This window comes from Humulus lupulus, chromosome 3 (genome assembly GCF_963169125.1).
Source record: "Humulus lupulus chromosome 3, drHumLupu1.1, whole genome shotgun sequence".
NCBI classification, from domain to species: domain Eukaryota; kingdom Viridiplantae; phylum Streptophyta; class Magnoliopsida; order Rosales; family Cannabaceae; genus Humulus; species Humulus lupulus.
In genome coordinates this window covers 239339135-239411223 of record NC_084795.1, presented here as the reverse complement: position 1 = coordinate 239411223, position 72089 = coordinate 239339135, and positions in this window count along the sequence as shown.

Genomic DNA, 72089 nt, shown 5'->3' with positions numbered 1-72089 from the left:
GAGTTCCTCCTGTTGCCAGGAGGATGCTGTCCTCTGCTCGAAAGATTAGGCTCGTCCCCCTATGGCGTCTAGGACTGCGAGGCTGTTGCCTGGTCCTATTCTGCCTCTGCTGCGGGGAATTTCCGCGAACAGTTTGGGATGGAGGTTGTGCTCCAGGGTCTCCTAGCGAGACATCGTCCTGAGGCGGCGGTGGCTGCTCGGGCCTCTGTGGGCTCGAGGGTTAGATAGGCGGGCTAGGATTGGGACCCCTCTGGGTGGCCCATCCGCGGGTTGATCAGGCTGCGAGGCAGGTGCAGCCTGATTCCTAGCCAATTGTAAGGCTGCCTCGAGGGCTGCCATGGCCTCCCTCTGGCGATGATCCATCTCCGCCTGCCTTTCACTCAGCTCCAGGTGCTGCCGCTCAATTTCCTGTTGCTGCCGCGCCATGATTTCGGCAGCATTTTCCTGGCTGGCCCTCAGATTGGCCAGCTCCTCATGTAATGCCCCTAGGGTACTCCTCAGCATCGTGTCGTCCATTTCTTCCTCATCAAATTCCAAATGTGGCTCATCTTCAGCCACGTTTGGAGGAGGAGGAGGAGGCGGGTTAGATGGTGCAGCGCCGGCCGCCTGTCCAGTTTTCCTGGTAGTTTTCGCCATTGATCTTCTCAACGATGCTGTATCAAGCTCTCAATGAAAGCACCAGAATGTTGACCCTGAATTTGGCCAACTGACACGGAGTCAAATATGCTTGATGTGGACAAACATGTTGGAAAGAATGTGATGACGAAATGATAAAGAACACAAGGGTTTATAGTGGTTCGGCCCCAGAATCTGGTAATAACCTACGTCCACTTGAATTGTTATTGATGTAAGACTCAGAGGAGTGATCAAAGAACTAGGGTTCAATGAGTTTCAACCACCTCTCAGGAATAATACAATGTATCTAATCAGATAACTCTAATTTCTAGTCATCTGAAAGCAAGAAAGAAAAAGAAGATTTTCCCTTGAGCCCTCCTTCTTTATTTGTAGGCTCAAGGAGGATTTACATTAATTTGTTACAGATATGATTTCCTAAATAGTTGGATACTCAGGAAATCATGGGAGATAATTTCGGATACTATCATAACTGCATAAGATCTTCTCCGCGTATATCATTCGTACGACTAGGCTGGTCGTATGAAGGGATCGAACATCGTGACACTAGATGTACTCCTGGTCGATAGTCGATCACGAATTCTGCCAGATGTTAGCCACGTGTACAAAATGTTCGCCATGTCATCCATACTTGTTTTTTGGATAACAATATATATAGTAAAACCTCCATATAGTAATAATGTTGGGATCAACATATTTTTATTACTCTGAGGAGCTTATAACTTAATGGGATTTGATCTATAAAATGTTGGAAATATACACATTTAAATCTCAATTAAATTATAATTGATAAAACATGTCAAATTCAATGTATAAACATTGATAAACAAAAATAACATAAAGATATAACTACAATATACATATCTATATAATGTTGGAAATATGCAAAGTTATTTTAGAAGTCTAAATTGATAATTAATTTTATCATAAATTTTTAGTATCTATAAAATAACATATATATGTATAAATATATTTAATATTAAGACAATTATTACTGTTGACGGAAGAAACTCGTCAATGAAATATGGATGGAAAACTCAAAGACTTAATCTATAACGCCCTACTTCCTTAGAGCCGTTACTAAGTGAGTTTTAAGACAAAACAGTGCAATGAACTCGCTAACCGAGGTTTTGAAACAAAAGTGTGACTAATAAAAGTTAAGGCTGTAATCTTTGAAAATGCGTTGACTTAATAAAAACTTCTAGTATTAAACAATTGGGATCCCAAAGTAAGATTTGAAAACTATTTACATCTTGAAATAAGTTTACAGTTGATCAGTTCTAAAAATCATAGATTATTACAGCCATTTTCAAATAAACCCCCAACCAAAGCAGTCGGGCAGGCCAAACATGTACGCGTCGCTTCACGCTCTCCATACTCATGGTTGGTTGACTCAGTCATTGCCCTTACCTGAAACACGGAGCACCCGTGAGCCGAAGCCCAGCAAGAAAACTCATGCAGAGCATAACATATGCAATTTATACAGTTTATCATAACAGATAATCCACATATAACACAAGTCAACCATTAGACTAAGCAAACACGGCCATGCCGCCCCCGAAGCCTTACCGAAGCCTGGGGTCTCGGTCTTCACCGTAGGGATACCACCCGTATCCCCTGGGTCCTACCCTGACCATAGCATCCCATGTGCTAGGTGTTGCTTCCGGCCCCGCTGCCGTTCTCGGCCTTGCCGCCCTCGGCCATAGCCGTTCATTTCACTATAATCATACATAGCATAAATCAAACAACATTCAAACAAATATCAATTCATTTAAATCTGCACCCTAACATGTAATGCACTATAGGGCCGTGCCCTGCAATCATCTCATCATGCAACATGCAATATAGGGCCGTGCCCCGCAATCACACTATGGGCCCATGCCCCATCCTACGGGTGTTATAGTTTTCTTACCTGTATTCCGAGCCTCCTGATGCACTAAAGCCGCGAGCATGGTCCTCTAGCACGAGCCTCTCCAATATCCTAGTCACAACACACATGAAACTTCCTTTAATACTAATCAATTCATACCCACTTCCCGGGACCAATCCCACACTCTCGGGACTCCCAAATTCCTAAAACAACTCATCGAAAACATCCCCCGAACCCCCGGAACAAATGCCCAAAAATGCAAAATTTCCCATCCTGAAAAAGGCGTAGCACCGCGGCGCCCAGCGAAGTCAGAGAGCTCCTTGGCTGTAAACAGCCTCGCGCCGCGGCGCCCAAGAACAGGGCCACGGCGCTCCTTCGCGAACCCAGAAAAGCTGGGTTTTTCCCCTGCATTTCATCATCCAAAACGCTCCCAAACTCACACCTAAGCCCCAAAATCAATTCAAAACCCCACATAGACCATTTAACAACTCAGAAACACAATCAAAGAAACCCAAACACTCAATCAAATCCCCAAAATCCACACCTTTGATTTTCAACTTCAGAAAATATAAAACCCAAAACCAAACTTAAACCATGCTTAAATTCCTCAAACCATAACAGAAATAAGCCTTAAATTTACTTAGAATCCTTACCTTGAATGAAGAATCCAACCCTATGCACCCTTGATTCATCTCCTAAGTCTCAAGTTTCAGCTCCTTCACTCCTCTTCTTCTCCTTCTTCTTCTTCTTCTTGTCCTAGGTCTCCTTCTAGCTTTCTTCTTCTAAATTTTAAACAAAACCTCCAAAATGGATAAATGCCAAACCGTTCACCCCATATAACCCAGCTGAAATATGTCTATTACCCTTGCCAAATGACCACATTACCCCTCCTTGCCTATCCTTTCCTAACTAAACCTCAAGGGCTTACTTGTCATTTCCTATCCATTACAATTCTACCATTTTACCATCAAAACCTGTTACTCTCTATGGTTACTAACAGTTACACAAGTTACCAAATTACCAGTCACCAAAATCTCTCAAGAACTACGTTACAAAATCCCTGAATTACCCCTAGGCTCCTCCCGAGCCGGGTATAGAAGTCCCGTTGTGACTCTTAAGTTAATTTTCTCTCTAGGACCGTCTCGGCACGTGCATCACAATAATACCACCACACTCACGTGGTACAAATCTTGGAATACAATTATCACATATCAATACAGTTATGCCCAACATGGCCAAAATTACAATTACGCCCTTCTAACACGATCCGGGCCTACATGCATACTAATATACATAGTCATGCATCTCAGATAAACAAATAGCCAAATAACATGCTTTAAATCATAACCATGCATTTAACTCATAAAATCACACATAAATCCCATCGTGCCCTCCTGGCACGCTAATCAAGGCCCTTAAGCCTTATTAGCGAATTTGGGTCGTTACATAATCAGTATCTCATAAACGCAAAAGAACTTGTAGAAATTTGAAGGAAAAATTTCAAGTGAAAATAGAAGAAAAACTCGTATATGGCTCTTAGCATAATCTGATATTACAAGAATTTTCCAACCCCTTTGCTGGAGAGGTGAAGATCTATTTATAGTGGGGCTCTAATGGCTCCTGATACATTGTGATCCCAGAGGACAAGATTGTACATAGGTACATTGTCAGGGTTGTGGCACAGGTCACAGTGGAGCAGAAGGTTGTGGTGTCGGCCCCAGTACATGGTCAGAGGTATACAGGTAATGCCTCCAATCTTCGTACAAATCTGTACCACCACTACTTGTCTGATACAGATGTCAGGGTCACGCCTCTGTCCTCCTCATGATCATACATCCTGCACCTGTATACGTACAAGTACCTTGTATCAGATGGTTATTCTCACACCTAGGAGACATGTATTTGCTTCCAAGCTATTCCATATTTTACTAAGTGTAGGAAAGCTTGTGAGTTAACATGAATGATATACTTAGTTGTCTACATCACTATTGGTTTGACACCAAATCATTTTTGGGTCTCTCTTATTATTCCTCGTATGCCCATTCAGGAGGTCTTAGACTCCATACGTTCAGAGAAGCCGAGGTGCGGGGGTGCTTAGGCGCACGCAGGAAGCCAAGCAAGGCCCTCGCATATCAAGGGCGATATTTAGGGGCACCCTTATTCGGGTTCTTAGGTGCGCGTGGGAGGCCTGTTTAGGGCCTTGCATAGAGAGGGTGGCCTCTTGTACAGATGGCGTGAGAGATCTTGGGCGAGGCAGGGGTGGCCCCCCACGGTATGGAGACTCTTGGGCGAGGTGAGGTGCGCCTCTCTATGCAAGGCCTCAATGTCTCGCGAGGTGCTGGGCAGCTAAGGTATGGGTATGCGAGGCGCTGTCATCACGACATGGAGGCACTTGAGCGAGGCGAGGTGCTGGGGCGTGGCACGGGTACGCAACACCACGACACAGAGGCTCCTAGGCGAGGCGAGGTGCGCCTCGCTATGCGAGTCCCTGGGTAAAGGCTTGATCTAACCTCGTGCGAGCCCTTGCTCCGCGTGCGCGAGGCCCCTCTGAGGCGCGAGACACCCTCGTGGTGCGAGGCCCTTGGTGAAGGCTTGATCTAACCTCGTGAGAGCCCTTGCTCTGTACGCGCGAGGCCCTTGATGAAGGCTTGATCTAACCTCGTGCGAGCCCTTGCTCCGTGCGTGAGGCCCCTCTGAGGCGCGAGACACCCTCTAGGCGCGAGGCCTCTCCGAGGTGCGAGACACCCTCGTGGTGCGAGGCCCTTAGTGCGATGCTATGGTGTTCAGCTAGATGGAGGCCTCGTGAGTTGCATGGGAGCAAGACTCCTAAGGGCTTGGCACTTGGGTCTTCAACCAGGCAAGGGTCTCGTGAGGCACATGGACACCTGACACATGGGCGCGAGGCAGGGGCCTCGCAAGGTCCAGGGGTGCGAGACACACAAGTGTGTCGTGAGCCTTCAAATCTTCAGCCAGGCAAAGACCTGCGGAGCACTTGGGAGTGTTGGCTAGAACATGGTCTCGTGGGACCTACAAGTCTGAGCCCGATAGCAGGACTAAGTGACCCTTAGCCATGTACTTCAACCAGGGATTAGAGATTTTTTCCTTAGTGGATTTTTCGACATCCACAATTACCATGTGGAGGTATATTTTATAAAGGCGTGATCAAGAAATATTATAACTTAATACAATGTGAAGTTTATTCCTATTTATATCTGGTCTCAAGTTGGGACTAAAATTTTTTATGACTATATAAGAGTTATTCCAATATAAATTTTTGTCCGTGTTTTCACCGAGTGACACGTGACACACTTTAAAGGGAATTAAGATTCCACGTAAGCTATTTTAGTCTCCCAGAGCCTATCTGGGCTCAGCAAGAGATAAGCCCATCCTTCAACCACAATTCGCCACCACTGGAGGAGTACATCCTCCTGGAAGCATCATTTCCCGAGGATCATGTCTCAAGATTGTAACGCCATGTTAGCCAAGACCGTTACACTGTGTGTTTAAAATAGTGCTTAACTCGATAAGCGAGTCATTTGGACTTAAACATGTAACTAAAGACTAGTTCATGGTTAGGTATTAAAAATTTGGTCAACGAAGTAATTATGTTTCATTAAAATGTTAAGTTTATACACGAGATCCCAAAAATTGGTTACAGATTGATCAAGGACAAATGGAATACAAATTAGCCCTCCTAAGAAGAATAATATGGTTCAACCCTAGTTCCTCCTAGGCTATCCCGACTGTGGCGGTCAAGTAGGCTGCATGTGTAAACACCGCACCTGAAGCTCTCCAACTCATGGCTGGTCCAACCTTTCCTTTCCCTTACTTACACCACATAGCACCCGTGAGCCAAGGCTCAACAAGAAAACTTAAATTAACAGGTACAAATGAGCAACAATATATAAAAATTAAGCTTAAATCAATAAACTCAATTAGCAACAGGATATAAGCAATAAGCTTAGTAGTATTAATTTGCTCAATCAAACACATAATCCAATCTCAACAATCAATGCAGTTAGTTAAGTGCAATCAACACTTCTGTTTATTTGTATAATGTTCAGGCCCAGCACCTTTAGGTCGAGTCCTCTAATCTTATAGTCGACCCCGGCATGCTTAGGCTGGGCTGTGTTCCACACGCTTGCTATCGGTCGCCGACACCCTCAGGCTGGTCTTCAGAATAGATATAATCACATACATATTGCACAACATACAATTAGATGCAACATATACAAGCATGCCTCTCCAGATATAAACATAATCTCATATAAAATCATATTCATTAATAGGTGGTCCAAGCCTCGATCACAACCCGGGTGTAGTTTTCTTACCTCGAGTCCCAAGCAGCTAGCGTATGGCAATCCCGAGCACAATCCCTATCCCTGAGCCGTAGCGGTACAACCTAGTTACAAGCAATAACGGTAATCATTAATCAATTAGACTATTTAAAAGTTTCAAGGTGTAATTCTATCCTCTGAGATCTCGAATTCTACTAAACCGGGTAGTAGAATCCTTCCTGAGCCTTTAGGTTTGAGTTCCCGAGCTTAAAAACCTTAACTGGACAATGTCCTCTATTTGAGCCATGATGCCCCTAGCAAGCGGAGCGACCCTCTACAAGTCAGAGGGCCCGAGCCCTCATTTCCCTGGACACGCATTGCAGCGCAAACTACCTAGTGCCGCGATGCTAAGGCAGTTTAGCGATTTCCCTAGGCCTCTGAGTTCATGCTGGCCGCGCCGCTCCAAGAGCACTGTTGCGGTGCGACCAGGCGAACTCAGAATTTCCAGAACTTTTATTGCATTTTCCCGAGCCAAAATCATTAAAATTCATCCCAAATATAGACTAAAGCTAGAATTAAACCTCTACGCCTCAATACTACACCTAAGACAACACAACCACACCAATAACTAAGCCAAAACTCCATCACAGCCCAAAATTCAAAACCTTGAGTTTGAACAACTCAATATCCCAAAAACTAAACTTGAAGTTCATTTAACAGAGTTTGAAGCTTACCTTAGGTGAGTGATTACGAACCCTAAGCTGAACCTGAACCAATCCTAGCCTTAGCTCCTTCAATTCCCCAGCTTCCACCTCAAAAGTCCCCAAGAGTCCCTAAGCACTCCAAAAGGGAAGAGAGAACTGAATAGAGAGATAGAAGGAGAGGCTCAGAGTATGCCGAGTGTTCTAAGGGTTCCTCTTGGTTATACTCAATTATAATTTGCTGAGTGTGTCATTCCTTTAGGCAGTAAATGACAGAAATGCCCCTGCCCCTTAGCTTGCCCTCTAATGCCCTCAATGGCGAATCGGTCTTTTGCCACAGTTCCCACTAATCTCAATTAACGCCTCACAATTCCCGTTACCTCCAATATCCTCAACCAATCCCACTAATCCTCAAATAGCACTATAGATTCCCAATTTTTCCCAACATAACTAAATAATCATCAAATAAATACCTGTTACCCGATAAATCCCAAATACTCACTATGTTATCGAAATACCCATAGGCTCACCTCGAACCGGGCATTCAACCCCGTTGTAACTATTCTGCTAATTCGCTCACTAGGATCGCCTTAGACCACACATCTCAAATATATCCACATAATAATGTGGTCTCAATCAATTAACACATATAATCACATTTAAACCCTCAATGAGTCAAAATTACAAACATGCCCTTATTAACAAGAACAGACCCACATGCATATTTAATACACATAAACATGCACATATATTCATATTACCATATAAATCATGTATGCCATGTAGTCACACATTTATTCGATTAATTCCACATATATAAATCCAATTATACCCTCCCGACACACTAATCAAGGCACTTGGACTTAATAGCAAATTTGAGATGTTACAACTATTCCCTCCTTATCAAAATTTCATCCTTGAAATTTATTCGAAAATCTCGGGATCCTAATCCTACAAATTTGACTATAACTTCAGAATCTAGTCCTTTACCTTGCTATCTTTTTGTAACACCCTTACACGAGTGATAGTCTTATTCTGTAATATTTTATCTCATTTATAAAAAATTCCACTGGCGTTTCCTTGCACAGTAAATCCCAATGAAATTCTAGGGTCTCCTCACCCAATCAGGGGTAGTACTCAACACTTATTTCCTTGCCATTGGCACCAGTAACTCCTTATGAGCCTCTGTGAGGCTAATTTGTAGGCCCCTGGTCTAATCCTTATTAGGATCTCACAAGTCTATCAACTCTAGAGTCAAAAATCCTCTTTCTTTCCCAACTATGTTATCCTTTTTAGTTCTCGGAGAAGTACGAAGTCTCCAGTCCTGGAACTCCATGTTCCCAGATTTAAATTTGTGAACTCTTATGTCCTTTCAATAAAGCAGAGTCTCCTACCCTAACAATCCTTAATAACTTCATTGGTTCTCCGAACTAATTCTGAACTGGAATACTTCCTGTCCCTTGTCTTGGTTCCATGAATGAGTAATCCTCGTCCCTATCTCGCAATATTTTATTTAGAGTCACTCTAGCCGTCAACCGACTTTCATCACCATGACAATCCACTCAAGGGACTGCATCTGCCTCAATGTCTCAAAAACTTACACATTCGAGGTAAAATTCTTAAAGTTTGAGTCAATTTTTTAGGTTATCAATCCGTCTGAAGGTAACCAGTAACTCCAAATTCCAACCTTATATTCATTGCCCTTTATGCCCCTTTTTTCCAGAACTTGGGAACTAAAGGGTCTTAATCCGACACTATCGACTGCGGTGTCCCACGAAGACGTACGGTCTCCTTTCACATATACTCATTCTTGTGATAACTCATTCACACGAACCAAAGTGTGCTAACCTAATCCGTTGAGTCACAACTTCTCGTATCCACTCATCTTACCTGCACTCTAAGGTGATCCACCCTTAGGGTCCATGACTATATCCCTCCATACTAACTCCAGGATACCCTAGAGTCATAATAGTCTTTCTAGCTTCTGATTATCATCTCTCTTGCTAAAAGATTAGGCAGTGCGCCTCCCGGTTCACAAATTTAGGTCTTAACACCCATTCAAACTTTTTTGATACAACAATTATAAAGAGGTAGTATAAGACTCATCCATAATCTCCGCCTCAATACCAACATTCACCGAATCACTCATCCGATTCTCATATCTCAATCTATCCATGCTAAATATAGTAGGATTCTTAACCATCCCTACAAGATCTTCTTTCTATATTTCATTGTTCGTAGAGGTATATCTGCCCATTATCAGTCACAGTATCTATACCAATCCTGGTTGTTACCTCGTTTGACTTTACTGTAATCCATCGTGAGTCATACAACAGGCACAAACCTTTCTAACTCAAGATGTCAACCTCCACGTTAGTTTCCTCTATGTACTAAAAGATTTCCAATGTGAATCATTCATTAGTTTCCACTAGTGCCTTAGTCTCATGGTAAATCCCCTATGGGTGACAAAACACTTTAACTTTTATACTAGTGCACGCACTTCTATTCCCTAGGTGTCGTCACCTCACCCTAACTGTGGCTATCTGACATTACTGTCAACTCAAAATCCCATGTAGAGCATCTATGTTCTTATTCCTTCACCCACTGTGACACACGTACACTCACCTTTTCAGTTTACACACGGGTGCACCCTAGTCCTTGACACACCACACTATAAATCCACGTTTTAAGCAAAGGCAGTGTCCATCGTGTCGTTCTCCTGTATCAGTCAATCAGATGCATATTCTAATACCATGGCATGCTAATCAACCTTTATTTCAAGTTCTGAAAATCCAGCATGCAACTATCCATTCAAACAAACTTTAGGTTCCTATGTTACTCCAGTCAAAGTATGGCAATCCTCGAGGATGCTTCAAGTACAAGTTGATGTATCTTACCGGTTACGCAGAGCTTCTAACCTCTAAAATGTTCCTTCCTAAAATTCCTTATTGTTCTATCTTAATTAAATCATACACAATCCCATCACTTCTCATAATGTGACCTTGAATATCATTTGGAGAAATAAGAATTTATCCCTTCTGGAACCTTACCTGTAATCCCCGTTTCCTCAGCCTCAGTAGTATCAACACAAGTATTATTCATATTATGTTCTTAACTGAAAGTAGTCCAAAACATTCTCGATCGAGCAAGATATGACTTGTCCAAGTCATCCTTGTATTCTCTACTTGTTGAATTCACGTGGGCCATTGGTGCATTGGTAAGTTCAAGAGCCTTCACTGATAATCCATCACATCATACTTGGTGCAAGAGGTAGTTCTTGAAATGTCTCTTTCCTTGATCCTTAGCTGGTAATAACCAGATCGAGGGGAAATTTCTAAGAGCATTGTCCTACCCTGCAACCAGATAGATGAATCCTTCATTCTTGGCAATGGGTACCTATTCTTAACAATTACTTTATTTGGCTATCCATATGTGGTACACATTGTTGCAGACTTGGCCTCCTTCTTGACAAATGGTGTTGATATATCCCATGGTGAGATGCTCCGTCTGATCAACCCTCAAGTTAAACAACTTCTTCGACCGAACCTTTAATTCTTTATGCTTAGCTAGTGTCATTCTTCATGATGTCCTTGATAAAATATTGATGAGGCATAAAATGGTAATTTGCATCTAGCTCATTTATTAGTCATTGATAAAGGATTAACTGACTGTAATAGTTATAACAATGGATAACGTATTTATGGTTTGGAAAATACGTTCTATGAATTCAAGAGTTCAATTTCGAATCTATAGTGGAGTCATGAGGAATTAATAAATTGTGAGATAGTTTATTTAACAAATAAACTCACAGGAATTTATTGAAGCTTGTATTCATAGATCCATGGTCCCCATGTCGTATCTTATCAAATCAAGTTTAATAGTCTCAAACAATTGATTTAATTATTAATTAGAAATATCAAATTGACTAGGTCAATTTAGTGATATTTATATGTAATAAGAATTTGGGAATAAACGAGAATCTTTGGGTAAGTTTATTAATATTGATAAATTGGTGTCAATATAAATAAATAATATTAAATCAAGTTTCAAATTATAAGTTAATTTGAATTATGATTAAATTATTTATTGAATTAATAAATTAAAAGATAAATAAATAAAATATTTTGAATTTAGACCCAATTTGAGATTTGAAAGAGATTTTTTCTTAAATACACATTTTTTTGTTTTATTTTATTTTTTTACAGTTCTTTTTAAAAAAAAAAATATGCACTCAAGTTTTCAAAAATACGATTTCAAAGTTTCATAATTAAGAAAATACAATTTTTAGGAAAAATAATTAAAAAACAACTTGAAATCAACTTGAGAAAACTCACTGGACCAACTAAACATCAACCCAAAAAAACTAAAAACAATGTGAAAATACAAAAAAAAACCTAAAAACAATGTGAAAAAATGTAAAATAACACAAAAAAGAAAAAAGACAAAACTGTAAAAAAATGTAAAAATTTCCTTAAAACCGTAAAATTGAAAAAAAAATGTTTGACCATAAAAACGTAATTTTTTTTAGCGAAAATTAGTATTTTATGTAAAAATTTCTTAAATTTAAGACAGAGATTGGACTCAAGTCTATGTGTGGGAGCCCAAGGCTTTGGATTTTTGTTTATTATTTTAGTTAATTTAATTAAAATAAAGCCCATTAAGTTGCCTATATAAGGAATGTGATGTCTAGGGTTTTCATAAGAATAAGTCAGTTGATTCATTTGGGTAAGTGAAAACTAGACAATCTAATCCTTTCTTGGCTGTTCATTCTCTTGTTATTCCCTCTCTAATTCTATCTCATGTGTTGAGAATTTTCTCACTCTTTGTTAAGCTTGATTTAGAGATAGGCTTGGATGACTTTGACATAATTTAAGCGATTTAGATTCTTGACAATTCCTAGCATTCAGAAATGACAAAATGATAGATAATCTAAAGGAATGAGACATTGTTTCACTGCCTATTCGTAAGTTTCTACATCTTTATGTTTGTTTAATTTACGAATTTGATGTTCATATGTATATCATGCTACTCTATGTTTCAATTATGTTTTTGGAAAAATAATAGGGAGCATGCATCTAGATTAAAATTCCAAGATCCTACATCAGTAACTTGCCTGCGAGATAACATCAATGCTCACAGGAACAGAGCCGGGGCCAGGGATGTAGCGTCCCAAATTTGCTAATAAGGCTTAGGGCCTTGATTAGCGTTCCGGGAGGGCAATAATTGATTTAATTATGTTAATATGTGAATTAAATGATTATGTGATTATAAATGCATGTTTAGGTGAATTAAATATGCATGTGGGGCCAATTTGGTAATTATGGGCATATTTGTAATTTTAGCCCGTTGAGGGCATAAATGCAATATATATGTGTTGTGATTGATACCACAAGAATGTGGTGATATATTCGTAATATGCGATTCGAGATGGTTCTAGTTAGTGGATTATTTAAATAGTCACAACGGGGTTGAATACCCGGCTCAGGAGGAGCCTAGGGGTATTTTGGGAATATAGTATGTGTTCGGGAATTAGTAGGTAATGGGTAGTGATTTAATGTCTGTTTAAGTATGTTTGGAATTAAATGATAATTTATAGGGACACTCGAGGAATTAGCAGGATGTGGCAAATGACGGGATTGCCCTTGGTGATACTAGAGGATGGAGGATAGACTTGGGCGGGGGAATTTTGGACTTTTCATCTAGGGGATAAACTTAGACTTATCTCAGAATCTAGAACTAGTTAGAAGGAAACAGAAGAAACAAACACTAAAAATCTCAGCTCAACCCTCTCAACACACTCTCTCACTCGACTCTCTCTCCCTCTCTTTGACACTTAGAAGCTAATGAATTTTTGGGATCCTAGGATAAGGAATTGAAGGACTAGAGGCTTGCTGTGCTTGGGGATTAGCTCAAGGATTGAGGATATCATAGAGGTAAGGGGATTTCAGTTATTGTTTCTGTGATGTCCCGAAATCCCTAATGTGGCTTAATGCTTGGATTAGGGGGCCATGAGGGCCATAATTGATTTATTATACCATTATGTGATTAAATGCATTACTATGTGAAATATATGATGATAATTGCATATCTGTATATTTATGTGCATGTCTATGATTTATGAATAAGACCACATTATAATGTAGATTTGTTCGAGCTATTTGGTATGAGACGATCTTAGAATGTAAATTAGCGGTTTGGTCATAATGGGATTAATTTCCGGGCTCGGGGTGAGCCTAGAGGTAATTTGATGCTTAGTACATTACCGGGAATGGACAGGTAATGTGATATGATTTAATTATTATTTGAGAATATTGGGAATGACGGGAATTGGAGGATGTTAATTATAATTAGCGGGAAAAGTGAGAAATGATTATTTTGCCCTTGGGTGGCTGTATAGGTTTTAAATGGACATAGGGGCATTTTTATCTTTTGACCAAGGGTTATATGTTAAATTAGAAAGCTGTAGAAGAAATTAGGCTAAAGGAAAAATAGAGCAACTGGTTTCTTTCTCCCGATTCTTTCTTCTTCTTCTTCTCGGTTAGAATTTTGAAGCTATGATTGAGGGTTCAAGTTAGGGAATCAAAGCTTGAGGTATTAGGCTAGTGATCATCAATTGAAGGGGATTTAAACCTGTGATTAAGGTAAGGTTTCCGCCATGTTTTCTAGTTTCTTGCTTTGTTTTTAAGTTAGTTCTTGAGCTTGAGGTTTGATCTTTGAAGTGGTTATTTGGTGTGGTTTTGAGCTTGAGTTTTGCTAATAAAATGGTGTATGTATTATGGTAATGGTTGGTTATGATTTCTGGGTTGATTTGATGAAGGATTGGGCTGGTTTGAATTGAGAAATGGGTAGGGGAGCTGGGATCGCTGGGTCAAGTAGCGTCCCACTGAGCCAAGTCGCGACCTGGACCCAAGTCAGAGCCTCCCCTGGGCTTTGTGAAGTAGGCGCACCGCGACTCACTAGGCCAAGTTGCCACCCGCCCCTGGTACCCCAGATAGATTGCTCTCTGTCTTGGGGCGCGCCACCACTCACTAGGCAAAGTCGCGACCCGCCCCTTCCTTTTGTGCCAGGGAGGAGTTTTTCAAGGGTTTAGACTTAGGGTTTCATTTCCTAAGGCTCGGGACCGAATCTATAAACCATTTTAGTACGATTCGAGACCCCAGGAGTGAGGTTTTATATTATGAACCTTTTATTATTTATTTTTATTGATGGAATTCCATATTTGGTTATGACTAGGTGACCGCTAAGGAACTTAAGGACTGATCGTTCTCAAATATCGTTCTTTTATTATTTCTCGCTCGAACCGTAGGTAAGAAAATTGCACCCAGTATGTGACATGCATGGTTATTGATGAAGCATGTTGAGTGCCCTATATATTGACATGGATTGCATAGTAAATGCATAGCAGCTTAGCTTATCTGTGTATGGAAATGACTTATTAGTCAGAGAACGACAAGGGTGCTTAGTATTGATCTTGAAGCTGTGACTTATCAGTCAAGTTCAGCGGTGATACGAGCACTGGTCGTATGGTATTGGCTTAAGAGTCAAGAATGGTATTAATGTGTTTAACAAAGGTCGAAATGATTAGATCTAATCACCATGAGCATGAAATACTTGACCGACTGTAACGACCCAAAATCACTAATATGGCTTAAGGGCCCTGATTAGTGTGCCAGGAAGGCATAATTGACTTATGAGTGAATTTATTGATTTAATGCATGATTATATGAATGTAAATGTGGTTAAATGTTATATCTGTGTGAACCACATTATTATGTGGGTAAATCTGCAGCGGGAAACTTGAGGCGATCCCAGGGAGCCAGTTAGCAGGAAGTCACAACGGGGCTTAGTATTTGACTTTGGATAAGTCAGGGGTATTGTAGGTATCGGGTAGTTATTTAGACTATCGGGTTATGGAAATAAATATATGGAGATATATTTGAGGATAGAAAGCTTAGGCGGGAATATTGGGGGAAATTACCGTTTTGCCCTCGGGGATGTTTCCGGTACCCCGAGCATCGGGATTGACTTAACTGGCTAGGATTAGACTAAGTTAATAAAAAACAAGGGAATAAAACACAAACTGACCTCTTCTTTTCTCTTCTCTTCTCTTCTTTTCTCTTCTTTCTCCTTTCACTTTCAAGAAACTACAAAAAACCTAAGGGAATCAGCTGGGGAAAAAACTCTGTGTTTGAGCTGAATTCATGAAGGCTTAGCTTAGCTCAGACTAAGGGTCACTCAATCAAGATTAAGGTAAGAATTGAATTGTGTTTTTGGGTGTTAGAACTCTAAGTTTTTGGCTGAATATTAAGGTGATTATGATTTTGATGTTTAAGGACTGAATTGAAGATAAGTGCTTGGGTTTTAGCTCAGAGATTGTCAAGGAAGTGGTTCAGCGAAAGAGGTAAGCTCCAACTTGTAATTTAGAGGTTTAAGTTTGAGTTTTGCATGACTGGTTTTGGTGTTTTGAGTTGTTGGGTTTCAAAGAATCAAAATGGAGTTTTAGTAGGTGTTTAGGCTGAATTTCTGTTGGAATATGTTGTTAGAGTCATGATAAAAGTTTTGTGATTAATGGGTGTTGAGTTAGGGTGCTTTGGAATGATTTTGGATGGGGTTAGGATGCTAGAAATGGTGGATTTTCTGGGCACGAAGGGGAGGGCCACGACTCTGTTCTAGAGCGCTGCGGCCCTATGAAGCGAGAGAGCCAGGGAGGCTCGGCAAAAGGAGAGCGCCGCGGCGCCCATTGGCAGGGCCGTGGCGTGTGTCTGCTTGTTGAGGGCCTTGGGCTCTGTTTTAGGGGCGGGCCGCGGCTAAGGTGCAAGGGCTGCAGCCCTTAGGTGCATTCTTGAACATTTGGGGATTTTGAGCGCGGGAATCTAGCCTAGGTTGCTCGGGATCGATTTCACCACCATGCTTGGTGGAATTCGATGTCCCGGAAGCTAGTATTGTACCCGAAAACTCTTATTTGAATATTAATGGAATCCAATACCTTGGTTGTGACTAGGTGTTAAAGCTAGGGCTCAGGAACGGATCGTGTTCGAGGAACGTCGCTCATAACCAGTGAATGCAGAAACTAAAGGTAAGAAAACTGCACCCGGTTGTGTATTTGTAATGGGACTAAGGGCTCCCTAATATGTATGCTTGAAAGGATGGTCTTATGCCATGTAAACAGTGAACCAATGGCCTAAGAGTGCCAAGGGTTACACTAGCGCACAGGGCGCGGCTTGGCCACTGGTAGCTGAGGACAGCTTATTATGCACTGAGCACGGTTTAAGCGGGCCAGAGTCAGTGGGGTAATCAGAGGGTGCGGCCTAAGTTTTTGGCCCTAACTATTATGTGACCTGATTGCTAGTTGTGATTAGTTGCATTATTGGTTATGTATAAGTGCTGAGTGATTAATGTGGAGTATTAAGTGTTTGAACATGCTTAAAGAGTTGAATATCTGTTATTGTTGTTTGTGTTGCATATTATGTTTTCTTGCTGGGCCTTGGCTCACGGGTGCTACGTGGTGCAGGTAAAGGCAAGGGCAAGCTTGATCAGCCCTGACTTGGAGAGCTCTGCGAGCTGAATGTACATGACCAGCTGCTCAGCCGCCACAGTTGGGGTTTAGGCAGAGACGTGAGAACCAGAAATGTCTATTTTGCCTTAGTATGGCTGATGGTTGTCTGTATTTTGGAGATTCTGTTTCTTTTTGGGATCCCATGTATGGAACTGTTTAATTATAAAAAGTGTAACTTTTGAGACCAAAACCTTTTTAACCCTAGCTCATACATGTTTAGTGACACGTTTTTAAATTAATGACTTGATTAGCAAGTCCTGCACCTTTATAAGTACACAGTGTAGCGGACTTGGCTATCTAGGGCGTTACACCAACCCTAAGTTCGATGAAATCTAAAAGCGCTTGTCTAGTCTAAAGACTAGTTACATAGAGCCAGAGCCAAAAGGCTCAGGTGACTGAATGTCACATGGCTTAGGGTGCAGAGCCCTAGAGATAAACTTATTAGTCATCTATCCAGAGATAGACTTATTAGTCATCTCTTCAGAGTATGACTTAATAGTCACTTATCTGATTAGGGTGCGGAGCCCAAAGTGTGACTCACTATCTGATTAGGGTTGCATGCCCCAAAATGATTACCATAATCATTTATTAATATTACATACATGAAGTAATAAGTTTTCTTACTAAGCCTTGGCTCATGGGTGCTATGTGGTGCAGGTAAAGGGACAGAAAAGCTCACCCAGTCTTGAGTGGATAGCTTAGGTGGCGATGTGTACATATGTGGCCGCTTGACCACCACGGCCAAGGTGTTTCTCAGAGGAACTAGGGGTTAACCCTATTTTTGCCGCTTAGGTCGGCGAGTTGTAATTTTACATTGTAATGACCATTTTGGATTGTAAATAACTTTGTAAACACTTTTATGGGCCCGTGTACAGTTTTATGTTTTAAATAAAATATGTCCATTCTTTTTGATCGAGATATTTCACCTTAGCCTATTAATAACACCTAGATGCACGTTTATAACAAAATGACTCATTTAGCGAGTTAAGCACTGTTTAAAGTCCACAGAAACGATCTTGGAGTAACTAGGGCATTACAGTTTCTGTTGAATTCTGCTAGAACTATAGGCTTTCATGTGAGTGGACTCTAAGTTTGGTTTTGAACATTTGGTGATATATGAAACTATTTCTGGGATTGTTATGATGCCTAGGTTGCGTGGATAGGAAATCTAGGCTCAATTCTTGGTTTAAAGGGTGTTTGGAGTATGAATTATGGATTTAGGCTCGGGGAAAAATGTAGGAAAATGGTTGGTTTCTATAACGCCCTACTTCCTTAGAGCCATTACTAACAATGAGTTAAAAACGTGACATTAGCTCGCTAATCGAGGTTTTATGTTAAAAGTGTAACTAAACTGAGACAAAATTCGTTTAAAGACATTGAATATAAAATATTTGGTTATTCATTAAAAACATAATGAGTTAAACATTTGGGATCCCAAAATATCGTTTAGAAAATACTTTACATCTCAAAATACATTTAAGGTCGACTTAGGCGACAAAACAAGTGTTACAGTACATTTTCCCAAAATAACCCTGGCCGTGGCAGCCAGGTAGGCCAAACATGTACCCGTTGCTCCACGCTCTCCATACTCATGGTTGGTCGACCTTTCCTTTGCCCTTACCTGCACCATAGAGCACCCGGGAGCCAAGGCCCAATAAGAAAACTCAACACAAAAAAAATAACATATGCATATCTATCAACAACAAATAATAAAGCAGCCAACATGCTAAACCCATAGCGGCCGTTCCGTCCCAGGCGCTTTACTAGGCCCTGGGTTCGCGGTCTTCACCGAGAGGATGACTCCAGCATCCTAGGAGGGGCTCGTCCTAACGGCCTGCACTCTGCTCGCTCAACGCTGTTCCCGGCCCCTTGCCATACTTGGCTTTTCACTCCGCATGCTCAACGCCATTCTCGGCCCTTTACCATACTTTGCTTCCTGCCGTTCTCGGCCTTCGCCATTCCCGGCCTTCATCATTCATGCACAAATATGCACTGCATAGCATAATATCAACAAATATTTAAACATATACTAAACATAGAAAATAGGGCTACACCCTGCAATTCAATCACATAGGGCCATGCCCTACAATACAGGCAATAGGGCCATGCCCCGCAATACAGGCAATAGGGCCACACCCTACTCTACGGGTACAACCGTTTTTCTTACCTGTGTCCCAAGCTATCTGAGCATTGCGATCCCGAGCACAGTCCTATAACACGAGCTTCATTGAAAACCTAGTCACAACATATTTATAATAGCCATCCATCAAGTTCTAATCCAATAAATAGGTTCAAGACATAAATCTAGCCTCCGGGACCTTGGATCCTACCATCTAGGTAGTAAAAACCTTCCCGAGATAAAAACCTTCAAACAACCAAAATGTTATGCATTTTGGCCGCGAACCAGCCCCCCTTAAGGGCTGTGGCACGCCCCAAGTCAGAGGCGAAATGCCTCTTTGATGAGAGACACGAGGCACTTGGGAAATTTTTTCCGAAGTCCCCTGGCCTATAAACTCAAGCGGGTCGCGGTGCCTGATGAACAGGGGTGCGGCTCGAGACCGAAACCCAGAAATTACCCCAACTTTAGACTTCTAAATCCCCTACAAATCAACCCAAACCTATGCTAAAGACAGAATTCAGCCCCAAATCACTTATACCAAACTCAGAGCAGCACATAATCTTAAAGAAACTAAACAAAAATCCTACTACAACTCAAATTCCATCATCTAAGGTTCCAACCCCCAAAACTCCAACAAAACAAAGGAAACTACACATAAAACAGGTTCTGACTCTTACCTTTGAGATAGTTTCGGCCTGAACTAATTCCTCAACCCCTCAAGCTTGGACTCCACCAATTCTTCAGCCCAACTCCTCAAGTTTTCTCCAAAATTCCCAAGCTTCCAAGAGAGAAAGTGTGAATCGAAAGAGTGAGAGAGCTAAGAGAGACTATCTAATTTTGCTTTTTTATTTCCCTTCTAGAATTTTTTAGAGACTAAGGGTAACCCTAGCTACCTAATTCTATTCACTATTAAGGCTAAATTACCACTTTGCCCCTCATTCTAATTAAACTCCTATACTAACCTCAAGGGAAATTTTGTCATTTGCCATATCCCACTAACTCCTCGAGTGTTCCCATAAATTCACGTTTAATCCTAACATATCCAAATCATTACTAAATTACTACCCATTACTCGATAAATTCCAAACACATATAACATTCCAAAAATACCCCTAGGCTCCTCCCAAGCCAGGTATTTGACCCCGTTGTGACTTTTAGCTAAACTGCTCCCTAGGACCGTCTTGGATCGTGCATCACAAATATATCACCACTCACTCGTGGTACTGACCACAATATACACAAATATTGCATTTATGTCCTCAACGAGCTAAAATTACAAATATGCCCCTAACAGCCAAATGGGGCCCACATGCATATTTAATTCACCTAAACATGCATTTATAATCACATAATCATAAAATTCACATATTATGTAATTAAATCAATTATTACCTTCCAGGCATGCTAATCAAGGCCCTAAGGCTTATTAGCAAATTTGGGATGCTACAGTTTCTGAGTTTCAGGGGATCGCTCCGCGACCCTATTTTACAGACGCCGCGACCCGTGTGTACGAAGGGGCCTAGGAAGCCCCTGAGATTGCCCAGGCGCCACGGCGTAGGGCTTATCGCGCCGTGGCCCATGTCATTTAGCAGAGAGAGCTTGCTCTCTAACTAGCAGCAGGTCGCGACTCAAAATAGGAAAAAAAAAGGCAAATGAAGGTTTTAAGCTCGGGAACTCAAATGTTAAGGCTTGGGAAGGTAACTACTACCCAGTTTTGTAGAATTCAAGGTCTCGGAGGCTAGAGTAATATTCTGAAGTTCTTATTTGGTTTAGAGATTGATGGATTGTTATTATGGATGCGTTGTGACTAGGTTTACGTCAAAGCTCGGATTAGAAGACTGTGCTCGGGATCACGGTAATCAATCAGCTCAAGACAGGTAAGAAAACTATTGTACCCGTAGAGTGGGGCATGGACCTATTGTTTATGTTTAATCTATGTGTGAATATTTGTGAATGTTATGCTGTGTTATGCATATTTATGAATGAACGACGAGGGTCGCGAACGACGGAGGTCGAGAACGGCGAAGGCCGAGAACAGCGAAGGCCAAGAACGATGAAGGCCGGGTATGGCGAGGGGCTAGGTTCAGTGTTGAGCATGTTGAGTGCAGACCGCTAGGGCAGGACCCTCCAAGGGTGTTCTATCCACCAACTCGGTGAAGACCGCGAACCCAGGGCCTTGTAAAGCACCTGGGTCGGCATAGGCCGCTACGTGTTTAGTCTGTTGACTGTTTGTGTTGTTATTATTGGATTGGATTGTGCCTTGTACACATTGAGTTTTCTTGCTGGGCTTCAGCTCGCGGGTGTTCTATGGTGTAGGTAAGGGCAAGGGAAATGTCGACCAACCATGAGTACAAAGAGCGTGGAGCGGCGTGTACATGTTCGGCCTACCTGGCTGCCCTGACCAGGGTTATTTTGGGAAATGTACTGTAGTGGTTCGCTTTGTCGCTTAGGTCGACTGTATTTATATTTTTGAGTTGTAATACATTTTCTAAACAATATTTTGGGATCTCAAATGTATAACTTTGTATGATTTCAATGAATGTGCAAGTCTTTATAATTAATGTCATTACACGAGTTTTATTTCAATTTAGTCACACTTTTAACCTAAAACCTCGATTAGCGAGCTAATGACACATTTATAACTCACATGGTAACGACTCCAAGGTAGTGGGGCATTACAACTTGGTATCAGAGCTTGCCAAGGTTTATGGTTTTTGGAGATCGACCGAACATGTACGCTCACTGCCAGTGACAAGCTCGACTCATGGTTGGTTGATATTTAATGAACTATATGCTTAATTGTTTGTTTAAGTTGCCCTATTTGCCTGAATGTATAGATAGAGCATGATGAATGTGTGTTATATATGCATGATGCTAGGGCATGGCCCCCTTGACTATATGCTATGTGCACTATGTGGATTTCTTGATTGTGGCTGATTGATGAGATTGGGAGGTGGTTTTGGATGTCGTTATCATGCCCGATGTGCGACGTCATTGATTGCAGGCATATTGCAGTTATGCCTCAGCGAACGATTAGACTCCGCGACAATAGGGTCGAAGATGACAAAGAGGGTCAGGACCTTCCACCTGCCCCACAGAATTGGCAATAGTCATTTTCCGAGATGGAATCTAGACTTCATCAGATAGAGGACGAGCTTCAAGAGTTGAGGCAACAGGCCCCTCCTTGGGGTATTGGGGTACAAGTTCCATAGGCTATGGCACCAGTGCCAGCCAAGTCTACTATGGAAAATAGGTGGGAACCCTTGTACAAGAGGTTCAGGAAGCAACATCCTCCCACATTTGAGGGTGGCCCAGACCCACTACGAGTAGATTAGTGAATGAATATGATTTCTTCCATCCTGGACTTTATGAGGGTGGAAGGGAATGATAGAGTGGCCTGCGCCAGCTACATGTGGAGAGAAGACGCCCGCATCTGGTGGGACGTTGTGTCCCAGAGGAGGGATGTGACAGTTATGACCTGGGAAGAATTTAGAAACATCTTCAATGAGAAATATTACAGTGTTGCAGTTTGAGCTGCAAAGGTGGACGAATTTGTTAATCTGACTTAGAACCGGATGACAGTTACAGAGTATGCTTTGAAGTTTAACCGGTTAACGAAGTTTGCGCCAGACTTGGTGCCTACTGATATGGCACATAGTGATCAGTTTATGAAGAGATTGAACGTTATGATTGCCCGTGACGTCAAGATAACTCTGGATTTGGGAACTACCACCTATGCACAGGTAGTGGAGAAGGCCCTTACAACTGAGGGGGGCTGAGGATCAGATATGGAGAGAGAGCGCTGCTAGGCGCGATGCTTGGAGGATGGTGCCTCCTTTTACTGGATGTAGCTGGGTAGTGGCCTCAGTGAGCAGAAGAGGAAGGCCCCAGATTCTTTTGTTCCTCTTGGATTAGATAGGAGGGCACAAGGTGCTTTCAGTGGCCGTCAAGGCGTTGGAGACAACTGGAGGAGTTTCCCAGTGTATCCTTGGTGTAGGCAACGACATCAGGGAGAGTGCAGGATCAGGGCCTGATTTACTTGTGGGAGTATTAGTCATCTGAGGAAGGACTACCCACAAGCCAGGAAAGAAGAACCGAAGCAGAGCGACAACCTTACTCTTGCAAAGGTATTTACCTTGACCCAAACTGAGGCTGAGGCTAGCCCCTTGGTCGTGACAGGTCAGATTTCTAGTGTCGGTTCTTCATTTAATGCATTGATTGATTCAGGGGCTACTCATTCATTTGTATCTGCTAGAGTGATAGATCGTTTGTGTAGGCCTAGTGATTTGTATGCTAGGGTATTCAGGGCTTTGTTGCCGACTGGGGAACTGGTAGTCTTTAGGAGATGGGTTAGAACATTGCCAATAGAGATAGACAGTAGAGAGTTGTCTGTGGACTTGATTGAGTTAGCAATGGACGAATTTGATATGATCCTAGGGATGGATTGGTTATCAAAGTATGGGGCGACGATTGACTGCAAGCGTAGGATGGTGACCTTTAAACCAGAAGGGGAGATACCCTTTGTATTTGTGGGGACAGTGAGTGGACCACGAGTACCTATGATTTCAACACTGAAGGCTAGAGACCTAATTCAAGAGGGTTGCATAGGATCCCTAGTGAATATTATGGATACCTCTAGGGTTGTGTCGGTTGGACTGAATGAGACCATATTAGTATGTGAGTTTCCTAATGTGTTCCCAAAAGACTTGCCAGGGTTGCCACAACACCAAGAGATCGAGTTCATCATAGAGTTGGCACTAGGGGCAGAGCCAGTATCTAGGACACCTTATAGAATGGCTCTAGCAGAGTTGAAGGAATTGGAATTCAGTTGTAGGAGTTCCTGGATTTAGGATTCATCAGACCAATATTTTCGCCATGGGGTGCTCCAGTGTTGTTCGTCAAGAAGAAGGATGGGTCCTTAAAGATGTGTATTGACTACATAGAGTTGAACAAGTTGACCATCAAGAATAAGTACCCACTGCCCAGGATCGACGACTTGTTTGACTAGCTACAGAGGAAGACAGTGTTCTCCAAGAATGACATTCGATCCGACTACCACTAGTTAAGGATTAGAGAGGAGGACATACCAAAGATCGCATTCCACACGAGGTATGAACATTATGAATTCCTGGTCATGTCCTTTAGATTAACCAATGCCCCAGCAACCTTTATGGATTTAATGAATAGGGTCTTTAGGGATTATTTGGACAAGTTTGTGATCGTATTCATTAATGATATACTGGTGTACTCACAGTCAAAGATAGAGCACGATCAACATCTTTGTTTGGTACTACTGCGATTGAGAGAGCATAAGTTATATGCTAAGTTCAGCAAATGTGAGTTTTGGTTACCCCAGGTAACATTTTCTTGGCCATATTGTCAGTAAGGAGGGAATTCTAGTGGATCCAAGTAAGATTGAGGCAGTGAGAGATTGGCCCAGGCTGAGTAGTGTACCAGAGGTTTGGAGTTTCTTGGGACTGGCAGGATACTATCGACGGTTCTTTGAGGGATTCTCCAGAATATCTACATCGTTTACTGAGCGGACACGTAAGAAGACCAAGTACGTATGGACAGATAGATGTGAGAATAACTTCAAGGAGTTGAAGCGACGACTGATCACCGCTTCGATATTGAGTCTGCCAGCAGACAGTTAGAAGTTTGTAGTTTACTGTGATGCTTCCACAAAGGGTTTGGGGTGTGTATTGATACAAGCTGGAAATGTGATAACCTACACGTCGAGACAGTTGAAGGAGTATGAGCAGAGGTACCCCACTCATGATCTGGAATTGGCAGCGGTGGTATCTGTACTAAAGGTTTGGAAGCACAATTTGTGTAATGCCCCAATTTCCTAATAAGGTTTAGGACCTTGATTAGGAGGCCGGGAGTTCCATAATTTCTTTACTGTGTTATTTAATGATAATATGCATGTTTAGGTGTATTAAATATGCATGTAAACCCATTTGTGATTAATTGGGTGATTTCCATATTTTGGCCATTTCGGGCATTTTTGGCATATATGTGAAATGGGCGTGGTGCTTTGCTATTATTTGGTTATGCCAGGGTTACCCAGCACAAGACGATCCTAGGAGGTAAGCTAGTGGGAAAGTCACAATGGGATTTAAGCTTGACTTGGAGTAAGTAAAGGGGTATTTAAAGCATTACCGGGTTATTGGGTAATGGGAATTAATATTTGGTGATAAAGTGGGAGTTAGTAAGATCAGGGGGAAATTCTGGAAGTTTTGACTATAATGTCCCCGGGGGTGTTTTCGGTACCCCGAGCACTAGGTTTTATTGGAAGCTACTTAAGCTTGAAGTAACCTTTTAAGAAATAAAAAGAACGTTCTGTACGTTCTCTCTCCTTAAAAGTTTCCTTTTCATCTCCCGATTGCGTTTTCGAAGGTATCTTGAGTTCTAGGACTCAGATTCAAGCGAGGATTGAGGCATAGCAAACCTAGGTAAGATTAGAAGCTTATTAGCCGAAGGATTTAGTTGAAAACAACTCAATCGGAGGTAATTCAAGTTTTAAGTTTTAAGTTTTTAAAAGTTTTAAGCTTGAATTGGATTTTGTAAATCGTTGAGGTTTTAGTTCGTTTGAGCCTCAGGTTTTGGACCATTGGGAAGTTTGGAAACTTTGATTTGATGATTTGGGAATGTTTAGACATGTTTTTGGGAGGTTTTAAAATGTTAAAAACGAAGAAAAATGGCTGCCCCGAAGTTGGGCTGCGGCCCTGTTCTTGGGTGCCGCGACCCTGGTTCGATGAAGCTGGTGGCAGGAGTTGTTCTTGCTGGGCACCGCAGCCCTATGCATTGGGCACCGCGGCCCTTGCTTCAGATTTGGCTGGGGGCAGCGGCTCAAGGTTCCAGGGCCGCGGCTCAGGTAGGCTTTTGAGCCCGTTTGCGTGTTTTGACCCCGGGAACATGGCTTTAGGCCTCGGGATCATTCCTACAACCCGGATTAGTGAGGATTGATGTCTTGGAGGCTAAGTTTTGATTCAAGGATTGGTTTTAGAATCTGAACCCATTGTATCACCATTTGTGGTTGTGACTAGGTTATCACTAGAGGCTTGGAATCAGGATCGTTCTTGTGGCTCGTTTGTCGGTAACCTGTGCTTGGACCGAAGGTAAGAGAACTGCACCCCATATGTGACATGCATGGTTATTTTTTATGCATGTTGGATGTTTAAATGTAAACATTGATAGCATATTGAATGCTTGACAATCTTGCTCATTTGCATATGGTTATTATTGAGGCATGCTGGATGATTAAGTGTGATGCATGTGATGCACGAGAAACATGTGATTAGGTCATGCCATGAATGATGAATATGTGATTGGTCAGAGCTTGAGTCTTTGTGTTTGTGCATGATCATAATTATGCTAGCAACTGTTAAGTAAGCATGCTGAATGCCCTACGTTTGAATATTCAACATATGACATATGTTTGGTAGCAATGCTTACTTGTGCATGGTACTGACTCATTAGTCAGAATTGGCAAAGGTGTTAGTATCAACTGTGAAGCTGTGGCTCATTAGTCAGGTTCGGCAGTGGTACTGGGCACTGGTCACACGGTGCTGACTCATAAGTTAGGACGGTTTTAGTGTGTTCAACGCAAGCCAACAAAGATTAGATCTAATCGACATCTGCATTGAATGACTCACATGAGCATTAATGCCGGACCAACCTCAAGTTCGATGAATATTAAAAGCGCTTGTCTAGCCCAAGGCTAGAAATTTAGAGCCAGAGCCGGAAAGGCTAAGGTGACCCACAGGTCACATGGCTAGGAGGGTATGGGACCTCCAGAGCGTGGCTCATTAGTCACCTATCCAAAGCGTGGCTCATTAGTCACCTATCCTGAGCGTGGCTCATTAGTCACCTATCCTGAGCGTGGCTCATTAGTCACCTAACTAGAGCGTGGCTCATTAGTCACCTAACCAGAGGGTGGCTCATTAGTCACCTAACCAGAGCGTGACTCATCAGTCACCTATCCATACTGTGACTCATTAGTCACCTCTTCACCTGATGGCTAGTGACTTAATCATCAGTCACTCATCTTTTTAGAGCCATAAGCTCTGTGTGATGTAATGACATCATCTGATAATATTTTCATGAGCATATTCATGTTTTCTTGCTGGGCTTCGGCTTACGGGTTCTTTGTGGTGCAGGTAAAGGCAAAAGAAAGCTGGACCATCCTTGAGTTGAAGAGCTTAGGTGATGACGTGTACATATGCAGCTGCTCGACCAATACATGGTCGAGGTTTGAAAGAGGAACTAGGGTTGAACCCTGTTTTGCCGCTTAGATCGGTCTGTTGTAAATATTTTCTTGTAATAGACCTTTAAATTATATTTTTGGGATCCCAATGTATATAGTAAATGTTCTAATGAAACGTTACATCTTAACCAAAATTTTTAATCCCTAAACCGCTAATCATACTTAGTTACACGTTTATGGCCAAATGACTCGATTAGCGAGTTTAGCACTGTTTGCAATGTGCACTGTAACGGTCCCTGGAGTTGGGGCGTTACAATTTTGGTATCAGAGCGTGCCAAGGTTTATGTGTTCCTGAAGACAAGCTGGGCATGTACACTCATCACTGAAGATAGCTTCACTCAAGGAATGGTAACTATTTCTGTAATTATGTGTTTAACTGCTTAAATAGATTGTAAATGCTTTACCTGCACATTGTATTAGGGAGCATGAGATTCTGATAGAGGTTGGCTCTTGACTATATGATTATATGCTTCGTGAATATATCTATGAACATGATCATTTGATTACCTGCTCCATGATTACATAATTGTGATATTTTCATGCTGGAGTTGAGGCATGGTGTGAATGATGGAAGAGCAGGGATTCTGATTGATGTATGAATGCCATGGGAATGTTTATAGCACTGCAAGATATTTGTGAATGTGGTGTGGTAAGATTGGTCCCGTGGGGGAAAACTCTTAATATGCTCATCATGTTTAATGGGTTAAGTTATTGACTGAAAAGCAGGTTTATATCCAAGGCAGATAATGAGGCCTGGTGGTGGTTATACAGAGGCAGGGAGTTTCAGCCAGGGGTTGAGTTCTTCATCTGCCCCTCAGAATTTTCAGCAAATGTTCACAGATTTGCAATCGAGATTGCAGAGGCATGAGGAAGAGATCGGGGGTCTGAGGCAACAACAGAATCTGTTGGGGAGCACCTCTTCCTATGTTGTGCCAGGAGTGGCACTAGCTTTGGCTCAACCTAGGGTTGAAAGCAGATGGGAATTTTTTGTAGAAGATTCTAGGAATATTACCCTCCATTCTTCGAGGGAGGCCTAGATCCATTCGTAGCTGAGCAATGGATGGGCATGATCAGTTCCATTCTTGACAGTATGGGGCTAGTAGATCACGATAGGGTGATTTGTGCTACATTTGTATTGCAAGATGCTGCCCAAACATGTTGGGAAGTGATATCCTAGACACGAGACACAGCTGTGATGGATTGGAAAGAATTTAGGCAGCTGTTCAACAAAAGATACTATTGTGATGCAGCTAAGACTGCTAAGATGAATGAGTTTCTGAATCTCGTTCAGGGAAAGGCATCAGTAACCGAGTATGTTAATAGATTCAATGGGTTGACCAAGTTTGCTTTAGACATGGTACCCATAGATGTAGCTTGGAAAGAAAGGTTTGTTCAGGGATTGAATCCTGGAATAGCTCAGGGCATTAGAGTTCCCGCAGTGCATGAAGTCTCTACCTATGCTCAGGTGGTAATTTGATGCTTAGTACATTATCGGGAATGAGCGGGTAATGGGATATGATTTAATAATTATTTGAGGATATTGGGAGTAACAGAAATTGGAGGACGTTAATTACAATTAACGAGATAGATGGGTAATGACAATTTTTCCCTTGTTGACTTTGAAAGATTAGAAAGTCCCTGGGGGCATTTTGGTCATTTTGACCATTAGATATACTTAAGGTTGGTAGGCTGTAGAAGGTTTAAGGCAAAAAATAAAGTTCATTTTCTCTCACTCTCGATCATCTCTCTCTCTCTCTTTCTTTCTCGGGTTGAACTTTTGAAGTAAACTGGGAGGATTCAAACTTAAGGTTTTGGAAGCTTGAGAGTTTAGGATTGGGTTCAGCAGTTGGAAGGGTTCAATTTTGTATTTGAGGTAAAGATTCTAAGATTTGAATCCCTGGTTTTGCTCTGTATTTTAGATGGTTTATAGCTTGATATTTGGTGATGTTTCTAGTGGTATAAAGCTTGGGTTTTGATGTTAGAATGATGATAATGTTGTATTAAGGCTTGGTTGTGATTTTGGGATTGGTATGGTGAAGATTTGGTTGAATTTGAGTTGAGAAAAATGCAGGGGAGCCGGGTTCGTGGGGTCAAGTCGCGACCGAGTTCATGCAAATCGTGACTTGAATGTGTTCCAGAGCCTCCCATGGTCTCTGTCAAGCAGGCCACGACCCACAGGGGGCGAGTCGCGGCCCGCCCCTGGCACCCCAGACAGTGGCCTCTCTATCTTGATGGCATGCCGCAGCCCTTGGGGGCAGGTCACGACCCGCCTATCCCTTTTTTTCCAGGATGGGTTTTAGTCACGTTTAGGCGCAGGTTTTCATTTCTCTAAGCTTAGGATCGAATCTACTAACCGTTTTAGTAGGACTTGAGGTCCTGGGAGCGGGGTTTTAGTCCATGAACCTTTTATTGTTTATTTTATTGATGGGATTTCATATTTGGTTATGACACCGCTAAGGGACTTAAGGGCAGATTGTTCTCAAGGGTCGTTCTTTTATTATTTTACGCTCAAACTAGAGGTAAGAAAATTGCACCTAGTATATGACATGCATGGTTATTGATGAGGCATGTTGAGTGCTTTATTTATGGATATTGGTTGTATGTAAATGCCTGGAAGCTTTGCTTACTTGTGAATGGCACTAACTTATTAGTTAGAACCGGCATTGGTGTTTAGTATTGATTGTGAAGTTCTGACTTATCAGTCATGATCGACAGTAGCACTGAGCACTGGTCGTATGGTATTGGCTTATGAGTCAAGAGCAGCATTAGCGTGTTTAACGCATGCTGAAATGATTAGATCTAATCAACATGAGCATTAAATGCTTGACCGATCTATTGGTCAAAGAAAACTAAAGCGCTTGTCTAGTCTAAAGGCTAGTTACTTAGAGCCAGGGCTAAAAGGCTCAGATGACTGAAACATCACATGGCTTGGGGCTCGAGATCCCAGAGAGACTTATCAGTCATCTATCAAGAGAGAGACTTATCAGTCATCTATCTTGAGGGACTTATCAGTCATCTATCAAGAAAGACTTATTAGTCATTTATCCAAAGAGACTTATTAGTTTATTGGTCATCTACCCAGAGAGACTTATTAGTTATCTATCATTTATTTATATGGTATACATGCAGTAATAAGTTTTCTTGCTGAGCCTTTGCTCACAAGTGCTATGTGGTGTAGGTAAAGGGAAAGAAAAGCTCACCCAACCTTGAGTGGAGAGCTTACGTGGCGATGTGCACATATGTGGCCGCTTGACCACCACGGCCAAGGTGTTTCTCAGGGGAACTAGGGTTTAACCCTATTTTTGCCGCTTAGGTCGGCAGGTTGTAACTCTTATACTGTTATGACCATTTTGGATTGTAAATAACTTTGCAAACACTTTTATGGACCCATGTACAGTTTACCGTTTTAAATAAAATATATCCATTCCTTTTGATCGAGATTTTCACCCTGGACTATTAATTACACCTAGATGCATGTTTATAACCTAATGACTCATTTAGAAAGTTAAGCACTATTTATAGTACAATGTGTGACGGTCTTGGACTAACCAGGGCGTTACAACTTGGTATCAGAGCGTGCCAAGGTTTATGGTTCCTGTAGACTGGCTGGGTATGTACATTTGCCATTGAAGACAAGCTCGACTCATGGTTTGGTGTCTATTTATGTGGTTATGTGTTTAACTACTTAAATAGAATATAAATGCTTTACCTGCATGCATAAGATACATTAATAGGCTTGGCCCTTGATTGTTGCATGTTATGCAAGAACGTGCTTATTAGCACTGACATTGCTAGAGCATGCTTATTAGCATTGTTAATTGTTAATTGCTAAGTGCTAAATGCTAAATGTTATGATCATGAATTGATATGTTTATTAGTATGATTGTGGAACATGGATGAGTATCTGTGTGATCTTGGACCGTGAGGCGGCAAGAGGTTTAGTTATCACTACCTAACCGGTCGTATTGATTGTTGCAGAACAGTATAAGTTGATAATATGATTCCAAGGCATATAGACTCATTAGCTGGCTAGTATGATCAGGTCTAGAATGACAGGCAGGGTCAGGAAAATGACCTGAGTCAGATCCCTCAGCTAGCTCCTGATAATTGGCAGCAGCTGTTTGCTGATTTACAAGCCAGAGTTATGAGGCAGGAAGAAAAAATTTGCCTCTTGAGACAACAACAGGTTCCTGTAGGGAACATTTTACCAGAGGCATCACCTATATCGGTGCCAACAGTTGGGTAGTTGCCAGAGGCTGAAAGTAAATGGGAACTTCTTTATGAAAGGTTTAGGAAACAACACCCTCCAATCTTTGAGGGTAGTGCAGATCCAGCTAAGGCAGAGCAGTGGATGAGCATAATTACCACCATCCTTGACTTTATGAGGGTGTCTAGTAATGAGAAGGTGGCTTGTGCCATATACATGTTTAAGGAGGATGCCCGAATTTGGTGGAAAGTGATATCCCAGACCAGAAATGTCAATGCCCTGAGTTGGGAAGTGTTTCAGACTCTATTTAATGAAAAGTATTACAATGATGCCATCAGGGCGGCAAAAGCTGAAGAGTTCAGCAAGCTGATTCAGGGAAGTCTGTCAGTGACTGAGTACACACTGGAAAATTTGCAAGGGAATTAATGCCCACTGATGGGACCAGAAGGGAGAGGTTTCTCCAGGGGCTACAACCTAGAATAGCCCGTGATGTTCGTATTAACACTATGTTTGAAGTTACTACTTATGCACAGGTGATTGAGAAGGCTGTAATGCCCTAACTCCAGGAACCATTACGGTGTGCATTTTAAACAGTGCTAAACTTGCTAATCGAGTCATTTGGCCATAATTGTGTTACTAAGTATGATTAGCAGTTTAGGGTTAAAAGATTTTGGTTAAGATACAACGTTTCACTAAAACGTTTACTGTATACACTGGGATCCCAAAAATATAATTTAAAGGTTAATTACAACAAAATTATTACATCCACCTGACCTAAGCGGCAAAATAGGGTTTAATCCTAGTTCCTCTTTCAACCCTCAGCCATGGTGGTCGAGCAGCCGCATATGTACACATCGTCACCTAAGCTCTCCAACTCAAGGATGGTCCAACTTTCTTTTGCCTTTACTTGCACCAGATAGCACCCGTGAACCGAAGCTCAGTAAGAAAACTCAATATGCTCATGAACAATAATAACATGTTACCAAATCATAACATGCATGCCTAGCAATACTAACTCTATTCATGCATGCAAATAAGTCCAAATAATGATGGTTGTGGGCCCTGCCCTCCTGTATAGATGACTATCAAGTCAATCCTAAACAGATGAGACTGAGGAGTAAGTCACTAATATGGGTTCCACACCCTTAGCCATGTGATGATGCAGTCACTTGGGCCTTCTAACCCTGGCTCAGATGAGTGACTAATGAGTGAGTCACTAATATAAACCAAATGAGTGACCATGGAGTCACTAATGTGGGTTCCGCACCCTTAGCCATGTGACGATGCAATCACTTGGGCCTTCTGGCCCTGGCTCTAAGTGACTAGCCATTAGACTAGACAAGCGCTTTTAGTTTTCATCATATGTGAGGTCGGTCAAGCATTAATGCTCATGATGAGTCATTTAATGCTTAGGTCGATTAGATCTAATCTTTTCGGCTTGCGTTAAACACGCTAAAACAGTTCTTGACTCTTAAGCCAATACCATACGACCAGGCTCAGTACTACTATCGAACATGACTAATGAGTCATAGCTTCACAATTAATACTAACACCATTGCCGATTTCTGACTCATGGGTTAGTGCCATACATAAGTAAGCAATGCAACCAGGCATATATCATATGTCAAATATCCAAATGTAGGGCATTCAACATGCTTACTTAACAATCACTAGCATAATTATGATCATGCACAAACACAGAGACTCACTTAACAATCACTAGCATAATTATGATCATACACAAACACAGAGACTCAAGCTCTGATCAATCTCATATTCAATATTCATGTCATGCCTTAATCACACATTTCCCATGCATCACATACTGGGTGCAGTTTTCTTACCTCTGGTTCGAGCCAGAAATAACAATTGAACGACCCTTAAGAATGATCAATCCTTTGATCCCTTAGCGGTCACCTAGTCATAACCAAATATAACTTTCAATTAATGACATCAACAATAAAAGGTTCTTGACCTAAACCTCACTCCCGGAACCTCGAATCATACTCAAACGGTTAGTAGATTTGATCCCGAGCCTTAGGAATTGAAACCCCAAGCCAAAAAGCCTCAGAATTGCCTAAAATATGCATTAGGAAAAACATGGTAGTGCTACAGCGCTGCCCCCCTAGCACCCCAGTGCTAGAACTAGGGTAGTCTGGCCCTGGACAGCACTGTAGCGCCCTCCCTTGGGTGCTACAGCGCTAGGACCAGTCTGAAACAACCCTGGTTATTCCTCCTTCGAGTTTTCCATTTCCAACATGAAAAACATGCTTCTAAACTCCATTCAAACCCCCAAATGAACCCAAATATCTACTCTACATGTCCTAGGCATCATAATCTAATCAAACTTTGCCAAAAACCCCATTGAATTCTCAACTTTCAAACCAAAATCCCAATTGAAACTCAATAAGAAAAACAGAGCAAGAACCAGAGTTTAAATGGCTAGAAACTCACCTCAAACTCAGTATCACATCCTCTTCAATGGTAGAACATAACTCTAGATCATCAAAGCTTGATTCCCTAGCTTGGTTCCTCAAAAAGAGCTTCAAAATTCTAAAGAAATAGAAGAGAAAATGATAATCGGGAGAAGGTGAAGGTGATGCTCTATTTTCTACAACCTTCTACAGCTTTAATGGTTTATATCTATCCCTTAGGTCAAAAGACCAAAATGCCCCCAAGCTTATTTAAAACCCTTAACAGCCACAAAGGGAAAAATCGTCATTTCCTGCCTATCTCGTTAATCATAATTAACACCCTCCAATTCCCTTCATTTCCAATATTCTCAAATGATAATAAACCATATCCCATTACCCTTTAATTCACAGCAATGTTCTAATCCTCAAATTACCCCGAGACTCACCCCGAGCCCCGAAATTAACCCCGTTATGACCAAACCGATAACTTGCATTCTGAGATCGTCTCATGTCGAAAAGCTCGAACAAATCCACATATAATGTGGTCTTACTCACAATTCACCAACATGCATGAAAATACACAATTATGCCCTCAATGGGCCAGATTACCAAAATGCCCTTATAATGAAAAATGGACCCCAAATGCATGCATTTATCATCATAATATAATATAATTCACATAAACATGCATATAATCATTTAATGGCATAATAAATCAATTATAGCCCTCCCGACCTCCTAATCAAGGTCCTAAACCTTATTAGGAAATTTGGGTCATTACAAAGGCGCTCACAGCTGAGAGCGTAGAGAACAAGAACTGGCGAGACAATGCAGCCAAAAGAGATTTTAGGAGGGCGGGGCCTCCATTTATAGGTTTAGGTAGGGGCGGAGGGCCCAGTGATCAAAAGAGGAAGGCTCTTGATGCCTTTCCAGCTCTCGGCCCTGACAGGCAACCATGTGGGATCTCAATGGGTCACCAGGGTGGCAATGAGGCCTGGAGGACTTATCCAGAGTGCCCTAGGTGCAAGAGATGCCATATAGGGGAGTGTAGGGCAAAATCTTGCTTCTTATGTTGAGTAGTGGGACATTTCAAGAAAGATTGCTCAAAAGAAAAAAAGGAAGAGCCAAGAAAGGCGGACAGCTCGACCCTAGCTTGAGTGTTCGCATTGACTCAGGCAGAAGCTGAGGCTTGTCCCTCAGTAGTCATAGGTCAGCATTTTAGTGCTGGAACCTCGTAAAATGTTTTGCTTGATTTTGGTGCTACACATTCTTTTGTTGTTAGTAGAATTATTGATAGACTGTGTAGACCATGTGATTATTATGCTATGGGGTTCAGAACCTTATTACCCACTAGAGAGTTAGTAGTATCCAGAAGATGGGTCAGATCACTGCCAGTGACAGTAGAGGGCATAGAGTTATCAGTTGATTTGATAGAGTTGGTTGTGACCAACTTTGACATGATTCTGGGTATGGATTGGTAAGTGAAGTATGGGGCAACCATAGATTGCAGAAGGAAGATGGTAACCTTTGAGCCTGAAGGGGAGGATCCTTTTGTGTTTGTTGGCACTGTGCATGGACCTCGTATACCTATGATATTTGTGATGAGGGATGGAGATCTATTGCAAGGAGGTTGCATAGGATTCTTAGTCAGCATGGTTGATACCACTCAAGTCATGCCAGTGGAACTAGAGGAGACCAGATTAGTCTGTGAGTTTCTAGATGTGTTTCCAGAAGATTTACCAGGGTTACCACCACACAGAGAGATTGAGTTTGTGATTGAACTGGCACCAGGGACGGAGCCAGTGTCTAGAGCACCTTACAGAATGGCCTCAGCAGAATTAAAAGAACTGAAGGTACATCTGCAGAAGTTGTTGGACTTAGGTTTTATCAGACCTAGTTTCTCACTGTGGGGTTCACCAATTTTGTTTGTGAAGAAGAAAGATGGTTCTTTAAGAATGTGTATTGATTACAGAGAACTGAATAGGTTAACAATCAAGAACAAGTATCCTCTGCCAAGGATAGACAATTTGTTTGACCAGTTGCAGGGTAAAAGGGTATTCTCAAAGATAGACCTTCGATCTGGTTATCATCAGCTGCGGGTCAAGGAGGGAGATATACCAAAGACTAATTTTTGCACTAGATATGGGAATTATGAGTTCTTAGTTATGTCCTTTGGATTGACTAATGCCCCAACTGCTTTTATGGATTTAATGAATAGAGTGTTAAAGGATTATTTGGACCAGTTTGTGATCATTTTCATCAATGATATTCTGGTTTATTCTCAGTCAGAGTCAGAACATGAGCAACGTCTGAGGTTGGTTCTACAGAGACTAAGGGAACACAGATTATTTGCAAAATTCGAGAAGTGTGAATTCCTGTTGTCTCAGGTAACTTTCCTTGAGCACATTGTCAGTAAGGAGGGGATTAAGGTGGACCCAGTCAAGATTGAGGCGGTCAGGGATTGGCTAAGGCCAAAGAATGCTTCAGAGGTTAGAAGTTTTCTTGGGTTGGTAGTTTATTACAGACGTTTTGTGGAAGGATTCTCAAAGATTGCCACTTCATTGATTGATCTGACACACAAGAATCAGAAGTTTGTGTGGTCAGACAGGTGTGAGAACAACTTCCAGGAACTAAAGCAGAGGTTGATTACAGCTCCAGCTCTGAGTCTTACAATAGATCAGGAAAAGTTTGTGATATACTGTGATGCCTCACATCAGGGTTTCGGTTGTGTTTTGATGCAGTTAGGGAAGGTGATTGCTTATGCCTCACGTCAGCTGAAAGAGTATAAACAAAGATACCCCACTCATGATTTAGAGTTGGCGGTAGTGGTCTTTGCATTAAAGGTATGGAGGAATTACCTTTATGGGGAGAAGTGTAAGATTTATATTGACCACAAGAGATTGAAGCACTTCTACACACAAAAAGATTCGAACATGAGACAAAGGGGTTGGCTGGAGTTAGTAAAAGATTATGATTGTGAAATTCTGTATCATCTAGGAAAGGCCAACATGGTAGCAGATGCTTTAAGCCGGAAGGGTCCAGGACAGATTTTTCAGTGCGAGGTTGATATCCAGAGAATTAACAGAGGATATGACAAGAGATGGCATAGAGTTGCTGGTGGGCCAGTTGGCTAACATTACGCTACAGTCTACGCTGTTGGAGAGAATAAAGGAAGGTCAGTTGGGTGATCCATAGCTGACCAAAATCAGAGAGGATGTTCTAGCTGGAGTATCGAGAGATTATATAGTGTCAGATATGGGCTTGTTGAGATACAAAGGCCGAATATGTGTTCCAGTGGGCACTGTTATGAGGTGGGAGATTCTGGATGAATCTCATACTACTCCTTACTCTTTGCATCTAGGCACCACGAAGATGTATCATGATATGATATCATTGTATTGGTGGCCTGGGATGAAGAGGGATGTGGTGGAATATGTGGCTAAGTTCTTAACATGCCAATAGGTCAAGGCTGAGCATCAGAGGCTAGCAGGGCTATTACAGCCTCTGGACATCCCAGATAGGAAATGGGAGGGCATCATGATGGATTTCATGGTAAGGTTACCCAGGACTGCTGGTCAACATGATTCAGTATGGGTTATTGTGGATCGATACACGAAGTCAACTCACTTTTTGCCAGTGAGGACTACTTATACAGTTGACCAGTACGCAGATCTCTATGTGAGAGAGATTGTGCGCCTGCATGGGTTACCGAGGTCGATCGTGTCAGATCGAGACCCCACATTCACTTCTAAGTTCTGGGGAAGTTTACAGAGGGTACATAATTGAAGTTCAATACTGCTTATCATCCTCAGACAGATCGAGAATCTGAGAGGACGATCCAGATATTAGAAGACATGCTGTGAGCATGTGTGCTGGACTTTGGTGGGTCCTGGAGTAAGTATCTACCTTTGATAGAGTTTTCCTACAACAACAGCTATCAGTCGACCATTGGGGTGGCTCCTTATGAGATGTTGTATGGTAGGAAATGCAGATCTCTCATTCATTGGGATGAGACAGGGGAAATGAGATACTTGGGTCCTGAGGCAGTTGAGAGGACCAATGAGGTTATTGAGAAGATTAGAGCTCAGATGCGCGCTTCTCAAAGCAGACAGATTAGTTATGCATATCGCAAACATAGGAACGTGGAGTTCCAAGTTGGAGACTATGTCTTCCTTAGAGTCTCGCCATGGAAAGGGGTGAGAAGATTTGGGAAGAAGAGCAAGTTGAGCCCTAGATTTGTAGGCCCATTTGAAATCCTGGAGATGATTGGTCAGGTGGCGTATAGGTGGGCCGTATAACATATTTCATGTTTCACTCTTCGGAGATATGTATCAGATGTGACTCATGGTTTGAGTTACGAAGATCTAGAGCTTGAGGCAGATCTCTCCTATGAGGAACAGCTAGTTCAGATACTAGACAGAAAGGACAAGGTCCTAAGGAATAAAACTATACCTTTAGTAAAGGTATTATGGAGGAACAACAAGGTCAAGGAAGCGACCTAAGAGCTGGAGTCAGATATACAGAGTCAGTATCCCGAGCTGTTCAGGTAAATTTTGAGGAAGAAATTTCTGTAAGGAGGGGATAGTTGTAATGTCCCAAGTTCCCTAATGTGGCTTAATGCCTGGATTAGGGGGCCAGGAGGGCCATAATTGATTTAATATGCAATTATGTGATTATATGCATGATTATTTGAGTTATATTATTATATGATGATAATTGCATGCATGTGGGCCCACTTCTTATTAGAAGGACATTTTCATAATTTTGGCCCGTTAAGGGCATAATTGTATATATATGTGCATGTTTATGATTTATGGGTGAGACCAAATTATTATGTGGATATGTTCAAGCTATTTGGCATGAGATGATCCTAGGATGCAAGTTAGCGGTTTGGTCATAACAGAGTTAATTGTCGGGCTCGGGGTGAGCCTGGGGGTAATTTGATGCTTAGTACATTACTGGGAATGAGCGGGTAATGGGATATGATTTAATAATTATTTGAGGATATTGGGAGTAACAGGAATTGGAGGACGTTAATTACAATTAACGAGATAGATGGGTAATGACAATTTTTCCCTTGTTGACTTTGAAAGATTAGAAAGGCCCTGGGGGCATTTTGGTCATTTTGACCATTAGATATACTTAAGGTTGGTAGGCTGTAGAAGGTTTAAGGAAAAAAATAGAGTTCATTCTCTCTCACTCTCGATCATCTCTCTCTCTCTCTCTCTCTCTCTCTTTCTCGGGTTGAACTTTTGAAGTAAACTAGGAGGATTCAAACTTAAGGTTTTGGAAGCTTGAGAGTTTAGGATTGGGTTCAGCAGTTGGAAGGGTTCAATTTTGTATTTGAGGTAAAGATTCTAAGATTTGAATCCCTGGTTTTGCTCTGTATTTTAGATGGTTTATAGCTTGATATGTGGTGATGTTTCTAGTGGTATAAAGCTTGGGTTTTGATGTTAAAATGGTGATAATGTTGTATTAAGGCTTGGTTGTGATTTTGGGATTGGTATGGTGAAGGTTTGGTTGAATTTGAGTTGAGAAAAATGCATGGGATTCGGGTTCGTGGGGTCAAGTCGCGACCGAGTTCATGCAAATCGTGACTTGAATGTGTTCCAGAGCCTCCCATGGTCTCTGTCAAGCAGACGCACTGCGACCCACATGGGGCAAGTCGCGGCCCGCCCCTGGCACCCTAGACAGTGGCCTCTCTATCTTGATGGCACGCCGCGGCCCTTGGGGGCAGGTCGCGACCCGCCTGTCCCTTTTTTTCGAGGATGGGTTTTAGTCACGTTTAGGTGCAGGTTTTCATTTCTCTAAGCTCAGGATCGAATTTACTAACCATTTTAGTAGGATTTGAGGTCCTGGGAGCGGGGTTTTAGTCCATGAACCTTTTATTGTTTATTTTATTGATGGGATTTCATATTTGGTTATGACACTGCTAAGGGGCTTAAGGGCAGATCGTTCTCAAGGGTCGTTCTTTTATTATTTTACGCTCGAACTAGAGGTAAGAAAACTGCACCCAGTATATGACATGCATGGTTATTGATGAGGCATGTTGAGTGCTCTATTTATGGATATTGGTTGCATTGTAAATGCTTGGAAGCTTTGCTTACTTGTGAATGGCACTGACTTATTAGTTAGAACCGACATTGGTGTTTAGTATTGATTGTGAAGATCTGACTTATCAATCATGATCGACAGTAGCACTGAGCACTGGTCGTATGATATTGGCTTATGAGTCAAGAATGGCATTAGCGTGTTTAACGCAGGCCAAAATGATTAGATCTAATCAACATGAGCATTAAATGCTTGACCGACCTATTGGTCAAAGAAAACTAAATCGCTTGTCTAGTCTAAAGGCTAGTTACTTAGAGCCAGGGCTAAAAGGCTCCGATGACTGAAACGTCACATGGCTTAGGGCGCGAGACCCCATAGAGACTTATCAGTCATTTATCAAGAGAGAGACTTATCAGTCATCTATCCAGAGAGAGACTTATCAATCTTCTATCCAAAGAGACTTATCAGTCATCTATCCAGAAAGACTTATTAGTCAGCTATCCAGAAAGACTTATTAGTCATCTATCCAGAGAGACTGATTAGTCATCTACCCAGAGAGACCTATTAGTCATCTATCATTTATTTATATGGTATACATGCAATAATAAGTTTTCTTGTTGAGCCTTGGCTCACGGGTGCTATGTGGTGCAGGTAAAGGGAAAGAAAATCTCACCCAACCTTGAGTGGAGAGCTTTGTGGCGATGTGTACATATGTGGCCGCTTGACCACCACAACCAAGGTGTTTCTCAGGGGAACTAGGGTTTAACCTTATTTTTGCCGCTTAGGTCGGCGGGTTGTAACTCTTATACTGTAATGACCATTTTAGATTGTAAATAACTTTGTAAACACTTTTATGGGCCCATGTACAGTTTACCATTTTAAATAAAATATATCCATTCCTTTTGACTGAGATTTTCACCCTGGCCTATTAATATCACCTAGATGCACATTTATAACTTAATGACTCGCTTAGAGAGTTAAGAACTATTTAAAGTACACAGTGTGGTGGTCTTGGAAAAACCATGGCTTTACACACACAGAGGATGTCTTAGCCGGAGTGGCTAAGGACTTTTCTATTTCAGAGATGGGTTTATTGAGGTACAAATGTCAGATTTGCGTTCTGATGGATTTCAGTATCCGACAAGAGATTTTAGATGAATCTCATACCACTCCCTATTCCTTACAACCGGGTATGACAAAGATGTACCAAGACCTTAGAACCTTGTATTGGTTGCCGGGAATGAAGAGGGATGTGGTGGATTATGTGGCCAAGTGTTTGACTTGTACGTAGGTAAAGGCTGAACATCAGAGGCCAACAGGGTTACTACAGCCTTTAGGGATTCCGAAGTGGAAATGGGAAGATATCACTATGGAATTTTTGGTTGGATTATCGAAGAAAGTAGGACAATATGATTTCGTATGGGTGATTGTGGATTGGTACACCAAAGCAGCCCACTTTTTGCCTGTTAAGACAACTTATACAGTGGAGCAGTATGCTGAATTATATGTTAAAGAAATTGTGCGATTACATGGGGCTCCAAGATCGATAGTATACGAAAGGGATCCCACCTTCACCTCCATGTTTTGGGAGAGCCTGCAGAGAGCTATGGGCACATAGTTACGGTTTAGTACCACTTATCATCCTCAGACGGATGGACAATTTGAGAGGAGGATTTAGATACTAGAGGATATGTTGCGAGCCTGTGTGCTGGATTTTGGGGGATCTTGGAGTAAGTATCTCCCTTTGATTGAGTTTTCATATAATAACAGTTATCAAGAGACTATCGGAGTGGCTCCATATGAGATGTTATATGGGAGGAAGTGAAGATCACCCATCCATTGGGATGAGACGGGTGAGAGGAGGTATTTAGGAACTGAGGTTGTTTAGAGGACCAATGAGGCGATTGAGAATATTAGAGCGCGAATGCTCGCCTCCCAGAGTCGGCAGAAGAGTTAATCAGACCTGAGATGCAGGAGCGTAGAGTTTCAAGTCGGTGACCACGTGCTTCTCAAAGTTTCTCCCTTGAGAGGGGTGAAACAATTTTGAGTGAGGGGCAAGTTGAGCCCTAGGTTTGTTGGCCCCTTTGAGATTCTGGAACGGGTTTGAGAGGTAGCCTACAGATTGGTGATGCCTCTAGCTCTATCAGGGGTTCACAATGTATTTCATGTGTACATGCTCTGGAGGTATGTATCAGATTCTATGTACGTGCTAAGTTATGAGAATCTGGAACTAGATTAAGGTTTATCTTATGAAGAGAAGTCGGCTCAGATTCTAGAGGAAAAAGAAAAGGTCTAACGGAACAACACCATTGCCTTAGTGAAAGTGTTGTGGAGGAACAACAAAGTGGAAGAGGAAACTTGGGAGCTTGAGTTTGATATACGGGATCGATATCCCGAGTTATTCAGGTAAATTTTGAGGACGAAATTTCTGTAAGGAGGGGATAGTTGTACTGTCCCAAATTTGCTAATAAGGCTTAGGGTCTTGATTAGCGTGCCGGAGGGGCAATAATTGATTTAATTATGCTAATATGTGAATTAAATGATTATGTGATTAGAAATGCATGCTTAAGTGAATTAATTATGCATGTGGGCCCAATTTGGTAATTAGAGGCATATTTGTAATTTTAACCTGTTGAGGGCATAAATGCAATATATATGTGTGTTGTGATTGATACCACAAGATTGTGGTGATATATTCGTAATATGCGATCTGAGACGGTCCTAGGGAGCGGATTAGCTAAATAGTCACAACGGGGTTGAATACCCAGCTCGGGAGGAGCCTAGGGGTATTTTGGGAATATAGTATGTGTTCAGGAATTACCAAGTAACGGGTAGTAATTTAATGTCTGTTTAAGTATGTTGGGAATTAAATTGGAATTTATAGGGACACTCGAGGAATTAGCGGGATGTGGCAAATGACGGGATTGCCATTGGTGATACTAGAGGATCGAGGATAGACTTGGGGGGGGGGGGGGGGGCATTTTGGATTTTTCAACTAGGGGATAAACTTAGACTTATCTCAGACTCTAGAACTAGTTAGAAAAAAACAGAATAAAGAAACACTAAAAATCTCAGCTTAGCCCTCTCAACTCTCTCTCCCTCTCTTTGACACTTAGAAGCTGATGAATTTTTGAGGATCCTAGGCTAAGGAATGGAAGGACTAGAGGCTTGTTGTGCTTGGGGATTAGCTCAAGGATTGAGGATATCACAGAGGTAAGGGGATTTCAATTATTGTTTCTGTTGAATTCTACTAGAACTATAGGCTTGCATGTGAGTGGACTCTAAGTTTGGTTTTGTGTGTTTGGTGATATATGAAACTATTTATGGGATTGTTATGATGCCTAGGTTGTGTGGATAGGAAATCTAGGCTCAATTCTAGGTTTAAAGGGTGTTTGGAGTGTGAATTATGGATTTAGGCTTGAGGAAAAACGTAGGAAAATTGTTGGTATCTGGGTTTAGGGGATCGTGTTGCGACCCTGTTCTACAGGCACTGTGGCCTGTGTGTACGAAGGGGCCTGGGAAGCCCCTGAGATTGCCCAGGCGCCGCGATGCAAGGCTTAGCGCGCCGCGGCTCGTGTCCTTCAACAGAGATAGCTTGCTCTATGACTAGTAGCGGGCCACGATCCTAAGGGGCGGGCCGCAACTCAAAATAGGAAAAAGGAGCAAATGAAGGTTTTAAGCTCGGGAACTCAAATGTTAAGGCTCGGGAAGGGTTCTACTACCCGGTTTAGTAGAATTCGAGGTCTTGGAGGCTAGAGTAATATTCTGAAGTTCTTATTTGGTTTAGAACTTGATGGATAGTTGTTATGGATGTGTTGTGACTAGGTTTATATCAAAGCTCGGATTAGGAGATTGTGCTCGGGATCGCAGTAATCAATCAGCTCGGGACACATGTAAGAAAACTGTTGTACCCGTAGAGCAGTGACCCTAATTTTTGTGTTTCAAGGTGTGGCCCTATTATTTATGTTTATTATATATGTGAATATCGATGAATGTTATGTTGTGTTATGCATATTTATGAATGAACGACGAGGGCCAAGAATGGCGGAGGCCGAGAATGGCGAAGGCCGGGTACGACGAGGGGCCGGGATTGGCGTTGAGTACGCTGAGTGCAGGACACTAGGGTGAGACCCTCCAAGGGTGCTGTATCCACCCGCTCGGTGAAGATCGCGAACCCAGGGCTTGGTTATTTTGGGAAATGTATTGTAGTGGTTTGCTTTGTCGCTTAGGTCGACCATATTTATATTTTTGAGTTGTAATATATCTTCTAAAAAATATTTTGGGAACCCAAATGTATAACTTTGTATGATTTCAATGAATGTCCAAGTCTTTATAATTAATGTCGTTAAACGAGTTTTATTTCAATTTAGTCACACTTTTAACCTAAAACCTCGATTAGCGAGCTAATGGCACATTTATAACTCACATGGTAATGACTCTAAGGTAGTAGGGCGTTACAGAGGACCTCCCCAAGAGAACCCTCAACCAAACCTCCAAGACGACCTTAATGCTCGGAGGAAGGAAACAATGCCTGACCAAGGGCATACTCGGCACACAGTGCAAACAATGATCATTTCTGCACAGAGTTGGAGAGTTCAAAAAGATAATGTTGAAGATGGCCAAGAAGCAGGGCTGTAACTCAGACTCCAAAGACGAAGACGGAGAGCCATGTGCCCTACATTTCGTTGAAGCCCCATTGCCCGAGGCTTCAAAATGCCAGACATTACTTTATACGATGGGACGTCAGACCCGTTCGACCACCTGCCCAAGTTTAACAGGTTGATGTCCGTCCACCGCATCTCCGAAGATGCAAGATGTCACTACTTACCAATAACCTTGATGGGAGCAGCTAACGAATGGTTCAAGAAGCATTAGCCAAGTTCCGTCCTTTCCTGGCACCAACTGTCCTCCGACTTCTGGAGACAATTTATAGCAACTCGAAAGGTTAGCTCGAGGTTAATGCCTTGGCTAACATCAAACAAGGACCATTCGAGACCCTGAAAACGTACATTAAGCGCTTTAAGGAAGAAGCTTTGAGGACCAAGAGGGTTGATGGCGGTGAGCAGCTCATGGCCCTACAAGCTGGTATCTGACTAGGTTCTCCCCTACGGGATGACCTACAAATATGTGGATACCACAAGCTTGATGATTTTATTCATCGGGCCCAAGAGTACATACAATGGGAGGATGTCTAGATTGGAGCTCTTAGTGGACCAATCTCCATTCCAGCTCCCACTATCCTAGCGGTCCCAACACCCAATTCTCATTTCTCCCCGTATACTTGTTGGTTACTGGTTTACCATGTGCGCAGTGGAATGCACATGGTGGTGGGCCTAGGGATTTAAATTTTTTTTTTATTTAAACATATTTTTAAATAACCATATCCATTAATATGCAAACATTAATCACTGAGATGGAAAAAGATAAGGATTTACCAGTTGTAGATCTATCAAGAATCTTTACTATCTTTTTATTTCTCCAACAAACATCCAATCCAAAGTAGCCTCCAAATATTTAGACCAAGATCTTCCATGATGTATCTCTACACCTCAAGACATGTGTGGGCATGTAGAGTTATGGTGAGAATTTTTTGATTCAAAAGATATTCTTAAGACATGAGATTTTGGAATTTTCAGGGATAAGAAAAATATTACGATATATTTTTCTCTCTATGAATATCATATTATTCTCTCTCTAGAATATTCTATTCTCTTCTCGGCTTTAAACTAATGTTCTATTAGATGTATTTATAAAAAGAATAATAAATTCAAAATTCAAATTATAAACCAATTATTAAATAATTAATAAAATATATATCCAAGATTGGTCTTGGACCTACTCACACACCAATCACAGTGCTAGCATTGTCATTGGCGTGTAGCATATCCCTTTTTAGAGATACGTGTGTTAACCACTTTTATTTAATTATTATTTAATAATCATTTATTTAAAAATGTCTAAGATCAATTAATGAATAACTTTTAAATTAATTCAAACCAATTTTGAATTATCATTTGACACTACTTAAATAAATAAAACTAATTTATTCAAAATTAATTATCTTAAATATTTAAATGCCAATTTTGAAAATATCATTAAAAGATTATTTAAAAAAATTACATTAACTAATTTATTAATTTTGAAAAATTATTATATTAATTAATTAATGAATTTGTCTCATTTACCATGACGAACAAATTTCTTCCAAATATGCAATTTCCCTGATTTTTCCATGTTTCAACTCTTACCTTGAATAGTGTTGATAGAGCCACCTAGGGGACCTATGGACATATAATTTCAAGCTCCAATATATTTAGATTATTAATTAAAACTCTTTAATATAATAATCTTAACTTATTAATCTCAATATTATTCCACTAAAAGTATGAGATTACACTATTGTAATTATAGATATTTATTTATTGAGTGCTTTTTAAATATAAAAAGCGTCAATCGATTTAATCATTACATACAATTCAATCCTTTATTAATGGTTCATAATTAAGTAGTAGGGTTAAGATACCATTTTACCTCTTTAATCATATCTTGTTTCCTTAAGTACCATTAACTTTACTAGTGAAGATAATTCATAAACTATTTTATGAATTTGAGCTCAACAAGCTTCCAGTTCCAAAATCTAACCCTTAAGAGAACCATTATTCAATTCATCTCGAAGAGGTATAGATTCCACATCTATATTATGTCCCCAACCATTTACACCAATGAATTCCCAAAACAAAAGTTTTTAGCGTAATCATTTTGACAAACCATAACGAGTGAATCAAAGAACCCAAATGACATAAAGAGGAGTTCATAATAACTTCAACATTAAGATCAATTTGTATTTGATCATCTTATTGATATGTTTAATTAATACTTATAAAATAAAAGGTATTTTGTTATCCAAAATATTGACATATCTGATGTGGCACTAAACTTGGACACATGGAGTAGACTGGGTAGACCCCCGTCAGGTTGGTCGGTGTATACCTGCAGGGTATATGACAAGTTACTACTCGGAATTCTATCTCCAGAGGCTTAGCTGCTTGGCAGGACCCCAAGAAACTTGTTGGTCAGTATGACAGGCAGACTGGTTGGAATACACTTGACAAATGAATAACAGTCACTGCTTGGTGTGCTTGCCAGGATAGCAGCTGGTCGGTATGACGAACATACATACATGCTCGGATGAAAGTAGTTACACTCTTCATTAGCACTCCGCAAAAATCGCCCAACCACCCGTAAAAAGCACCTAACAGCCCTAAAGACTCGGTCAAACCTCCTAACAAATAGGATAGCAACCACCTGCGAGAAGAAATTGATATTTCCCCATCAGATATGCTCACGTGCAACCCTTGGACGAGAGGAACAGTATAAATACAAACTTTCCACCACAGCGGAGGAGGATATACACAAAAATAGACCACCAACTAGCACCAGAAACATACCGAGCAACTTGGCTTGGTATTTAGCAGTGATTCTGTAGTACTGTATTGTCTCTTAAACATAGAAATCCACTTGTAATCTCTTGTGATCTTGTGTAAACCTTCAATATTAATACAAATCTAAGAGGACGCAGGTCATTACCAATCCTTGGGGCCAAACCTCTATAAATCCTACTGTTCTCTATTATTTATTGCTCATTATTACTAGATTCTTGGCTCATTTATGGTGCGTTGATTGTCTAATTGAAATATCTCTAATTAATTATTTGATTTTGCATTAGTTGGCTAAAAAACCAGTCAACATATTCAATTAGGTATTAATAACATGTAGGGTCCCATTCATGTATAACCACTTTATACAAAGTACCTCCAGTAAGATGTCCTACTACATCCATAATCCAGATCTAGATTACATGTATTCATAATATTCGTGAACTGTACTTACAACATTTAATCCAAAGATTTGATATAACTTTGTTTTATTGCGAACTATTTAAATTCGTTCCCTACAATCTTAATCCTCTCGTACCAATACAAGATTGTAGTCACAATAACGAATTTGGGAATTTTATGATATTCATATAATATTATTATTAATAATAAACAATCAATATCTGCAAAAATTCATTTTCATTATTTATTTCAATAAACATTGTTTAACACATATGCTTTAAACGTCATAATTCCCAACAATACTCCCACGGAAACCAGTGTGATGAGTGCTCCATAGTACCATCCCACTGCCCTGCAAGCCGGCTACAGTGCGGTGCTTGCCGAGTATGGAGCAGCTGTTGGGGGAGAGTGAGATAACACCAACACAAAATCTAGAATCTACACAAAATAATGGTTGACAGAGACTAAATAAATATTTAGAAAGATAATGCAAACCATAGTTGTAGACTAATCTTCTTCAACCTTGATGAACCTTCAAAACCCTTGTTGAACCTCTACTTTGAGCCTTTCCTTTAACAAATGCAAAAACATAAAACCAAGGCTTATATACGATTCCTAGCCACCATTGATGCTTGATGCCTTTTCTACGAGGAAATGAGAATTGGGATTATACAAGCCTTAAACTCACAAATTCAAGCACTTACTTTATGAGTTTCCTGGAGAAAACTAGAGAATCTTGGAAACTAGAGAGAGAGAGAGAAAGGGAGGTTAGAAAGAGATTGGAGAGAGTGATCAAGTCTTCCAAAACTCTACGATGACCCTTTTATAGTGTAGGCACCGTCATTAGGTCCAACCAATAGGATTAGAGATAATTAACAAGTCATTTGGAGCTTATTTACGTAACCTGTACGGACATGAAAAGTGATGTATCGTTTGCCAAATGATATGTCGCCTACTAGCAGGCGACACATCACCTGCTGGGGCTTTTGAAGCCCTTTGCATTTTGGTGATGCTACGCCACTTAGCATCGCCACCCCCTGACTTTTGACCCTCCAATGGTCCTAAAATTTCTCCAAATGCTGTCAAACTTTTTGGGGATTCTTAGATACCTCTATGTATCACTTTGGACCCAAAAACACATTTTTAAAGTGCCTACAATTGAAACTTAAATTCTACATCTACACTATGTGAAATTCACTTAGTGTTTATACCTAGCTTGTATTTTAACACTTATCCTTTGTATTTAACCAATCATAACAATCCCCCACTTGGTTAAATACAAGCCTCATCCTCTAGTTCAAACATTTTTGGCGCATAAAGTATAGTACCTTTCAATTTGAACTTTACCTTAGTGAAAATACAACAAAGTCTTATCGAAATCATTAGTAGCTTAAAATCTTGAACCAAGTATTCCTTATGATAAAATTGGTTATATCTCACACACCTCCACTAGATCTTTTGTTTTCTCACTTTCACTCTTAGCACTCATATGGCCATGTGCTCATCCCTTCATGAACTTTCAGGGGAGAAACTCCAACTCCCATGAGAGGCGGCACCACCTCTACGTTCACATAGGTGAAGTTCTTACAACATCTTTGCTACCTTTATAGATGCTTGTTGCTCTCAACTGAATTTCATTAAAAGCCCTAGGCTTAACCCTAACTCAGTAGCTACCAATACTAACCATCTCGAATGGAACTCACCATAAGTTTTAGTGTTGAATCTATTCACTTATCAATGAATTGTTCTTACCCATTGAACTCTTTCCCTTGATTTATACAAGTTTGGAGTTGGGTTGCCATCATTGGTGAGTCTATTATTTTAGGAGTTTTAGTCTCATCCCTTTTGAAGTGGAACTTACTAACCTTCTCACAAGAGGTTTTGTAAATGGATCTGCTAAGTTCTCACTTGTCTTAACATATGAGATCGATATGATTCCATCTTGAATCAATTGTCTCACATATTCATGTCTTAGACTAACATGTTTAGAATTTCCACTATACACACTAATATATGCTTTAACAATTGCGGATTTGCTATCATAATGTATTGAAATTGTTGATACCATATTCGCGGTAAAAAGGGTATCCAACATCAGATCCCTAAGCCACGCAACCTCTTTGTCGGTTGCCGCTAAAGCAATAAATTCTGCTTCCATGGTTGAGTGTGATATACAAGTTTGTTTCTTGGAGCCCTATGAGATTGCACCTCCTCCAAAAGTAAACACCCAACCGGTGGTGGAGAGATTATCTCCAACTCCCGATATCCAATTAGCGTCGGAATATCCTTCAAGTATCTTTGGAAAGTTTGTATAGTGGAGACTATACTCTTTGGTACCCTTAAGATAACCAAGAACTCTCTCAATAGCTTTCCAATGCTTGATACTTGGATTGCTAGTAAACCTACTAAGTTTACCAACCACATATGCAATATCACTCTTATGTAATGATCGACGTACATTAGGGTTCCTATTGCACTTGCATATTCCAATTGAGCCACCACTCTTCCTTCATTATTTTCAAACTTCATGTTTGAATCGAATGCTGTATATGCCTCTTTGATTTTGAGATGACTAAATTTTTCAAGCACTTTCTCAACATAGTGGGTTTCACTCAACACGAAACCCCCACTATTCCTTCTAACTTTGATACCTAAGATAGTATCCACCTCTCCAAGGTCTTTCATTTTAAAGTTAGAAGATAGAAACCTCTTTGTTTTTATTATTTCTCTCATGTCATTACTCAAAATAAACATATCATCTACATATAGACACAGTAATATGGCATAGTCATCACAAGTCTTAGAGTATAAGCACTTGTCCGCATTGTTGTGTCTAAATCCATTAGAAACAATGACTTTATCAAACTTTGCATGCCATTGTTTTGGAGCATGTTTCAAACCATATAATGATTTGACAAGTCTACACACTTTATGTTCATTTCCTTGAAGAAAAAAACCCTCCGGTTGTTCCATATAGACCTCTTCCTCAAGATCCCCATTTAGGAATGACGTTTTGACATCCATTTGATGAACATAAATGTTATATATAGATGATAAGGCAAATGAAAATCTTATAGAAGTACTTCTTGCTACCCGTGCATATGTGTCAAAGTAATCTATTCATTCCTTTTGTTGGAATCCTTTGCCTAATAATCTAGCCTTAAAAGTTTGTATGGTGTCATCGGTATGATATTTCTTTCTAAATATCCATTTGCACCCAATTGTTTTAGACCAGTTTGGAGGGTCAACTAATTCCCAAGTGTGGTTTGACATAATTGAATCCATTTTATCATGAATTTCCTCATTCCAAAAAGCGGAGTCCCTTGAGGACATTGCTTCTTTGAAAGTTTTGGGATCATCCTCTATTTGAAGTACTATTGGATTTTTCCAAGTAGCTTCTTTAATATCACCTTCAAAAAGGTATAGTGTCTCTATTTGAGAACACTTCTGACTTGATCCTAAATCTTTGAGCCTTCGGCCCCTTCTAGGCAATTGAGGTTGCTCACCAACTATTTTAGGAGTTCCCTCTTGAGGCTCTTTAGTTTGAGTTGGTTTAACTTGTTGTCTTCGCATGACTTGTTCTAAAAAAACTCAACCTCTCTTGATTCAATTATCACATTAGACTCCAAGTCTAATAATCTATAGGCTTTGCTATTTTGGGCATAACCCACAAATGCACATCTTATAGCCCTTGGACCCAACTTGGTCATTTTAGGATTGGTACTCTTGCAATAAGAAAGACACCCCCACACTTTAACACAACCCATGCTTGATTTCTTTCCTTTCCATAACTTATATGGAGAGATATGGTTTTTCTTCATTGGAATACAATTAAAAATATGTCAAGCGGATAGCAATACTTCACCCCACGAACAAAAATTTAATTTAGAATGTAATAACATAGCATTAATCATCTCAAGAAATGTTCTATTTTCCTTTTTGCTATACCATTTTGTTGTGGAGTATAAGGGTTTGTACATTCATGAATTATTCCATTCTCTTCACAAAACAAGTTGAAATCATTTGAAAAATATTCACCACCCTATCATTTCTAAGCACTTTAATTTTCCTTTCCAATTGATTTTCAACTTCCGCTTTATAAACATTAAACACATCAAATGCTTCATCTTTATTCTTAAGCAAATATACATATGTGAACCTAGATCAATCATCTATGAACTATGAAAGTAATAAAATATCTACTTCTTTCTCTAGTCAACATTCCATTTAGTTCACATAAGTCACTATGTATCAAATCTAACAACTTAGAGTTTCTTTAAACATTTGGAAAATGTTTCTTTACTATCTTAGATTTAACACATAATTCACATTTGTCATGCTCAACATTACCACAATCAATCAATTCACATTTAATTGCTCTTTTAATTGTGCTAAATCCTATTTGTGCAAGTCTAACATGCCACAAATTAATATAATTTGAGTCAAGCATATAACAAGATGAAGATGAATTTTTATTGTTCACATTGTCAATTGAAGTACAAAGTTTAAACATGCCATCACAAGCATATCCCTTTCCCACAAACACATTTCCCTTGGACAAAGTAAGCTTTTTAGAATCTATCACAACCTTGATTCCCAGTTTGCCAAGAAAATTATCACTCACAAGGTTTCTACTCATTTATGGTACATACAAAACATTGGTGAGTAAAACCTTCTTGCCAGGTGTGAAGAAAAAATCAATAGTCTCATTGCCTTCAACCTTGGAACTTTTCTCATTGCCCATTTGTATCTCATGCCCTTCCTTTGAAGATTCAAGGGTCTTGTATATAGATCTATCATAGGTAACATGAATGGTGGCACAAGTGTCATACCACCACCCACTCACCTTTCCATGAATGGCATTAACTTCGCTTAGTGTTTCCATTAGCTTTTCTTTGATTGAATTGACTCTTTCCTAATTCTATTGGTTCCTCTTGAACCTACAATCTCTAGCAAAGTGGTCATTCTTGCCACACATAAAGCAGGGTCCCTTGGAACTTTTGAGTTGTCCCTCATTCTTCTTAGGTCCTAGGGGTTTTTTTTTTGGTAACTAGTTTACCATGTGAGCAGTAGAAAGCAAGGGGTGTTAGGCTCAGAGATTTAAAAAAAAAATCATTTAAACAAACTTTAGACAATCAGATCCATTCACATGCAACACATTAATCATAGAGAATCCTTGCTATCTTTTTGTATCTCCAACGAACATCCAATCCAAAGCAGTTCTTCAAAATACTCAGACCAAGATTTTCCAAGATGTATTTCTACACCTCAAGACGTGTGTGGGCACGTAGAGTAATGGTAGGAAATTTTTTTCTGATTCATAAGATATTCTCAACACACGAGATCTTGGAATTTTAGGTCTGAGAAAATTTTTCAGGGATAGAGAAAATAATACGATATAATTTATTTTATCACTGTCAAAAGTCTTATGAAACTATTTCCATCTGATAGATTTATAAGAGAATTAATTATATTTTTTAAATTCAAAATTCAAATTATAAATCAATTATTAAATAAAAAAAAATTCAAGACCCATTCTTGGACCTTGTTCATGCCAACTACAGTGTATGCATTGTAGTTGGCGTGTAACACATCCCTGATTTCAGGGATGTGTTCTAACCATTTTGTTTTAATTATTTTAATAATTATTTATTCAAAAATATCTAAACCTGATAACTTATCTTATCAGATTATTTAAAGAACAAATATCATTTCAAATTCAAATCCAATTTGAATTATTAGAAATATCTTTTCACATTATTTAAATAAATAAAACTAATTAATTCAAAATTAATTATCTTTATTATTTAAATGCCATTTTATTAAAAAAATTAATTTTGAAAAATATAATTAATTTATCAATTTCAAAAATTAATTTATTAATTAATTAATTTGTCTCAATTACATATTTGACCCTGGAGAACAAATTTCTTACAAATATGCAATTTTGCTGATTTTTCCCAAATTCTACTCTTACCTTGAATTGTGTTGATAGAGCCTTCTTGGGGACCTATGGACCTATAATTTCAAGCTTTAATAAATTTAGATTATTAGTTAAAATTATTTAATATAATAACCTTAATTTATTAATCTTAATATTATTCTACTAAAAATATGAGATTGCACTATTGTAATTATAGACGTTTATTTATTGAGTACTTTTAAACATATAAAAAGTGTTAACTGATTTAAGCACTACATACAATTCAATCATCTATTAATGGTTCATAATTAAAGTAGAAATTAATCACTGTTTAACCTCTTTAATTATATCTTGTTTCCTTAAGTACCATTAACTTTACTAGTGAATGTTAATTCATACACTGATTTATTAATTTGAGTTCAATAACCTTTAAGTTCCAAAAGCAAACCCTTAAGAGAACCATTATTCAATTCCTCTCAGAAAGGTATAGATTCATATCTGTATATTATGTCCCCAACCATTTACATCAACGAGTTTCCAAAACAAAAGATTTCAGCCTGATCATTCTGGCAAACCATAACGAGTGAATTAAAGAACTCATATGACATAAACAAGAGTTCATAATAACTTCAGGATTAAGATCAATTTGTATAGATCGTCTTATTGATATGTTTAGTTAATACTTATAAAGTAAACGGTATTATTAAGTATTATTAACATATCGGGTCCTATTCATGTATAAGCACTTTATACAAAGTACCTCCACTAAGATGTCCTACTACATCACTAATCCAGATCTAGATTACATGTATTCGTAATACTAGTGAACTGTACTTATTGTATTTAATCCAAATATTCCATATAGCTTTGTTTTACTGCGAACTGTTTAAATTTGTTCCCTACAATCTTAATCCTCTCTTACCAATACAAGATTGATGTCACAATAATGAATTTGGGAATTTTCTGATATTCATATAATATTATTCTAATAATAATAATAAACACACAATATATGAATAAATTCTATTCAATCATTTATTTCATAAAACATTGTTTAAAACATATACTTTATAGGGCACTAATCCCAACATTTTTGACCCTTGCCCTTGTTCTTCCCAATTCATTTGCTTTTGTTAGGAGGATTGGCCACCACATTGGCCTTTGAAGTCTTTCTATTAGAATCCTCCTCATTCTTATTTCTGGAATGGGATTCCTCCTCAATCCTCAAGTGTTTGAGAATTTTCTCCAATGAAATCTTCTCATTCTTATGGAGAATCTTCTTCCTATAGCCCCTCCAAGATGGTGACAACTTGGCTATTATGACACCAACAAGGAATTATTCCAGAAATATAATATTAAGTGTAGACAATTTATTCACAATAATTTGTAACTCATGTATTTGGGGGAGAAGGGTTTCATTTCAAAGAACTTGAATTCTATGTATTGAATAATAAGGAATTTCTTTGTATCTTCTTCTTCCACTTAGCAAACAGAATTACAACTACTCTTTTACAGAGTTAAAGCAAAACAAATGTCATAAAAGAAATAACAAGCTCCCAGCGTTTCTTTTCAAAATGGTGTTCCATCAAAAACCCCCAGGTTGGGCCACATGTACATATCCACAAGCAGACTCCGACGCTCACTGCTCCACTTTGCTTTTGCACTTACCTACAACATGAAACAACCAGGTAAGCAAAAACACTCAGTAAGAATAGCCTTGCACACAAATATACTAAACCCAGTAACGGGTTGCCCTAAGGTAGTTATCACTACTGATCATTAGGGTATTGGATAAATCCCAACCCTATCATACAATTCTCAAAAAATAGTGAAGTCAAAATCAAATACTTTGATTGTACCTAGAAAACAATGTTACACATATCATGATAACCTGCACTAAGAAAATCCCAGAGCATTTGAGATATATAATACATATCATAACTAATCCATGAATCAACAGCAAGGGATCCAGGCCCAAACCCGATTCCAGCATTTAGTTCCTCGCTCCAACCCGGACTATATTACCATTGTCCTGGCTCCAACCCGGACTATATTTTTACCATGTCTTGGCTCCAACCCAGACCATATTACCATTGCCCTGGCTCCAACCCGGACTATATTACCATTGTCCTGGCTTTAACCTGGACTATATACTTACCATGTCCTGGCTCCAACCTGAACTATTTTACATTAGGGTTCTGGCTCCAACCCGAACCTATAGATAGCTACATGCATACTCTTATAGCTAATATTCTATGATAGCTACATGCAATAACGTCCTCTTAGAGAATCTATAGTATAGCCTTTTATACACCTTACAATGTATAAGGCCGAATTTCGTTTCAGTCTTTACATTATCATGAGAAAATTGGCCTCACCGCAATACATTCTCCGTGCCATGCATCTTAATATTCTTTAACTAGGGAACTCTCTTATCGGATAATTCGCATTTTGGTTTTTGGAAAAAGGAGTTCTACTCAACTCCTATCTTTAGAAAAATACCAACTTGTCGTCCTCTCACGAAAGTTTACCGTTTTCTATCATTTACCAAAATACCACTTTTTGACCCTTTATATGAGAACGTTATTCCGTCCTCTTAAAGATTCAACAAAACCCAACTCCCATTCTTACCATTTTTTTATCCATAACCTAGAATCTCTTTTTATGTTATTTTTTAAAAGATGGGAAATTGGGCCCTTAACTTAAAAATGATAAAAATAAACTTTTAAATTAACTCAAACTAATTTGGGATTGGTTAATTCTCTAGATCCTTAGTTATCTTTACAAATGATTCTTTCTTCTCATTTCCAAAACTTTACTTCCACTATTTAATTTAAGGGGTAAAATCTGTTAGGAAAAATTATTTTGCCTCAATGGAAATTGATAATAATATTACAACTCTAGACAATATATAACAAATAAATATTGATTGATTGAATAAGGTTACAACTCTATAACTGAAAATACAAATAAACTAAAAAACAAGAAGAAGAGAAGAAGAATAGAATAGTGAAAATACAACTCAAAGCAAAATGTTACAAGTAAAGTAAAATGTTTGAAATAAAGAAAAGAAGATTACAACTCAAAACAAGAAATACAAATAAACAAAAGAGAAGAATAAGAAGATGAAGAGAAATAGAATAGAAAGAAAGAACAAACAAACAAAATAAATAGAAGTAACTCTCACTCACACTACCAAAGTGAAGAGTGTTGGGGATCACCAACTTGAACAAAGTTTGAAACCTTTGTCCAAAAGCTTATTTCCCCCTAACTCAAGCACTAAGGGATCTATCACAGATTATAGGAAATGCTTTCTGGAATTATCAAGCCTCAAGGTGTTTCTAGCCAAGTGCTCTAATGGATAGAAAATATTGTGTCTTACAAGTGAGCTATAAGCTCCTATTTATAGAGGTTAGAGACACCCTTTGAATTTCAAATTCCATCAACCCCCATGGCTGTTACCAATGTTTAATTGGATTAATATGGAATTAAAAATGAGATTTGGGAGTTATTTGGGTTTTTTGAGCCGTTCAACAAAGATTGAAAAAACTGAAAAAATGGTCAGTTTTTGGCCTATGGCCACGGCCACTAGTCTCTGTCCCACAGGCCGCGGCCACTGACCATTTTCAGCACTTAAAATTATGTTGTTTTTCCAAACGGTTCCAAACCCTCCCAAATGATTTTGTAACCCCCCAAAACACATTATTGGGGTTAAAATCATATCTCTAACAGCCATTTCTCAAATGGATTTATGAAATTCATCTCAATATTGTGTAACACCAAATTTACACAATAAAGGGTAATATTTGGAAGTTACAAATTTGTAACACCAAATATGTTACATTATTTTGATATATTTCATATATCTAAATATTGTAACTCTCTATTATATGTTACAATATGTGACACTCTTTGTCACATTTATTTAATCTAAAACATTATATTATAATATAATATAATATAATATTACATTATATTATAAAATAATATAACATTCCCCCACTAGATTAAATAGTTATCTATTGTAACACTTATTTAATCAATCATTATATTTTAAAATATAACATATCCCCCACTTGAATAAATAAGAATTCTCTCTTATAGGAGTCATTGCATTGGTGCATAAAGCAAATTGTTTTTCAACTTGAACTTTACTATAGTGTAATTATCACAGAATTTGTCAAAAATTTGGTTGCACTAGGTATTGAACCATCTTTTCATGATAAAAAATCGGTGATAACACACACACCTTTGCGATGTTCACTTGAGACCTCTATGTCTTGCTTTGCACCGTTAATGGTCATGTGCACTTTCCATTCATGGACGTTCTTGAGAATACTCCCAATTCTCATGAGAGGCGGCATCACCCCTAGGTCCCTATAGGTAGAATTCTTACAGTATTTTGTTACCAAAAATACTTGTCTTTACAAGACTGAATTCTATTAAAAACCTTTCGGTTTTAACCCTCCACTTGGTAACACACAAGTACTCAGTATCTCAGATGGGACTTGTTTTGAGTACAACTAATATTCACTTGATTGACTTGTTGTTACCTATTGAACCTAACACTAGTTGAATAACTAATGTTAAGATAGGTTACCATCAATCCTGAATCTCTTTAGGGAGTTTAAGTCCCATCCCTCGAGATGATGCAGTCACTAAATCCCTCGTTAGTGGCTTAGTGAAAGGATCCGCCAGATTTTCACTTGTTCTCACATAGGATATTGAGATGACTCCTCTTTGAATCAATTCTCTTACATATCCATGTCTTAGACTAATATGTCTAGACTTCCCATTATACACTCCGCTGTATGCTCTAGCCAATGTCGCTTGGCTATCACAATGTATCGGTATAGTAGATACATTCTCTTTGATTAGGGGAATCTCTATCAACAGATCCCTTAACCATTCGGCCTCTTTGTCGGTAGCAGCTAGAGCTATGAATTCTGCTTCCATAGTGGAATGAGATATACAGGTTTGTTTCTTGGAACCCCAAGAAATTGCACCTCCACCAGGTGTAAATACCCAACCAATTGTGGACAAGCTGTCCCCAAGATTGGATATCCAACTTGCATCTGTATATCCTTCTAAAATTGAAGGAAATTTGGAGTAGTGAAGGCTTAGTCCTTTGGTTTTCTTGAGATAACCTAGGACTCTTCCAATTTCCTTCCAGTGATCCACACTTTGATTACTTGTAAACCTACTAAGTTTACTTACCGAAAATGCTATATCAGGTCTAGTACATTGGCCAGCATACATTAGACTCCCTATAGCACTAGCGTACTCCAATTGAGCCACTGCTCTTCCTTCATTCTTCTCTAGTTTTACACTATGATCGAATGGAGTACTGGTATCTTTAACCTAGAGATGGTTAAATTTGTTCAATACTTTCTCAACATAGTGGGTTTGCCCTAACGCAAAACCCCCACTATGTTTCTTTACTTTGATACCAAGTATGGTGTCAACTTCTCCAAGATCTTTCATCTTGAAGGTTGATGATAGAGTTCATGCTATTACTTAGAATAAGCATGTCATCCACGTATAAGCAAACAATGATCACATATCCCTTACAAGTTTTGGAATACAAACACTTGTCTCCATTGTTATGTCTAAACCCATTAGACATTATGGCTTGATCAAATTTCTCATGCCATTGCTTAGGAGCTTGTTTCAATCCATATAAGGATTTTACAAGTCTACAAACTTTATGTTCATATTTTGGTTGGACAAACCCTTCAGGTTGTTCCATATAGACCTCCTCATTGAGGTCACCATTAAGGAATGCCGTTTTGACATCCAATTGATGAACATACAAGTTGTGTATAGAAGCTAAAGCGAACAAAATTGTTATAGAAGTTGTTCTTGCAACAGGCGCATAAGTATCAAAATAATCGATACCCTCTTTTTGCCTAAACCCTTTAGCTACTAATCTAGCTTTAAAGGTTTGGATAGTGCCGTCAGTGTGGTATTTTCTCCTAAATACCCACTTACACCCAATTGGCTTAGACCCCGGTGGGAGGTCTACCGATTCCCAAGTGTTATTGGAAAGAATGGAATCTATCTCATCATTGATGGCTTCTTTCCAAAATGCACTATCTCTTGATTTCATAGCTTCTCTATAAGTCTTAGGATCATCCTCAACGAGAAGTACAATAGGAATTTTCCTAATAACTTCCTCTCTATTTCCTTCTACCATGTAGAACGAAATTCGTTGAGAATCTATCTCATCCACTACTAGACTTTTATGATTTTTAAGCCTTTGACTTCTTCTAGGTTCAAAGGGTTGCTTTACATCCTTTTGAGAATTCTCCTCTTGAGAATCAACTTTGGATGTAGAAGCTTGAGAATTGTTCTCATATAACATATTCTCCTTTAGAGATGTTGAAGCTTGAGAATTGTTGTCACATAACATATTCTCAAAAAATTCAACTTCTCTAGATTCAATCACAATATTAGACTCTAAGTCTAATAGCCTATAAGCTTTACTATTGTTGGCATAACCAACAAAAGCATACTTTATGGCTCTTGAACCTAACTTTGTTCTATTAGGTTCGTTTTTCTTACAATATGCAAGACACCCCCACACTTTGAAGTACCCTATGTTGGGTTTTCTTCCTTTCCATAACTCATATGGAGATATCTCATTTTTCTTCATCGGTATTCGATTAAGAATGTGATGAGCGGTTAAAAGCGCTTCACCCCATAAGTTGAAGTTCAACTTGGAAAACACCAACATAGAATTTATCATCTCTAGATAAGTCCTATTTTTCCTTTCGGCAACACCATTGTGTTGTGGTGTATAAGGTGCAGTGCACTCATGAATTATACCATTTTCTTCACAAAATGTATTGAATTCATTAGAGAAGTACTCTCCTCCTCTATCACTTCTTAGCACCTTAATCATTTTATTTAGTTTATTTTCAACTTCTAATTTATACAATTTAAAAGCATCAAAAGTTTTATCTTTATGCTTTAAAAGAAACACATAGGTATACCTACTAAAATCATCTATAAAAGTAAAAAAAATACCTTTTACCACCTCTAGTTAAAACACCATTTAATTCACAAAGATCACTATGGATTAAATCTAGTAAATTAGATGATCTTTCTACACTTGGAAATGGTTTCTTAATCATTTTTTCCTTAACACATGTTTCACATTTACCATAGTTTTTAATATTGCATGCAATCATACCTCATTTTACTACTCTTTTTCATGGTTGGAAAACCTATATGCGATAGTCTAAGATGCCACAAAAATAAAGAATCATACTCAACAATATAGGCGGAATTAGAATTTTTATTGATAACATTAAAAGTTACATCATTGGTGCACAATTTAACCATTCCCTCACAAGAGTACCCTTTTCCCAAGAATACATTTGATTTGTTAAGTATAAGTTTATCGGACTCAAAAATGGCTTTAATGCCGAGCTTGCCAAGCAAATCACCACTTACCAAGTTTCTACTCATTTCGGGAACATAAAGTACATTCACTAATGTAACTTTCTTGCCGGAGGTGAAGTAGACTTCAATAGTACCTTTGCCAAGTACCTTGGATTTGCCCTCATTGCCCATTTGTATCTCATGGTTGCCTTTTGACTCTTCAAAGGTCTTGAACAATGATTTCTCATAGGTGACATGGACGGTGGCACATGTATCATACCACCACCCTTTCACCTTGCCTTGGACCGCATTCACCTCACTAAGGGTAGCAACTATGTTTTCCTCTTGAGTTGCATTCACCTTAGGTCCTTGTTGGTCTTTTCTATGCCTACACTCTCTAGCATAGTGACCCTTTTTCCCACACACAAAGCAAGGACCTTTCTCACCTTTAAACTTGTTTGGGTTGGTTTTTGGACCCATAGGTTTTTCATTACCCTTTTCCCTTTGTTTTTTGGGATGTTTTGGTTGTGACACCGCATTTGCTTTGGAAGTCTCTCCATTAGACCCCTCCACAAGTTTATCTCCACATATCGATTCCTCTTCAATTCGAATATGCTTTTGGATCTCCTCCAAAGAATAATCCTCATTTTTATTATAGATTCTTTTCCTATAGCTCTTCCAAGTTGGTGGTAATTTAGCCACTATAGCACCAACTTGAAAAGCCTCGGGGATCTCAATCTTTAACACTTTCAATTTGTTAACAATTATTTGCAATTCATAAATTTGAGGAAGAATAGGTTTATCACCAAAAAATTTGAAATCGAAGTATTGAGATATCAAGAACTTTTTGGTACCTTCCTCTTCCGCCTTAAACTTTTTCTCAAGTGCATCCCATATCTCGTTGGCCGATTTGGTCTCGGTGTAGAGGTCATAGAGCCTATCAGATAGGGCATTGAGGATATGACCCCTACAAAGGAGATTGTCCTCCTCCCTCTTCCTTCTTTACTCCACCTCCTCGGGAGTGTCCTTGTCGGATGGTGTTGGGAGAGGTTCTAGAGTGGATTCTAGGATGTAGGAAATTTTGAGAGTGGTCAAAAGGAATCTCACCTTGTCTTGCCACTTAGTGAAATTGGACCCATCAAACCTATCCAACCTCACTAGGTCTTGATTCATGATTTTGATGGTCTCACCTTCCATTGAAACAAACAAGGGTAAGCTTTTGAATGTTAGGAAAAATTATTTTGCCTCAATGGAAATTGATAATAATATTACAACTCTAGACAATATATTATAAATAAATATTGATTGATTGAATAAGGTTACAACTCTATAACTGAAAATACAAATAAACTAAAAAAACAAGAAGAAGAGAATAGTGAAAAAACAACTCAAAGCAAAATGTTACAAGTAAAGTAAAATGTTTGAAATAAAGAAAAGAAGATTACAACTCAAAACAATAAATACAAATAAACAAAAGAGAAGAATAAGAAGATGAAGAGAAATAGAATAGAAAGAAAGAACAAACAAAATAAATAGAAGCAACTCTCACTCACACTACCAAAGTGAAGAGTGTTGGGGATCACCAACTTGAACAATGTTTGAAACCTTTGTCCAAAAGCTTATTTTCCCCCTAACTTAAGCACTAAGGGATCTCTCACAGATTATAGGAAATACTTTCTAGAATTATCAAGCCTCAAGGTGTTTCTAGCCAAGTGCTCTAATGGATAGAAAATATTGTGTCTTACAAGTGGGATATAGTCTCCTATTTATAGAGTTTAGAGACACCCTTTAAATTTCAAATTCCACCAACCCCCATGGCTGTTACCAATGTTTAATTGGATTAATATGGAATTAAAAATGAGATTTGGGAGTTATTTGGGTTTTTTGAGCCGTTCAACAAAGATTGTAAAAACTGAAAAAATGGTCAGTTTTTGGCCTATGGCTGCGGCCGCTAGTCTCTGTCCCACAGACCGCGACCACTGACCATTTTCAGCACTTAAAATTGTGTTGTCTTTCCAAACGGTTCCAAACCCTCCCAAATGATTTTGTAACCCCCAAAACACACTATTGGGGTTAAAATCATATCTCTAATAGCCATTTCTCAAATGGTTTTATGAAATTCATCTCAATATTGTGTAACACCAAATTTACACAATAAAGGGTAATATTTGGAAGTTACAAATTTGTAACACCAAATATGTTACATTATTTGGATATATCTCATATATCTAAATATTGTTACTCTCTATTATATGTTACAATATGTGATACTCTTTGTCACATTTATTTAATCTAAAACATTATATTATAATATAATATAATATAATATTACATTATATTATAAAATAATATAACAAAATATCCTTTTAAACTTTTGCCCTAAGTTGAGTTTTGGGCAAAAACCCTTAAACTATCATTCACGTATTCTGTGTCATAAGGACAGAAACTAGGCGAGAGCCTCACATCAAAACTTGTTTTAGGTTTAAAGAACTAACCTTCCTAAAAATATCATTTTTTTGTTAAGGTTCGAAATTACTACCTTTCAGTTTTTAGGGAAAATTTAGAAAAATTATTTCTCTTAAACCGTGACGCATTTGTCTCTAAATCCTTATACACATCTTAAATAATTCCTCTCGAAATTTCATAATTTTTAGGAGGGAAAAACTCATTAAAATTTGTAAAGAAATATGGGCAGTGCCTGCTGCCCAATAGTTTTTTCCATATTTTAAGGTAACTTTTAAAATTTACTTCTCTTACATTGTAGCCTAGTTCTTTCTAAAATTTTTACAGAAATATTTATACATTTCTAGATTATCTTCCTTAAAATTTCATAAATTTTTTAATAATAAACTCATAAAAATGTTTAAAGTAATCTAGGCAATGCTTGCTGCCTAGAAGTTTTGTTTCCAGATTCTAGGGCAAATTTTGAAAAATCATATCTGTTACACCTTAACACATTTTCCTCAACTTTTACAGTAACCCTTATAAATGTATAAACTAACACCCTACCAAGTTTCATAGCTTTTTGATTTATAAAACTCATTCAAAGGTTAAAACAATATGGGCAGTGCATGCTGCCCATAAATTTTCCAAATTTACATTGAAATGCCAAAACGTTCATAACTTGGGTTTCAAAATACCATTTTATGATTTTCCAAAGCCTATCATCAAGTACTCACAAAGAACTATGCAACTACATAAATATTTTTCACAGACAGAGGTAGTAGAGTACGATCTGACACGTTGGAAGTAAGACCACGAAATTTCGGCAGCTTTCATTTTTACACAACCTAACATCAATAAGCACTTCTAGCATAACCCTAGCCACATGCATGCATGCAAATCATCATTGTAACGCCCCAAAAATGCTAATAGTGTTTAGCGCCTTGATTAGCGTGTCGGGAGGGCATAATTGGATAATGTGTGATTAATTGATTTAAATGTGTGACTATATGGCATGCATGATATATATATGATGATATGAATATATTTATATGCATGTTTATAAGTATCGAATATGCATGTGGGCTCATTATTGTTTATAAGGGGATATCTGTAATTTTGGTCCGTTAAGGACATAAATGTGATTATATGTATCAAATGGTTGAGACCACATTATTATGTGGATATATTTGTAGTATGCAGCTTGAGGTGATCCTAGTGGGCGGATTAGTGGAATAGTCACAACAGGGTTTGATACCCGGCTCGGGGTGAGCCTAAGGGTATTTTGGGAAGTTTAATGTATATTTGGGATTTATTGAGTAACAAGTAAGTATTTGGTGATTAGTTGGGTATGTCGGGATTAATTGGGAATTGGTAGGATGAGTCGAGGAATTAGCGAAAAACGAGATTAATGACCGTTTTGCCCTTAAGAGTAATTAGAGGGTTGAGTTGTCTTGAGGGGTATTTTAGTCTTTTGGTTAAAGTGTATATTCAGCTGAGATTCTAGAAAGCAACCAGAATTATTAGGAATACACTTAAACACTTCCCTCAGCTTCCTCTCTTTCTCTCTCATACACGATCTCTCTCCCCCTCTCTAGAACCTAAGGGAACTTTGAAGCTTTGGAGGAGAAAACTCAAGGAATTGGGCTGGGAAAGTCTGGAGAATCAAAGCTAGGACAAGTCAAAGGATTGCTGAGGGTATTAGGCTATCAACTAAGGTAAGATTTTAGATGTTAATTGTTGAATTATGTTGGGTATAGTTTTGTTTAAGGGTGCTAGGTTGGTTTCTGAGTTTGGTATTATAGGAAGGATTAAACTTGTGATATAGGTTGTATGTGTTGTTTATGAAGTGATACTAAGAATTTTGGACCTGGTTTTGGTTTGGGTGTATAATTAGGTTGAATTTAGAGCAAGTAGTTGTGGAAAAATGCTGAGAAAATACAGAGATTTTTGGGATCACGGGGGTGCACCGTGACCCAATTGATGGGCACCGCGACCCGTGTGCCCTAGAAGGCCCTGGGGGCTTGCTGACTTAAGGGCGCACCACGACTCTAGGGGGAAAGTCACAGACCACCTCCCTCTTGGAAGCATGAGGCTGGCGCTTCTGACTAGAGGCACGCCGCGACCCTTAGGGGAATATCGCGGCCCGCCTAGGCAGCCATAGCCTAGGTTTTTTTTTTTGGCTCGGGGAGGCTCGGGGATTTAAACCTAAGCGCTTGGGACGAATTCTACTACCCGGTTTAGTAGAATTTGAGGTCCCCGAGGCTAGTATTTATTTCTAAAGAATTTAATTGGATTAGAATTTGATAGTTATCCATGGTTGCTTGTGACTAGGGTTACTATTAAGGCTTAGGGCTGAGGATCGTGCTCAGGACCACTCTTTATCCTACATTCGGGACTTGAGGTAAGAAAACTGCACCCAAGTGGTTATGAATGGGACTGAGATTCCTTGTAATTGAACATATGTGTTCAGTGAATTATATATCTATTATGTGTGATGTGAAAGTACGACCTAAGGGTGTCAGGGTTGATGATAAGCGTACTGAACGCAGCTCAGCCTAAGCAAACCGAGATCAGCTAAATAACCAAAGGGCTCGACCTAAGCGAGCCAAGATAAGCTAAATAACCAGAGGGCTCGACCTAAGTGAGCCAGGATCAACTAAATATATAGAGGGCTCGGCCTAAGGGCACCGAAGCCTAAATATTTATATTACAAATTGATTTATATGTTTGAAAGTATATTTTTATCGTTGCCTAGCTTAATACTTGTATTTTACTGATTAATTGAACTAATTGGATTGAAGTTTATTGTATACTCTTGTTGTTGTCTATGCTTGTTGATTATGTTTTTCCTGTTGAGCCTTGGCTCACGGGTGCTACATGGTGCAGGTAAAGGCGAAGGAAAGTTGGACAAGCCATGAGTTGGAGGGCTTTGGGGGCGGAGTGTACATTGGCAGTTGCTCGACCACCACAGCCGAGGGAGTTACAGGGATTAGAGCTCTAAACTGTATTTTTCCGTTAGATTGGCTTTTGTTGTATCAATCTTTGAGGGTTGTGTCTTCCATGTAAAAACTGTTTTGGGATCCCATGTATCAAACACTTGTTTTAATGAAAATTAACCATTTACAATTAAAATCTTTTAACCCTAATGTAACGACCCGAATTTGCTAATCAGGCTTAGGGCCTTGATTAGTGTGCCTGGAGGGAAATAAATGATTTATTATGCTTTAATGTGTTAATGGGTGAATTAATGTGAATATATGATAGTGATGCATGTTTAGTGAGTTAAATGTGCATGTGGGCCCCGTCTGGATATTAGGGGCGTGAATGTGATATATGTTGTATATATGTGAAATGTCTGTGCAGCACGATCCGAGACAGTCCTGGGGAGCAGTTAGCCAGAGGGTCACAACAGGGTTGAGATTCCGACTCGGGGCGAGTCGAGGGGTAATTTGGGTACTAGGTGTGTTATGGGATTATCGGGACATGAAAATAAATATTTGGAGATATATTTGAGGATAGAATGTCTAGGCGGGAATATTGGGGAAATTTACCATTTTGCCCTCGGGGACGTTTTGGTACCCCGAGCCTTAAGGTAACCCTTTAGACTTAAGTCAAATAAGACAAAAAGAGAAATTATTTAGAAACTCTAGGAACTGACTTATACTTCTCTTCTCAGCCAAAGATAGCTTTATTTCCTCCCTTCCCATTTACTCTCTAAGATAAACACAAGGAAAACAATGGGAATCAACTTGAAGGTCTAGGGGAATTCAGCTGTGATACTATAGGAGCTTGAAGCTTAGGCTTGAGGATCAACTACATGGATTGAATTCAGCAAGGTAAGCTTTAATTATTGGGATTATGTTGAGAATTGCTACTGGTTTGCTAGAGTATGCATGCTAGTTAAGTTTGATATGTTCTTGAGTATCTTAGTTGGGTTTTGGAGTAGATTTTGATGGGGTTTTGGTGTTGATATTGAGCTGGTATGTGTGTGTTAAATATATGGGTTTGATAGGTGCGTTTTGGGTGAGTTAGCTTGAGGAAAGGTGAGGAAAAATGGTGGAAAATCTGGGTTCAGTGGGGAGCGCCGCGGCCCTAGGAGGGGTGCGCCGCGGCCCGTGTGCGCACGTGGCCATGGGAGGCCGAGAAGGTTCATGCGCGCCGCGGCCCGTGTGGGGGTCAGTGTGGTACTAGCCTCTGTTTTGAGGCTAGCCGCGACCCTTAGTGCCAGTATACATTTTTAAGGGTGTTTAGGCCTGGGAATTCAATGGTTAAGGCTCAGGATGGATTTTATCACCCAGATTGATAGAATTCAAGGTTCCGGAGGTTAGGATTGTGGCTCGAAGTTATTCATTGGATTAGAATTTGATGACTGAATACTGGTGATGTGTTGTGACTAGGGATTTCGACGAGGCTCCAGTTTGAGGACTGTGCTCGGGACATCGGTGCTCAGAAATCTCGGAACTCAGGTAAGAGAACCCTTGTTCCCATAGAGCTTGTGTGCAGGGCCGGGCCCAATGTGTTTGAACGAACTGATATGCAGGGCTGAGCCCAGTATGATTGAATGGATTAGTATGCAGGGCCAAGCCCAATATGTTAGAACTGCTGGGCGTTGCCCTTTATTTGATTATGCTAGAATTCTATGCTTGCTTGTTATGCTTTGTGAATTATGATGTGAATGGTCAGCTTGAGCCGGGAACGGTGTAGATCGAGAACGGGGAAGGGCCGGGAACGACGTTGGGCACGTTGAGTGCAAGGCCGAGAACAGCAAGGGGACGGGAGCAGCGCTGAGTACGTGGAGTGCGAGTTGCCAGGGCGAGTCCCCAGAAGGATACATGGGATATCCTCACGGCATGGTCCGCGAACCCAGGGCTTGGTAAATGCCTGGGATAGCTAGGCCGTACGTGTTTAGCCATTGGTGGCATGTTTATATGTTCGATATATGTGTTGCATATGTTATCTGCTTGTGGGTTCTCTTGCTGGGCTTCGGCTCACAGATGCTCTATGGTGCAGGTAAAGGGTACAGAAGTGATCAACCAACCATGAGTACAGCAGGCGTGAGGCGGCGTGTACATGTTTGGCCAGCCTGGCCGCCACGGCCAGAGGATTTTGGGAGATGCTTGTAAATAAACTCTGATTTTGTCGTCTAGTCGACTTGGTTTAATTAATATGTTGTAAACATTTCTAAACTGTATTTTGGGATCCCAAGTGTAAACCTTTTATGATTTTCTATGGAATAAGATTTTTCCTCTGTTTATAGCTTAATTACACTGTTTGATCTAAAACCTCGATTAGCGAGATGAAAGCACACTTTTAAACTCACTTAGAAATGACTCTAAGGAAGTAGGGCGTTACACCTAACCTGTCAGTTGACTTTAGAAACATATTTATGTTCAAACGACTTGATTAGCAAGTCTTGCACTATTTTAAACACACCGTGTAATGGTCTTGGTTAGCCAGGGTGTTACAACTTGGTATCAGAGCGGTCTAGGTTTTAGGGTTCCTGAAGACTGGCTAGGCAATTACACTCGCCGCTAAAGAGAAGCTCGACTTAGGGTTTGGTAACCAAATATGTGATTATATGTTTAAATGAAATATAAATTCTTTATCTACACAATTAATAGGGAGCATGAGATATACTGATAGGGCCTGGCCCTTGATTGCTAACTGAATATGTTAAGGCGTGCTTATTAGCATTGATACTGTATGTGAATAATTGTTTAAATGGCTGTTTGCATCATGATTGTGCTTTGTGGCCTGGATATTGGCATTGGACCATGGAATGAATATAAACTTGCTATCATGGCCTGACCAGCTGAGTCGTTAATTACAGCTAAACTTGGATAGTTATGCATCCTAGGCGATCAATACGACTAGTCGGCACCGAGGTCGAGACTAGAGATGATGAGCAAGGCCAGAACCTTTAGCCAATCCCTGAGAACTGACAGCAGTTGCTTGCTAATATGCAAGCCAGACTTCAGAGCCAGGAAGAGCAGATTCGCCTTCTGAGACAGCAGGGTCCGTTAGGGAGTGCTACACCTAACTTGCCACCTGTTGTGGCACCAGTTGTACAACCACTTGAGATTGGAAATAGGTGGGAGCTACTTTATGAAAGATTCAGGAGACAACATCCTCCAATCTTTGAGGGAGGACCAAATCCACTAAAAGCTTAATAGTGGATGAGTATGATCACATCCAACTTGGACTTTATGAGGGTGGAAGGTAATGACAGCGTGGCATGTGCCACCTATATTCTTAGAGAGGATGGCTGCATTTAATGGGAGGTGGCATCATAGACTTGAGATGTTTTTGCCATGAGTTGGGATGGATTCAGAGATCTGTTCAACCAGAAATATTACAATATTGTCTTCAGGGCAACAAAGGTGAATGAGTTCATTGGGTTGGTACAGGGCAGCATGAAAATTACTGAGTATGCCCTGAAGTTTGACAAGTTAGCAAAGTTTACACCAGATTTAGTGCCTACAGATGCAGCTAGGCAGGACAAGTTCGTTCGAGGGATTAATGCTATGATAGCCTGAGTTGTGAGGATTACATCAGTGCCTGGGGAGACGACTTATGCCCAGGTGTTTGAGAAGGCCCTCACTGCTGAGGAGGCAGAGAACAAGATTTGGAGGGAGAATGCTGTGAGACGGGATGTTCGCAGGGCAGTACCTCCATATACAGGGTCTGGTAGGGGCGGAGGCCTCAGTGATCAGAAGAGGAAGACCCCTGACACCTCGACCACTGCTGGTCTTGATAGGAGAGGCTAGGGTGTCCAGGGTGGCCGCCAGGGAGGCATGAGTCATGGAGAAGTTACCTAGAGTGCACTAGATGCAGGAAGCGCCATCTGGGTGAATGTCGGGCAAAGGCCTGTTACTTGTGCGAGGTGGTTGGACACCTCTGTTGGTTTTTATAGACCAAATCAGAGATTATATGCAGCGGAACAACAATCAAAATTGTTAATTTAACCCCACAAGATTTCTAGATCCACTTCTTCACATACATATATATATTGAATCAAAGATACGAATAGAAAATTACCTCAAGTCCTTCCTTACTGCTATCTTTTTGTATGGAAAAAATCCTTGATATCTCACACCAAGATCTTCCAAAATGTTCTCAACACACAAAGAACGAGTGTGGGCTCGCTATACAAAACAATAGGCAAAATCTATTTATTAGATGTTCTCAACACATGAGATCTGATAAAGTTTGCACCTAAGTTTGTGAAGAATAGTGACCTATGCTTGTATCACTGTTCTATTTCTCTCAGGGAGATTTCACGATATAGTTTCTATCACTGAAAAGTATCGCTCTGAAAAACTGATCTCCTATATTTAATATATCCAATATATTATAATAAAATATTAGTTATTTAAAACAATTTAAAAATAACTAATAAGTTATCAGATTTTGTTTAAATAATAATATTTTAATCATATTATAATATCTCATTATTTATTGTATTTAAATAACTAAAATTGTGGAACAAAGAAACTTCTAGAAGCTTCTTGTGTGTGTAGCACAGTGACTGTGCACTGTGCTACACGTGTATCACATGCTAAGGAAGGCATGTGATTTTTCCTAATTTTTCTTATTATTTAAATACCAAAAATCCCAAAAATAAATTAATTCAAAATTAATTATATTTTGTTATGTCAAATCATTAATTAATTCTCAATTAATTAATTACACATAATTATACAATAATTATGTTTGGTGCATAGAAAAACATTTTACTTATCAAATAAGTCCTTTTGCCCATTTTTGTATTTATCTTTGTCAGTGTTTGTTTGAGCCATTTCGGGGACCATGGACCTATAACATTAAGATCCAATAAATTGAAATTAAATAATTAATCTCTTTAATCATAATAGTTAATTTATTAATTCTGATATTTTTCCACTATAAATTCAAAATTGAACTCTTTATGTTATAGATATACTTTTACAGAAATCTTATCCCAAGCTTTCCATTGATATAACCATCTTACAATAGTTCAACTGTAACGACCCAAATTTACTAATAAGGCTTAAGGGCCTTGATTAGTGTGCCGGGAGGGCATAACTGGATTATATGTGATGTAATGATTAAACGCATGTTATATGACTGCTTGAATATCTGTGATGCATGACTATGTGTATTAGTATGCATGTAGGCCCTGATTAGATTAGAAGGGCATAATCGTAATTTTGGCCCGTTGAGGGCATAACTGTATATATATCTGCGATAAATTGTCGAGACCACATGATTATGTGGATATTTTTATAATCTGTGACTCAAGGCGATCCTAGTGAGCGAGTTAGCGGAAAGGTCACGGCGGGGATTTATACCCGGCTCGGGGCGAGCCTGGGGGTATTTTTGGGAATTTAGGTAATATATTGGAGATTATTTGATATTGAG